The sequence below is a fragment of the Anopheles ziemanni genome, chromosome 2 (assembly GCF_943734765.1).
Source record: "Anopheles ziemanni chromosome 2, idAnoZiCoDA_A2_x.2, whole genome shotgun sequence".
NCBI lineage: Eukaryota > Metazoa > Arthropoda > Insecta > Diptera > Culicidae > Anopheles > Anopheles ziemanni.
The window spans coordinates 18,780,373-18,851,931 of NC_080705.1; the positions used below are offsets into that span (position 1 = coordinate 18,780,373).

The 71,559-nt window shown below is 46.0% G+C and overlaps 3 protein-coding genes across 3 annotated transcripts; 1 reads left to right on the plus strand and 2 right to left on the minus strand.

The window, feature by feature from the left end:
* Nucleotides 1–752: 752 nt before the first annotated feature.
* On the minus strand, nt 753–7,896 carry LOC131282639 (homeotic protein female sterile). The gene is made up of 13 exons (XM_058312159.1): nt 7,671–7,896; nt 7,220–7,483; nt 7,054–7,140; nt 6,760–6,978; nt 6,088–6,685; nt 4,124–4,802; nt 3,007–4,043; nt 2,600–2,929; nt 2,013–2,525; nt 1,739–1,930; nt 1,340–1,516; nt 1,171–1,250; nt 753–947 (listed from the first exon to the last, which is right to left on the minus strand). The coding sequence occupies exons 1-13, from the start codon at nt 7,779–7,781 to the stop codon at nt 777–779; spliced, it is 4,458 nt and encodes a 1,485-aa protein (XP_058168142.1). The 5' UTR covers nt 7,782–7,896; the 3' UTR covers nt 753–776.
* A 20,904-nt stretch (nt 7,897–28,800) lies between these two features.
* On the minus strand, nt 28,801–30,733 carry LOC131293115 (uncharacterized). Its single transcript, XM_058321194.1, has 3 exons — nt 30,543–30,733; nt 30,296–30,419; nt 28,801–28,911 (listed from the first exon to the last, which is right to left on the minus strand). The coding sequence occupies exons 1-3, from the start codon at nt 30,731–30,733 to the stop codon at nt 28,801–28,803; spliced, it is 426 nt and encodes a 141-aa protein (XP_058177177.1).
* Nucleotides 30,734–68,043: 37,310 nt separating this feature from the next.
* On the plus strand, nt 68,044–69,603 carry LOC131282073 (serine/threonine-protein kinase meng-po). Its single transcript, XM_058311463.1, has one exon. The coding sequence runs from the start codon at nt 68,044–68,046 to the stop codon at nt 69,601–69,603; it is 1,560 nt and encodes a 519-aa protein (XP_058167446.1).
* The last annotated feature ends 1,956 nt before the right edge of the window (nt 69,604–71,559 follow it).

A 71,559-nucleotide genomic window follows, 5' to 3' on the forward strand; every position in this document is an offset into this window, starting at 1 on the left:
TTTCTGTCACTCTCTCATCATCCTATATCCACACCTTCCTCGGTTTGGGCCGCAAATGGCCAACCATTCACGCTACCCTCGACGCGGAAGGGCTTCGTCAGTTTAACTTTTCTTCGTACCGGCTCAACCACCGCCCTCTTTTGTTGCACTTTACGTTACAATTTATTCAGAGTCTTTTGGGTTTCCTTAGACGAGGCGGCACCTTCGATGCAACTCAGAGTTGTAGTGCCTGTCTCTTTCTATGCATTTTCCTCTTTATGTGACTTTAAATGGTACCCACTGTGGGCAACATTACCATTTTTGTGTGTTTGTGTAATAAACATGGTAATTTCTTTAAGACGCTTGCCGATTTTTTCGTGATCGCTTTCATCTTTTTTTAATCTTTGATAGCGATCACACCGTTGAAGTTGTAGAAGCGCTAAAACGGGCCACTTCTATTTATCTTACCCTACCGCACGTTCATCTAAGATAGATACCACAGAGTGTACGCATATTTTCTCTCTACTGATCACGATCGCTTTCACCTCCCTCCCTACTCGTCCGTCGTTCGGGGTGACACCATTGTGTGCGCCTTCTGCCATGCGGGAGGTGTTAAGGAGGTAAGTTAGATGTCCACGTGTTGGTTGCTGTCCTGGTTGGGATCCAAAATTGATTGTTGCTGGGTTGTTGTGAAGTCCTGGTCGATCGGAAATGTGAATGCGTGTATTGTATGTGTATATGTGTGTGTGTGACATTGCAAGATTTTCTTCGGTGCTGATCTGCAATGTTCGTACTGCTTAGTTGATGCACTCGGCCTTCTGCTTGTTGTTGCCGGGGACGTTGTTCTGGAATCCCGGGGGCATGGGGATCGAGAACTTGTCGAAGCCGTTCGGGAAACCGCCGTTGGTGAGCCCGTTCATGTAGACGCTCTGCTCGTTGTTGAGCCAATTGGTATGAGGAAAGTTAAGCTTTAATAAGAGACAAATTATTCACATTTCATTAGGTTAATTGAACTTTTTTTATTTGAAAGATTCGAAATCTATTATTCTAGTGTTTTTCATACGGATTCCAGTGTGCATCTTGAATTACAGTTAGGAAAATTTCAGGAAATTTATCGTAAGCGAGAAAATTCAACAAGAAATGCTTCTGACACCTTTTTGTTTGCTTTTATGTTTTTCGTCCTCATCTTACCTGTGGATTAGCTTGCTGTTGCTGCTGCTGCTGTTGACCCATCAAGTTCGACTGCAAGTTGAGACCATGGTGTCCGAAACCTGCAAAACAATGAAAAAAATCCCGGCAGAAACATGTAAATAACAGTCTTTTGCGAAACTTCCAGCGCTTGTTCACAGTGTGTGCTTACCTTGTCCAGGTTGAAGATTTTGCTGCTGATTCATTTGCTGCTGCTGTTGCTGCTGCTGAGCGTTCAGGAACATGTCGCCTGCGCCCGGCTGGTTGGGACCGTTCATAAAGGAGAACTGACGGTACGAAACGATGGCCGGATCGAGGGACGTCCAGTCGGTGAAGTTGTTACCGTATGCTGGAAAATAAAAATAATAGTGACCGTGAACAATAAAAATAACAATGATCAACACAGCATGTATTTTGATGCTTAAATTCTAAATAAAAAAAAGATTCAATTCCTCCCAATTTCTTATGCATTATGTTCCATTAAAAATCATTTAATGAAATTTAATTGATCCACTCTTCCCTTCACTAGCTTGAAAACTAAGAGTAAGGCTCTGAGGCCAGGAATGCTTACCCGGTTTGTTGAGCCCATTCTGTGGCTGAGCCTGCGCCAGATGGTTCGGCTCGTTCTGCTGGAAACGCATGAACGGTTGCTGCATCTGTGGGTTCCAGTTTCCGTTCTGCGGTGCCTGTTGTTGCTGCTGTGGCTGCGGTTGACCATTGGCCAGTGGCATGCCACCGTTCATGAAGGGCAGAATTTTGCTACCTGCTTAATACGCGAGAATATGGGAAGCAAAAATGTGAGATTTAGGCGTAGGTGTAAGCACCGGACGAAAATTACTACGTACTTTGTGCTCGCGGTACTCCAAATCCGAAAGCGTTCATGTGATTGAAGCCGGGTGGTGGCATACGAGTTCGCTGTTGTTGCTGATGTTGCTGTTGCTGCTGTTGCTGCTGAACGTTTTCCATCAGCTTGCTGTGGTTCGCCGCGTTCGGCGGCATCTGCTGCTGGTTCATCTCGTCGTTCATCAGCTCGGCCAGACCCTTCTGCGTTTCCAAGAACGGATCGAACCCGAGCTCATCGTCGACGTTCGGATTCTGCAAGTACTGCATCATCACCGACGGCTGCTGTTGCTGCTGACTCGGCGGCTGTTGCTGCTGCTGCTGGGGATTTTGCATGCGGTTGCCAGGTTGTTGTGGTGGCTGCTGTGATGTAGGTGGCTGCTGAGAAGCTGCTAACGCCGCTGCTACAGCGGCCTTATGCTGCTCCTGCTGCTGTTGCAGCGGATTGCCACCGTTCTGCAGTGGGCCAAGGTTGAGATTTTGCAGGCGCTGCTTTTGAAGCTGTGACCCTAATAAACCTACAACGGACCATTAACCACAGGTTCAATAATCGACATCACCGTAAAACTCCGCTCATCCAAAAGATCCTTACCATCGTTGTGTTGCTCGAGAAAATGGTTGTTCAGACGGTTGTTCTCCAGGAGATTGACTATGTTCATGTCTAACGCTGGCGAATTGTGTCCGTTGAGTAAAAACTGTTGCTGTTGCTGCTGCTGCTGTTGCTGTTGATTCTTGTGAAAGTCGAAGAACTTGTTTAGCTTGGCTATGTTCGCGTTTCCGTACATTTGGCTCATGTCCGTGTGTAGCCTTTGTTGCTGTTGCTGTTGCTGTTGCTGCTGCTGCTGTTGCTGCTGCTGTTGCTGATTAAGGAAACTACCTCGCATGGCGAGGGATTTGTGCCATACATCGTTCGCTCCAAATTCTACGATGAGAAAGAAGTGGAAAATACGAATATTAACATCGAACCGAGATTGATTCCCACATGGGTTGGGGGTTTACCGTTAAAATTATGGAATGGCGGTAGTCCATTCAGTCCATTGTTAAGGTGGTTACGTTTTTGCTGCTCCTGTTGCTGCTGCTGCTGCTGCTGCTGTTGCAAACGAAGCCACTCTTCGTGCTGATCCTCCATCATGTACTTGTGTCTTAGCATGCATTTGTTCAGTGCCGGCTCCAGCTCTTCCGTGGCCCCTCCCAGCATGGCGGCTGCCGTAGCATCGCCATTGCCGAGTAGCCCACCGAGACCGGCGTTGAAATGCTGCTGAAACCGAGCGACATGCTGGAACAGGTGGTGCTGCTGGTGCGGTTGATGCTGATGCTGTTGCTGCGGCTGCTGTTGGTGTGCTTGGTGCAGCTGCAGGTTGCCCATGTTTTTGAGCAGCTCCTTGGCGTGCTGTTCGTTGGTGTCATTTGTACCGCTCAGGAGATCCGGCAGCTGGGAGGATGTTAGCCCGTTGCCGCCCTGCTGCTGACTGACGCCGTCCACCATGGTTCCGAGATCGGTAGCGCCCGCGGCGATACCCGCCGCCGTCTGCTTACCGTACGGATCGAACGCGTTGTACGAGAAGAAGCTGCTGTTGTCGTCCAGGATGCTGTCGAGCTTGCTGCCAAAGCGGCCGGTCGCGTCGAGCAGGCTGCTGGCGAACTGCTTGTGATTGCTCAGGATGCTGCTGCTGCCATTGCTGGTTGCCGTGGTAACGGCTGGGTTGTTTCCGCCCAGTTTGTCGTACAGCGAAGTGGTTGCGGTGCTTGTCGGAGCCGCACTGCTGTCACTGTCCACCTTCTCGTCGCCCGTTGATGAGGAGCTAGTGGAGGGCGACGAGGAGTTACGATTCGTTTCCACAACGTCGCTACCGTCCACCGGGGATATAACGTTAGCAACACTTTCACCCGTCAGTTCACTCTCTTCGTTGGCTGCTATCACACTGCCACCGACACCGCTGTTGAGCGTATCGACGAACGCACCAGGTGAACTCTTGCCGCTGGCCGTTTCACTTAACGAACCACTATCCACTCCGTTTCGTGACGATGCTGTGCTGCTGCAATGTGGAGGAAAGGAAATCGTTCGGTTACAAACAAGCGTCCATACGGAAAAAAGCATACCACGATCGTGATTTACCTTAGCGACGGGGAATCCGTCTTGCCATCATTATCCGACGACAGTGCGTCATTGTCCAGGTCCTCAAAGTCCAGCTCGTCATCATCGTCATCGAGATCGTTGCTGATGATATGGCCATTTGTGTTCGCGTCCATTCGCTTTTTGCCCGGGTTCTGCTCATCACCGTGGTTACCGTTGAGAATGGCCTGGTGGTGCTGCTCCCGTTCACGATCGCGTTCCCGTTCGCGTTCTCGCTCGCGCTCTCGTTCACGTTCGCGCTCACGTTCACGCTCCCGCTCGCGCTCACGTTCACGTTCACGCTGTTGCTTAAGGTTTTTGCTATTGTGGTGCGACTCCTTGCCGTTGGCGGTACCATTTTCGTGTGCTTCGTGAGTGTTGCCGCGCTGCTTGCTGGCCCCATTGCTGACCACTGTCTTGCCGCCGGTACTCTTGCCATTGATCAGGCCGCCACTACCACCCTTGCCCGGAGCAGCAGAAGCAGCACCGACAGCAACACCGTTGGCACTAGTCACGTTAGTTGTACTATCTTTATGATTACTGGAATTGTCGTGACTATTTTTGTTGTGTTGCTGCTGCTGCTGCTGTTGTTTGTTTTTGCCACCTTTCGAGCGAGATTTCGAGTCATTCTTGCGATCGCTACGGTTGGCGTTTTCCTTGTTGCTGCTGCTACCGTTGGCTGCTGGAAACAAACGAGTATATGAAACAAAGTGTGATATTAATATGAAAGGATCTGGGGTCCTTGCGCAGAATGCAACTGCCACGATCGTCAACACACGTACGACCCACGTACGCCGTGTTATGTTTGTTTACGACTATTTCTAGTGAAACATTTTCAAAGTGCCAAAAAGGAATAAAATATGCTAGATAGAAGTGGTGGGGTGGGTAGGTAGGTAGGTTGTTATTTAACGGTGTTGTGCGCGCGTTTGATTTCCCCAGGGCGGTTTCAATTTGAACGCGGAACGCGGTAGAGTATTGTATCGTAGAACCTTTTTACCAGGAGCTGGAGTTTTGACGGTTTAAATTCATATTTCAATACACTGGAAGCTGTCAATACATAGATATAACAGTGTGTTTTGTTTAAAACAAGAGGAAGAAAAACAGATGGAACATGCTCATATATCGACATTTCAAATTTAAAATGTAATTTAAAAGGAAAGTTAGTAATTTCAAGTTGAAAGAAAAAGTTTCACGTAACTTCAAAACGATGAAGTACATGCAACAGATAAGAATGAAAAACGTAACCCTTATAACAAGTTGAAAATAAACTTAACGCTTATGGCAACGTGAAAAAACAAAGGGGAAATTTTAAACACAACACAAAGGCAAACAAACAAAGAAATTACAGGAATATTACTGAACATTAGTAGAAGATAATTTTGACGATCACACATTCGGGTGGTCTTTTGAGAAAGACTTTTTATCCACAGTTTGGTTGTTATTCTTCACCAGTGAAGGATATTAGATGTATCACAACAAACACTCAATCACAATTTTTAAGGAAAACACACACACAAAAACACGCGTGAACCGTAGACGGAGAAGAGAAGGGAGAGAGTGGTAGCAATGATCGTTGATCGTCGGTTTATCTTTTAATTTTGCAGTCAAAAAATGTACGGGGGTTTGAAGGTTTTTTATACCCGCAAAGCCCCAAACACACACACATAAACACAAACGCGCGATAAAGGACGAGAAATCTTTCAAAACTATTTTCTTCGACGAGTCGTTTAAAAAGTCCTTAGTCAGCTGTGGACGATGGCCTAAGGATACCATCAAGCCAATATTGGATTTTTTCTCTCTATCTCTCCCTCGTTCTCCCGTAGATCTGGTTTTGATAAAAGTCTGATATCGAGCCGCACGTCGCAGCAGCAGCCGCTGCGTCTGCTCTGGTAGGGTGTTTAGTTTTGGTTTGTTTTGTTTGAATTGTTTGGGTTCTTGGGATGCTTTTGGCATCGGCTCACACACACCTGTTTTACCGTTAAGCTTATTCTCCTTATTGCTACCGCCGCCGCCGCCGCCGCCGTGTGTGCTGCCGTGGACCGGCACCGTCGATAAGCTGGGCCAAGCGTCTTTGTTCTGTATCGGTCCATTGGTAATGTCGCTTATCTGTTTAATATCACTAACCGCCGACGATTTGCCAGAATCGAGAAAACCGATGCCGCTGCCGCTGCCGCTGGTGGTGACGCCGGCTCCGCCGCCGCCGGACCTGGGTATACCACTCTCACTACCACCACCACTACCCGCACTACCCGCAATGACGCCATTTACCACCAGCGTGGAAGACGCACCTGCAGTTGATGCCCCGGTCGAAGCCGCCACCGCTGCCGCCGACGTTGCCGTCGTAGCCGCCACCACAGCCGCCACTGTGGACGTGGCTATCGACGACACCAGGCTGGCGATGGTGCCGACACCTGCGTTGCTAGCGCCACCGCTGCCCGCACTACTACTGCCGCCAGTACCGCTGCTACCGTTGCTACCGCCGCCAGCAGTCGTCAGGCCCAACTGCGCCTGCATGGCGTCGTGCAATCGCTTCTCGTACTCCTGATGCTTCCCTTGATGCATCTCCTGCAGGTAACATCAGAAAAAGCGACAGTAATTAGTAACAGTGGCTTTTCCTTCCCGCCAGGTGTCACACATACCTCTTTCGTAAAGCTAGCCTCCTGGTCGCCCAGCTCGTGCAAGTACATGCAGTCAGGCTTGGGACAGGTTTGGTTTTTCATAAAGTGGCTACAGTACTTCGTCGTACCTAAGCTCGTCTTTATTAGTCGACCATCGATCATGATGTTGTTGACGCTCTGGATCGCCCTCAGCGCGTCGTTGTTGTTGATGTACGTCACGTACGCCGACGCCGAGGGACCCTGCGAATAAAATGGAGAAACCGTAACCGAAATGTAACCAGGTGTCGCGGGCTGTAAAAACCGATATACACTTACCTGTACGCCCGCATAGGTTGTACTAGGGTTGATAACCACTTTATGGATCTTACCATATTTACCGAAGTATTCATGTTTCTTCAGAATCTGGAAACCGTACACAAGAAGATTGACAAATGAAATGAGAATGCTAGACACGGTTAGGAGAGGAGAAACAAATACTAACCTCCGGATCGGCCAATCTCGGCGGCAGCCCGACAACGAACACCAGGTTCTTCTGCACCACCCGCACGTTCGCGAGGTGTTTGCGGTTTTCGGAAATCTTCGCCCTCCGCTGCTGATCCCGTTGCCTCTTCTCCGCCTTGAACGCCGCGATCTGCTCCTGCGACAGTGGCGTAAAGTCGGCCGGGTTCTCCGGGTACGCCTTCCGGCACGCCGGGCACAGCTCGTTCTCGTCCGTGCGGATCCGGTGCCAGCAGAAGCGACAGATCTGTGTGGTTGCGCGTGCATTGAGATTGATGCCACACGCCCCAAGGGAGGATTTGATTATCGCAATCAAAAGAATCTCGTATCAGAGAAGGGGTAGTAGAGTTTACGTATCCACCCAACCCCCATCAATTGTGGACAGTACTAAGCACCGACGACTTGGGGTTATGGTTTCACACGATTGACATTACCTGATATCCACAGGTACAGGGATAAAAGTTCAGATCATCCACCTCCAGCGGTTCCATGCACAGTGGACACTCGACCTGCTCATCGCCGCTGCTGTTGTTCATCACGTTCATGTTGATGACCAACGCCAAACAGCCCTAAAGCACCGAACGCAGGGCACGCACGCGCAAGCTCTCTTCCTCTTCAGTGGATGCCGCCGCCGTCGGTTTCCTTCTCGCCGCTCGGTAGGTGGTTGTTGTTGTGCCAGGAGTCTTTCACGGACCGTTCGGAACAAATTGGTTTCGTATCGGGAACGCGCTTCGGTTCGAACGCTGCCAATGCTAGCGGCGTTCGTCGGTCGGTTGATGGTAGGTAGGTGGTTGTCCTTTTTGATCCTCGTGAACGAACACCAACTACGGGGCGAGGGGAAGGGAAGGACAGAACCGAATAATGTCAACATTAGAACAGATTGTGATTCTTCCTGGTAGACTCACCGGCCAGCCAGAACCCTTTCGGCTTTCGGTTAATTTTCCCCGTCCCGCGGTCGTTTCACTCACAATTGAACGAAAAAGATAGCTGGACCACTTTCCACTCCAAAAAATTGCTGTGATGGGTGTAAGCAGTAGATTGTTGAGTAGAAAAAAGGGATAAGAGAGAGTTGGTTCCTCGTATCAAGGAGGCAGCTTCGTTTCCGATGATGATGGGTATCCTTTAGGCGACGCGGTGACACGCGCGTGCCCTCAAGTCCTCGTTCGTGCGGGCTGGTTCACAGCAACACACACAAACAACACACTAACACACACACACACGCACTGCCGGAAACGGAACCGAAACTTAGTACGGTCAGGAATCCAACCGTGATGCCGAAATGATGCCTTTTGACTTTGTGTTTGCGAGCCGGTTTGACGAACGATCAATGTTGTTTCACCCACCGTAACAAAAGAACGGTTTTTGCTTCCAATTTGCCACACCGTAATCTTATTTTGTACAGGTTTTATCTGCAATGAAAGAAGAGGAAAAAGAGAATGCCAAATTTAGTCAAGGTTAAATCAAACAAACAGGATCAGTGCACCGGACAAGGGGGGCGCGCGCGCGCGCGTTACAAATAAACAAACAAATGAACCAAAATATCGCTTCCCATATATTGTTGCTTGCGGATTCTATAAATATCCACACCACTTTTCAACACAAGCAACACAATTATCGTAATCGTTTCATATATGTTTTACAAATAGGCAATAGGCCGCGTCGTGTTAGACCGATGGAACGCGAGTGTGTGGTGGCCAAAACCTCCCATTCCAACGTACCCATCGGGCGCTTGCTAGAACGTAATGCGGTAATAAAATAGTCGGTTTACAAGAAAGAAAAATAGAGTGTAAATTTAAAAACGCACACCCCAAGATTGAATATCTTCAGCGCAGTGGAACTTATATTTAGAACGACGCGAAACAAGAAGAACCTCCAATCTGCGTAACGGACTGTGAAGAACACTCGAAGCATTCTCTTGACCCGTGGTCGAGATCCTATGCTGAGCGTTGAGTATAATGCACGATAGAAATGGAAAAATCGTACAAGAATTTACGATTTGGGGTCGATTACGAGTACAATTACAATCTGGAAGAAAGAAAGTGTTCGAACGAACTTATAATGATCTTCTTCTTGGCGAGATTATTTTGCTCCGGTGCGAGATAGTGTACGAACACAAGTACGACGGTCTGGGATGCGGCTACCACGTAACGCGTGTTGCATCATAGAGGTGAGTTTTGTTTATTCTGGCCACGAGTTCAATCGAGTTTGTGAGGGGCATTTGTTTACTTAACGATTGCGGGAAATGGACGACTGACGAGCCCTAATCGTCTCTGGCCACGCTGGAAGTTTCGAGAGGTTGCGAAGCAATTTAACCGATGGCCATTGAAAGTGGTCAGGAAGAAGAATAAATCCATGCTTCAGCTTGGAGAGTTTGATTGACATCTTATTAATACGCTCTTCTTTGTTGAGTTGATTTCTTTTAAGTAATATGCAAGCATTCCACATTCGAAGAGGATTTAACTGTCAAACCACGTTGATTTAACGCGGTCTGTGTGAGACTATTAGAATCGTTCGATATCTTGGGTACCGAAAAGGAGTACAAGGGTAATCAATCGATACTGAAATAAAGAGTCAAAACAGATACGCTCGATGGAACATTATCGGTTGACTCAGTGTTGTTTGAACTCGCATGTAAATAAATGAACTATCTAAATTGTCCCTTTTTTCTTTGTGTGCAGATTTTCAAGATTGATACTCAAAACATGCTATTTCTAGTGTCGTTTCATTGTTGTGGCCAGTGCCGGGCCGATAGAAGTTACACGATTGAAACCCCTGAGTCCAACTAGCGCTGGCGTTGTTGTTTTTCTTTTAGGCACGGTTCAACTGCTTGGGGTGCCAACAACCAACCGACATAGGCGGGGTGCAATCTGTGTTCGATTCGAGTGCAATTCCTTCCCATTTCCGCCATTCGCCCCAAAAGTGGATCGCGAGCGCGAGTCCGGTGGCGTTGTTTGCGTAAACGATCGAGCATAAAAGATCGTTTTGGCACGGTTCCTTTCATTTTAATAGTAACGGATTTCTTCCCACTGTAAAAAGAACAGAAAAAGTATTGGGATAGTTTAAAATATTCCATTATCGAACAAGGACATTCTCAATGTGCTAAATTTGATCTTCTAAAATTTTACGATCAACTTAAGGTAATGTACAATTTAAGGTTGTACGATCGGCTCTACCAATCGAGAGGGAAAGAATGCAAGATTTCTATCTGTCTAGCAAACTGCACAAACAATGCCATCAAGGGGGGGTCCGATAATGACTCTTGGATAGATAATAATCCACTTTACGTTTGTCACACAAACTCAGACAGATTGGAAGGAGGTGGTGTACGGGGTAAAAAGAAACAAACCGGATACTCAACAACAACCGCCGCGAGGTCTGGGTGAAGGGGGTGTTGGGGATGCAGAGCCACTTGGAAAGCCGATGCTGCAGCTGATCAGCCCACTTGAAAGAACTCGCTGCAGGGAGTTCCATCCATCAAGCGGTACGTTCGCTCGTTCACTCGCACAGCCCGCACACGGTTTATCTCAGAAAAAGTAGGAATCGCGGCCACGACAAGAAAACGCATAATTATGGATCTTTGTTGTAATGGATGGATGGCCTTGGCTAACTAAGTGGTCCGGCCGCTCGCGCTGGCACTCCGTTGCCAACGGATTTAACCAACCGCCCGCCCGATTCGTATAAAGCGCGCTCGACCTGTTGGGCATAGGAGAGTGTGGATGATGCCCATTTTGAGCCAAGCTGCAGATCGGTGGCGGCGTTCATTTCAGCTATGTGCGCTTTTCTCTAACGCAAAGACTCGAGAGATAACGGTATATGGACGCGGTGAACGAGAAATAGCGAAAGAGCGAGTCCTACTCCCTTGGGCCAGGAAGTGATGATGGGTTCCGCGATGGTTTGCGGGCATGCCATAGGTTAATCCAGCTTCATCTCCATATCTTGCTCTGGTCGATTTCCACTCCGTTCGTTAACCTCCTTTGCCTTGAAAGTCGCACTAGGTCCACCAGATTGCGCGATTGTAGCAACAGGCAGCGTGCGTTTGACTGAAGTGATCGACGAATGAGGAAGTCATATGTTGCTGCCAATCTCGCGCACCACAAAAGATAGCCGCAGTGGTACGTCATGCTTCCGCAGACTGTGCTGTGAGTGATGCTGATTCATACGCTGACTACGGGGTTAGTCTTGCCAACTGTTGCCTGGCTTAGGGGGGCAAACATTAACGTATTGATGGTAGTTGTGCCGAGCGTGATGTCACACTGTTTGCCTTTCTTCGCTGCACCCACAGCTGAGTAATAGTTTTAAATTCTATGCATAAGTTTTTATCTGGAATTTAACATAAAATCTCGTTGATACGCAGAGCATGATCCATCTTTGTGATTCATTGACCGAATCAATGTTGTTAGCCATGATAGCACCTAAGAGGTGATTCAACTCCAAAAGTTTGAATTATATGAAATTAGGTAAAAAAATCCTTATATGACGCTCTGCATTGCTTGCAGTTCACTGCTTGCAACGAAACATCTGAGCTATTCCCAGCGATGACGTTCACACACCACAAAGTATTCACTCTTGCTCAAATTTCTATAATCTTCGGTCTTCGCTGCATTCGGTTTCGCGTGAATTTCAACTCTCCGAGGTGATGGTGCTAACGGCAAACAACATCGACTGTGTATGCCAAGGACATTCCAACGGACTACAAGCGCGTATGGTTCGTTCGACGCTGAAAGGCGCACAAAACTGTGTGTTGGTCTGCTTCGGCAAGTGGTTTCGATGTTAGTGTTCGCACATTGTGGCCGCCCTTGAACTTTCGGAATTGCAACGCTTCCTCTCACGAACGAGTCCGACGTACCCTTTCTCAAAGGAATTTGCTCCTTTAGCAAAGGGATTCTTTGCATTATGTTTCTGGTGAAAGAAAGCAGACTTTACCAAGTGTTCACCTTGTTGTTCACCAACACCGTTGACGTATGCAAATGGAACCACTTCCAATCCCGAACCACATTGGTTGATGGTACTGCGCTACTGGAGATCACTAGGCAACCAGGTATCTACATCTAGTACTCACTTTTGACGATGTACTGGCAATGTTTCTGCTGACATAAATGTCAAACTAGTAAATGATAATCTCTTGCTAAGGTTACATCGGAAGGTTTCACTTGCGTAGGTAGTTCCGTGCCTGTAAGCCCTCAGGGTAGGCCAACGGAGGCTAGAGAAAGTGGAGCAACACCAGAGTGAAGGATGAGGACGCGCGGTGGCCACGGGAAAACAACAGAGGGAACACACAAACAAAAAATATTCCCTCGGCGGATCGACGAGCTTGTCAAAATCAGCTGCTGTGTTGGAAATCAGACCGGAGTGAGTGTGACGGAGAGAGTGGCGGCGCGAAAGAAACACCGAATCCGTGCCGTCTACGTTACGACGAGTAAAACGAGAGTGGTTCGTATAGTTTTGTGCGCAGACGGACGCTGCGCACTTCCGGTACACTACATTAATTGTTTGTTTCTTCTTTTTTTTTATACTCAGCTAACGCTGTCCAGTAACGCTTTGTCCGTATATGCACCGATTCACGGTACAACAAACAGGCGCAACACCCGCAGCAAACGGCACCGGCGTCGAACCGTAACCGGATGGGAATTTTTCACATTTTTGAGATCGCCACCGCCACAACAAGATCTAATTGGGAGTTTAAAATTGATAGCATTTGATAAACACTTCCTCTCCCATCAACCGTGCGTTTTGTTGAACCGTGCCGTTGTCACGCTGTACACTGGATGCACCCTTGGTCAGCGCTCAATTTAACGCACACTTGATTGCACCGCATTTCACATTCTTCACCAGCTCGTCACATTTCCGCCCGATATGAATGCATTCGGAAGACGATGATGTGTAGCATGCGTGACCGAATTCGATACACGCCGGATGCGTCATCCTTGCGACCTTAACGTGTTAAATCTGGGCCTTGTTTTTTCATCCGCTCATGTTCACTACTTAGCAGACTGCGTATTATTCAACCCGCCGGCAACTGAAACGTACGGTGAACAAAGTCTAGCAGCAGCAGACGACGATTGGGCACTTTTTCACCGATATTTTTCCACTCTTTTTTGCCAACAGCTTACGAGATGGTGCCGCCTTCGGTTGTGCAACTGCACGAAGGGAAATTACCAAACTGCATCATCCACCGTCGCTTCTTCAGCAGCCTACTCCTCGCTATGACACCATCTCTCGGCATCTCTCTTTCGCTCTTTAGATGGTTTAGGTGCACCAACTCAGCTGTCACCGAGTAATTTAGCCTCTTCCCCTCTCCCGGTCCTTCGGCGTGTTCTTCTTTAATCTTGTAACCTGCATCTTTTTAACCTACATATAGACACATGAACAATTCGGGCCACGTTGCAAGGCATTGGCCGACCGGGCAAGGGATGAGTGTGTGCCAGAGCGACATTGGCAGAGGCCCATACCATGCTTGCCGTGTATCTCCCGGTGCGTTACTATCTTTGTTCTACACGCGATGCGAGAAAGAGCGTGAGAGATGGGTGGTCACCATTAGAAACGCGACCACGAATGAAGTAGATTTGATTCAAACGGACGGGCAAGGTGGTGCGATGGGAGGGAAGAAACACACCACCCACGACATGGCCCAAGTGGTCTCCGTGTGGCGATAACACCGTCCCATCGTCGAATACAGAATACACGGCTCGATGCATACGAGTATGTGGTAAGTGGACAACCATCTGATGACACACTCTTCATTCCTGGTGTATCCTCGCGGCTTTTACCATAGCTTCCACGTCCCGGAGCATGCTCACGACCATGTCCAGCAGCCAACAGCAAAACGCGACGTGATGATGCGCAATGGATTCTTGTATGGACACAGGCTTCAGCACCACGTTGTCTCTCTTTTTCACTCCCGAATGTATATTTTCGGGGGGGTTTCTGAGTCTGTGTGTTGACGGTGCATACTGTAACTGCGCGCTGCAGCGCTTGTACCGAATTTGTGAGGTTTTTCATGAGATGCAGATGTCAGAAGCAGCGTTGCTGCCCCAGAGAGATTGGTGTTCCATTTCATCTGCGATCGCGTAATAACCATTACAAAAGCATAAGACAGTGTCGTGTGGGTTTCTAGGATTTCCCTATGAAGTTTACGTTGTATTGGATATTCAGAGAAAAGGATTAAATTTTAAAAAAGGGCGTGTAGAACGAAAACTTATTCAACTTCAATATTATGCACATTTTGTTAATTTGAGTAGCGAGAAAACAAACCAAACTGTTACATGAAAATTAACAAAATCGATCCTCAACTTGATGAATCCACTTTTCCAATGAACCACATCCATCATTACCCAATAAGGATTAGTGCTTTCTAGTCTCCTCCTCGGTTGAGGTAACCAAATAAACACTCGCATATTCGCAAACCCCTCACGCCAGCCCAGGGTTTGCCAATGGGAGTGCGAAGCAAACAAAACGATGTTACACAGCTGAAACGGAACTGGCAGCCCCAAAAAACAGCGACGCGCGGCGTAGTTGACGCGTGACATTGAAATGTTCCACCAAACTGATATCCTCCTTTGGGCCTGAAGAGGAACACGGACTACCAAAACCAAACCATTTTTGCATTCAAAAATATATATATATATTTAACAAACCGAAAGAAAACAACCACCAACATGGGAAGTGTTTTCTCGGCCACGAACTGACTAGGTTTGTTCAATGTTGGTTTTTTTTTCGCCTTTACCTCCCTGGCCACAAACAATGCCAGGCCATTCAGTTTTTCATTGCGGACGTCTTCACACAGTGCCTCGGCAAATCGATCGGCGACGACATTCCATTTTTTGGCTTTTCGCTTTGCAACCTGGTAAAACTCGTAAGCTTCTTTGCGCAATAGATGGCCTTCCCCTTCTCAAACCGGGAGGGGGTTTGGTGTGATCTATTTCGCCTACGAACGTTTGGGGTAAAATAATTTGATCGCCGAGCGAGTTCAAAAGCTGTGGAATTCGCTGCTGCATCGCCGTGGGGGATGTTCGTGCAACAGAACAAACAGGGTGGGAAAAAGTGAACGGATTTTGTATTATCTGCTCACTGCAAAGCCCTGTCTACTTCTACGATATACACACCGAGAGAACATCTATTGCTTCATTCGATGGGAAAAAACGCTTTCGTCTAGCAATTCAAAATAAAAATTATTTCTCCGTTTCTTCGTACATCGTCTTTGGGATTTGTCCTCAGAAGCGTATCTTCAAACGGTTCGATAAGCATAATTTCAAGCGATCTTCAAACGCTCATCAGAGCTGGGCTAAAGTCTAACTAGTAGCTATGTGAGTGCTAAACGCTGATGACGAATTGATGCTAAAAGAAATGATTACCAACGCTAGACAAGTTTTCACAATCGAATAAAAACTCAAACATTGCTCTTTTCATTGGAAAGTCATAGCGACTACAGGTGAAAACGATTCATATGCCCATCGTCACCCGAGGAAAATCCCTTATCCACGCGACCACATCATCACTCTCCGTAGTTTTGTATGCTCACGTCCGGTTTCAGAGGTCGATGGTTTCGCTTGCCAAGGCGCATCTCTGTGTGCGTCTTCCGAAACATCGCCCAGCATATATCGTATATCTCAAGACCGACACCGAAAGCGTATCGGCAAGTTGTTCGGTGCGCATTTTGCGTTTCACCTTCGCGGAGCGTTGCGTTGGTTTGCGAGAGGAAAAACAGCTAGCGGCCAGTGTGTTTGAGAAGAAAAAAGCCATTGCCAAGCAAACCCGACCCGAAACACACCTCGCCGCCCTGCTAAACATGTTAACCGTGGCCGTTTACGCGTGCGGACTATTGACTGCGGCTGGCTGACTGGCTGGCTGGTGGTTACGATGTACTATTTTTATATTACTGCCTACTACTACTACTGCTTCCTACTACCAACACTATGTCTACTGCCGCTATATCAACCGATCATCAAGCACGGACCACGGTTGGCATAGGCCGGCCAACCATTACGCCGTCATCGAAACCTAATTCGTCCCGATCCGGCTAGAGCTCGGTTACATTTTCGCGTTGCGGCTAACGGCCGCCGAGTGGATGTGCTTTTGCAAAAATTCCACACTTCGCCGGACGGCGAAACGACCGGCGCAGAGTTGGCTTCAATTGACCATCGAAAAATCCCACTGAAATTTGTTGTCGCCAAACTGACCATCACGAAAACCAGTTCTGATGAGAGGCTTTTCTACCTTGCCCATGGTGTAGGTATGAATAAATTAAAATAAAACGATTACCGATGCTTGCGTTCTGTTACGTAGGAAAAAAACAGTCATATTTAGTTGATGGATAGGAGATAGGAAATTGATAGGAATTCAGAAATTGGCACAAGAAATAGAAACATAGCTAATTTTCAATGTATGGAACCGCTTCTACCTTTCGAAGTAGCATGATCTGTTACATATTTGCAAATAAATGCTTATTTCTTATTCTTCTGTTCTTGAGTAAGAAATAAATAAGCAACTGGATTACGTATTTCGAATAACTGAACCGATTAACAGAGGATTGAGCCATACATTAAATGCTAATAACTACGATAGACTCTAAATGGATCCAACGGCTAATGGTCAGAAATGTAACGTTTCGCTTACATCCCTAGCTAAACAAGTGCGCTACAATGTGTTTACTTCGTTAGGGCTTGAAATGAAATAAAACTGTTCACTTCACTTATGTCGGGTGGGGAAAGCAATTTGAGTTCGAATTGCATTCGCGCAAAACTTTTTATTTCCACATTCAAAGTGTTTTGCCGGTGCGACTGTCGTTGATAAGCCCGTTATCAACGCGACCATCCATCAAAAACGACCATAGGACACGTAAGTCTCGGGAGGTCTTGAAACGGCGGATGGGTGGAGCTGCAAGCGTTCTAGAGGCGTACCGCCCGTTCGTGTTGAGGGCGCAGATAGCTTTAGCATGTCTCTACCAGCACGAACAAAGCGCGGTAGAGATCCCAAGCCGGGTTGTACGTGGTGGCGGTTATTTTTTGTGATTGCGCAAAAAATTGCGTCTCAAATTAAGTAACCGAAAGAAGTAGCGAGGTCCCCGGCGTCACCTTCTTTGGAAATCAATTTTGGCGTCCGGATGGGTAGGAGTGTCTTCTACAAGGGTTGAAGTAAATGTTAAGTCAAAAACATTGTGAACGAAAATTGCAACGTTTGTAACGAGGATCTTTTGCGACAAGGCAAACCCCTCTATTTTCCCTAACGTCCTACGACGGACGGGGATTCGATCCGGTTGTGCGCCATTATGTCTGATCGGTACCAACACAACGGCGGCTTTCGACGTCGTAACCGATCGTTGGGTAGAGCTTTACAAAACCGAGCGATGTGTTGTGTGAGTTTGTAATATTTTTTGTGGGACGTGACTAACCGCACTAATGCGTCCGCGGCTGTGCAAACGTCAATCATTGGTTGCTTTAAGGGTAATTTAACAGCAGCTACGACCAAAGAAGACACATCGGCTGTCCATCCTGGTACTGCTGGTTAAAAATACAAATTAACCTGCCAATGAGTGTGTACAGTTTAAAGAGCCACATGCTTTGAGAAAGCTTTCTCTCCGCCCAGTTGTTGGATTGCTTGTTTACTTATCAGGCTGTATAGAGTCGGAAAATTTTCCATTACTGATTACAGATACTTTGTTTCTTTAATCATACACGCACACAACATACCAGGTGCGCATTTCCGATTCAACCAATTTGATAGTATACTTTACAGTCTTAACGGTCGCGAAAGATCCGTATGTATCTGGATCGATAACGATCCGGTAGACCCAGCCGGGGTAATTGCGACTTATCTCCGGTTGAGCGTTCGCCTCCTTTCTAGCGATTATGCTTAAACCATGACCTTAAGGAAAGTTCATGTCGATTCTCCTTGTTGGCACAAGCGAAAAAAAATCCACGCATCAAAATTCTCTGGTTTAAAAATGGTCCATACGTTGGGACATAAATTTAGCATTGGAAGAATTGATTTTGTTTAATGAAACATATGTTCACTATCTGCTGATAACGAACAGTTAGCAAATAAAGATACATTGACCTCATCAACTTCCTCTCGTATGAAGAAAGAAAACTGCAAATTGTCGGTTGACGCCAAAAGGGAATCCCAATCTAGCCAATCTTGGTTTGTCGTTAGTACGAGACTTTTCCCGTTAGCAGCGGTACAAGGGCAAGGGAACTGGGACGGGGATTGACCTGCGGTTATGGTGGCACAAACCAGTTTTCAGAGCTCCAAACGATCTCCACTGTCGCGTACGACGTCCTCGCTTCCCGTCCATACTTTCCTCGTGTAGTTTGGATCTCCGAGGAGCAGAGAACAGAATGGACAAACATTGATGGTGTGTGTGTGTGTCTTGGTGGTGGGTTTTATGTTCCAGGTGTCGAGAAGTGGGCAAAAGCCAGGTTCCGAGGTTCCCTTATGGTGTTCAGGCACGGTCGATGGCAACGATTCTGAATCATGTTTACTCACAAAGGTGCACTCCCACAATCACGAAAAGGGCTCACACAGACACAGCGGTTCAAGCGGTCAGCGCCGTTAGAAAAGGGCAAAAGCGACGGATCGTAATGCCTTCACACTACCACGATAACAACATGATGATCGTTCGTTTGCTTTACGCTGGTCTTTTCCGTGACTCGTTTTGCCTTCCGAGCATAAATCGATTCGCTTTTCTTCTCCTTCCCTCGCAGAGCAATAGCCGTCCCAACCCGAGGAACGAACTGTGTGGGATGTTGATGGCAGCGGGATGTTCCGGGGCGGATCGCGACACGGTGAACCAGGAGGTATTTTCTTTGTTTATCCAAATGGCACCGCACTCTCATCCTTCTGCACCCGATCGTTTCGGCTGAGTGTTGCTGGGTAGAATTCGTGACCGTTCCGTGTGCATTCTGTATGACGTACGGTTTGTAGCGAACGCTCTGCGGAATCCATAGGTTAATTCCAGGTATCGTTACGCAACAGTGGCAGATAAATGGTAGGTTTCTTCGTTAACCTTTAGCGTTGGCGTCACGCAGACAATCTCTTTTGTGCGGCCTTTGCTTGCCGTGAGGGAGTGTCTGATGGCATACACTCTTGACTGGTATCCACGTAATGCAGAGCGTGTACCGATGGGGACAGACTTCATTAATGTGAACTTTTCTAACGGAGCATACTCTTTCCATGCAGCTTGTAGTTTTTAAAGTTTCCCCAGCGCCTCCGACTCCATTGTTGTAGTTAGGAAAGAATTTTCATTGACACTCCTCCTGTTGGCAAACGAAGACGAGTGGCCATTGTAAGGGTGCAAAGAGAAAAAAAAACTCGATAAATTGTTGCTTTGCCATTCATCAACATAATGGGCTCAACTTCTTCCCTTCCCTTCCTCAGCGAGAGAGTTCGATGACGCTTTAGTAAGTTTGGCGATTTCGTTTTCGCTTTCGCTATGCAACACTAGGAAAGTGTAAGCAAACGGTGTTTCAAATGCTGCAAAAACTCGACGCCACGCAGACCAATACAGCTCTGAGTTGTGTGGCAGCTCCTCCACCATTGGTTCACAATTTTCCTTCGCGAGTTTCACTTTCCCCGGTGGAACTACCTTTCGTCGCTTGGTCGAACGATTCTTTGCTGCTGACCGTTGCTTGTGGAAAACGATTGCATTTACGATTTCACTGCGCTACGTTTAATATATGATTGTTTATCGTGAGCTTCCGTAAGAAAAGCTGTCGTCCAAGTTTCGTTCTATTCCTCGGTTCCTTCTAATGCTTTCTAAATGATTTTCCAAACTTTAATCTTGTGATCCTTCTTGAACGCTGCTGACGTTTGACAGCTGATTTTGACGTGCCTCGTGACATACGAACGAATGGTTCACCAACAGAATGCTACGTTGATAAAACAGCTCCATTACCACGACCAACGATCCGTTATCTCGGTGGTTTAACAAAAACAGCCAAATAAACACATGACGCAATTTAATTCTCTGGCCGAATGTGGCGAAGAACACTAAAAAACAAGGTGTATCCTTGACGTGTGGGTGACGATCCAGCAACCATCAGTATGAAATGCCACGTCCGCGCCGAACCGCGGCAGCTTGTATTTCCACTCCGAACGACGCAGTTTTCAGCCGTTTCGCACACTCGGACCGCCCCATGGAAGGAGAAGGTTCACGGTACTTCGTTTCTTTTTTTTTGTTGACATTGCGGCACGATTTTGTGGGGAAGGTTTTCGTAAAACGGCGATTCAGGCTTGCTGCCAGCTTCGCACGCACCACACGATGATGGCTGTATTTAATTGTTCTTAGGCACGCAACAATTGTCGATAGTTGGGGGATGTTTGTACGTACGGCTTGGTCAAGAGTCATAATAGTTTGCTAGCTGTTACTTTTGCCGTATTTTGCAAACTACAACCCGTCATGGGGTTGCACACATTGTTTGAAGCAAATTGCAGAATTGACATGTTTTTGCCGATGTTGACAATTTTGTAGGCGATGATGGCATGTTTTAGCTGCTGGCGCTAATAGCTGGCGAAAAATTCAATTGTATGTGCAGTGCAAGGGTTGCTTCATGTTTCTTCTCAATTGGATGTGGAATTGAAGTTCGTTGAGCTGTTATTACCTATTCTCGGATGATTCTAGGGATAGAGTTTTTGTTAGTGGCTAACTCTATCCTCGAGGCATCCAATGTATTTTGGGATCCTCCTGAAATTACCATTAGGAAAAATTTGCAGAACTCTTTCACAAAATAAGACCAATTACTGGTTCATAGACTGGTTCCGTCATGATCAGAATCATCGATTAGCAGGTATTTTGTATTCGTCGGATTGATAATTATCCCGGTCCATAAGATATCACGTTTCAATTGGTTGTAAGTTTCGCTTTTCCATGACATCTCTTATGCATATGATGTGGCAGTTCTGGGCATATGATGGCCAAGGAGCCGGAGAGAACAGGATCGGTTCCAACACCATGCTTGATATTCTAAACTTGCAATGTTTTTTAACCATGTTGGCCTCTACCAGACGTAAACTCCTAGCGCGGCTGTGTTACCATATGATTTACCATAGCTTTATGGTTATGGTGGTTCTTCCGCTCTTCATGGCCATCAAACGGTCACAGAATTCCGGGTGACATTTAAATCGCAAAGGTGATCAGCAGTTGAGCAGGGAAACAGGAATATGACAGTAAAGCAGGTATGCTTTCGATCTCCGATCTCCATCCGACACAGCACATCTGTAAGCAAATGTATATGTGTACGGGGAAGGACAGCAGCTCGTTAAAAATGTATAACCCGTCACTGCTTTTCTACACACGGTTCTTTGTTTGACGTCCAGGACGGGCGGCAGCTTCCTCCACATCAGCACCCAAGCAGTCAAGTGAGCATAAGCAGCCGGAGATGAATTGAGAAGACGAAATATTCACATGCCAACATGCCGAAGATCAAGCGGGGAAGAAGAAATTTTGTTTTTTTTTTCGCATTCATTTTTACGAGTTTTACGCACACGTACACACAGGCACTGATGTTCACAAAATATGCTCCTGACTCCGATTCCGATTGCAACAAAACCTCCCCCCGTACTACATCGTTACGATGTTGTCTCGACGAAACACTGCACAACACACTACTACAACGATGCCGCAGGCGAGACAGTACGCACACAACGCGAGCGAGCCCTTCGCCACACTGATACTATGTTTCGCCTCATTCGGTACTACTACTGCCAACACTTTTTCATCTTCATATTTCGACCATTTTCAGCAGCTAAACGAATTATTTGACAGAACTTCACTGCAACATCCTGTAAAGGAGTATTTTTCCGCCGATTGAGGCTGCATTTCGCTACCTTTTGATCCACATTAAAGACCTATAAAAAGTAGTTTAGAATCACAACAACACCGCACCAACCTGCCATCAGCAACATCCGTCCATTGAATAATGGAGTGGCAGCTTATTCGAAAGGCACCAACCAACCTGATCGGTAAAAGTGTGAATGCGGGACACAGAGAAATAGAGAGAAAAAGAGCGAGACAAGGCAACACGATCCAAAGAGCGTAAGAAGAGAGCGGCGAGTGTTGGAAAACAAAACAAGTAGTATTGTTTGACGATGTTGGTGGTAGTGGCAACAACTGCACCGTATTTTTACAAAAAAGGGATTCATCGAATCCGCGCACACACACACGCAGACGCACTTGGGCGAACAATTGAATGGATTTTTTCGATTACTATTTCCCACAATGCTTCGCGTATTTTCTTCGATTTACAACTCTATTTAAATGCCCAATTGCACGAATTAAATGCTCTCCAGAGATAAAACATGTCACTCGCATAAATGGATGCTTGTTTTGCATTACTCTTGGGATGGATCGAAGAATCTTTCCAGAATGCACCAAGTCGTGTTGTCGTAAAGTTGTGTGAGTTGTAATGTGTCGTTGTGCAGTGCACGATGCACATATTGATTAACCATCGCGCACGGTGTACGTGGATTGTGGGATTGGATGCAGTTCTTTCGGTTGTTTTCTCCCGCATTCATCAACATCAATTATACAGCTGGAACTGATTCTCCATTTCCGATGGTGCCGATTTGAGCTCCCGTCGATGGTATTGATCGCCTCTTGGTGGAAGGTGAAGGGGAAAACATTTTCCAAGCTTCTTGTATTCCGCTTTCGATATTCTCAAAATGTGAAACTTTTTCCATACTACTATATAGCGCACAACCTAAATGCCCATTGTTAACACTGCTAATTGTCACACAAGACTTCGACGATTATCGTGCTCTCAGCATTTCTCTCTTCGCTTTGCTCTCTTCCTTCGCAGCGCTAGATTGATGTTCCCGATTCTCACAGCACAGCTGAGCTGCTGGTACATAATGGAGGAAAATCTCATGGTTGGCACAAAAGAAAATTTAGCTTCAAAAAAGGCGAGAGTACAGCCCGTACCACTGCAAGCGCCCGCAACGGATCATCGAGTGAAAACACTTAAAGAAAAGGGTAGCACAACTCGCTTGGAAAGATCACACTAATTTACCGTACACAACACGGTTTCTCACGTCGCCTATGTTGCCTCTTTTCGTGCACGACTGTGCGTACTACTAAAGTAACTGCTACTAGAGTACTGAACGTTTGCGTTCGACGAGGCGAGGGCGACTTGGGCAGGAAGCGAAGAGCTCAGGCGCGGACGAAGGGAAGTGGAACAGCAGGAATGGTGTTCCGTCGTCGTCATCGAACCAAACCTGGTTGAACGAGCGAGCGAGTCCACACCAGGTGGCATATAAACGAACCGCCGTTTGCCGTCCGCGAGAGCGAGAGCACCAACAGGTGTAGGAAAAAAATACTTCGAGAAGGGTCCCCCTCAGCACTCGTTGCAGCGAAATTTTTGCCACTTTTTAACTCAATTTTGCACCACTTTCTAGTCACTTTTCAAACAGTACTCGAACGATTTCAGACGGTGCGTATGGTTAGCAGCCGAGTAAGCTTGGTTTTAGTTACCTGATACGCAAATTGCAAGATAAAAGCAAAGATTTTCTCGAATGAAAATCGAACCTAATCCGCTTGACGTGATCGGGGAAATACAGTGACGTTTCACGAGCCTTTGACACACCCAAGATCAATTCAAAGACAGGTCGGGTCAAATATATTTTCTGCTCCGCCATTGTTGTGACAGTTGGTTTAAAAAGTGTTAACAAACATACTTGCATTCTTGTGGGAGATCTTCACAAAAATCTTCGCGAAATAGGTGATTGGAAATTCTAGATCACAGTGTCCATGGTCTTGTGGATGGAAACTTCTCTTCTGTGTAACGTCATGGGATATGGTACCTTTGAGTCGTCATGAATGACAAAATTACATTAGAACATATTACGAAAGCCTCAATTCCTTGCTCTCCCCACTTTCTTGGCTGCTGATGAGAGGTAAACAAAATTTCAACCAACTTAAAAAATTTCTCACGGTTCTTGGCTCGTTACATGGTATGCTGCGACCTCTTTCCCATTGATATTGGACATGCGACTAGTGTTGGCAGAATCGGAAGATCCGACGATTCGAGCAATGACAAATTCGAAAGGATTGACAGCTTTGCCTCCCAGAGGACCTACTAGAGGGCGCTAGCAATATTAGTTTCGAATTTTTTTTCCGTTTATTGTTCACAGATAAACGATCTTCGTCATACGATCGTTCTGGTAGCCGATTTTGAACAGCAAAAAAATAATAATGTAATGCATTATATAATTCAATCTAGGTTTATAGTACAACTTGTTTTTGCTTATGCTTATTGCTCATAATTAGGCGAGGTAAATCGATAGATCTATTTCAGTTATAATCAAGGGACCCTTCGGGTATGGTCCAATTAACACGTTAAGCGCTACGTCGCCCCCATGGGGCCGACAGTGTTCTTCCCCGTAAGCCAGCGTCGGTCTGCTCGGACCGACAGAGCCCGTTAGGTAGGCCGGCGTTTCTATCGGGCACGCCACACACACCGCGGTTGCCGCAGCATCTCAAGCTCTACCGCTCCAGAGCTTTTTAAACCGCGTCAAGTATTCAACCCAGAAATGGTGGGTTTTTCGTTTTGTATGGGAATGACAACGCAGCGCGTTGTCAAAAAATTTGGATCGAGCACTTTTTTGAACGCCAGAAATGCCTTCAATTTCAAAAAAAGGGACGTTACAATTATTGATATTAAGTTAATTATTCAATAAACGATACCATGTTATTGTTTATTGTTCGTGTTAAGATGGTTTTCATTATTCGCGATATTTTTAGTAGTTTATTATTCCAAAATTTCATGTGAAAAATGAATGTTTCTTATTTTGATTTTACTTTCCCGTGTTGACAACGGTGAAAAGGATGGAAGGAATACTTCTAGAAACAATATAACTTCCTCGATGTGTTTTCTTGTTACTGGGGGTACTTTAACCCGGCACCCGGCGCGGTTCCTCCCGCATTTCCCATTCCATGTCTCTCACCGCAGAGACCGCTTTCTTTCCTCAAGGCTTCTGTAAACCTTTCGCCACGCACTTTCCAATCGTTTTCGTTGGCTAGGCTCAGTCGGCGGCCCCTGGCCTTGCTCATACCCTCCATGACATCCTCACTTGCAACCTGATGGAAATCAGCGAGGGTGTTTGGTGTGGTGCCTAATAACGGGCACTTGCTGTATGCTGACGATGTAAAATCAGTTCCAGTTCGGTAGTGCATCAGAGCGGATGTTCGCAGTGCACAAGTTTCCTGAAGTAGTTAGCGGAAAAGTAAGGTAAGCTTAGGGCACGACCGCGTGGTGTCGACGAGCTGGAGCTCAGGTCAGACAAATCCTAGCTGCCGCACATCTCGTGCTGTTTGAGCCAATCAAGCGGACCACGAGTTTTTGTGTCCTGACAACGGAAGGAATTATCCCTCGCGTGGACGGCGGGTGGATAAATGGCTATTATAGCCGGTCCTAAAAGACGAGCCCCTTCATAGGAGTTCGGACAGAGTCGGTACGCCTCTGATTACGAGTAAGGGAACAAATTGTTCGACTTAGCGCAGGAGGATATACCCCGACTCGCATAACGAAAGAAGAAGAAGAAGAAGAAGAAGACGATGTAAAATTATTCCTTCCCATATCCTCTCCTTCCGACTTCTTACTCCTTCAAGAATCCCTCAACCGCTTTGCACATTTAATTGTTGTGTTATATCCTTCAGTCGATCCGCTGGGGTGACCCACGACTACTGTATTGGTAGCGTAGCTTTGTCGCGGGTGTCGGCTATCAAGGACCTTGGGGTGTGGCTGAACGTCACCTTGTCCTTCTGCGTGCAGATTGATGAAGTGGTATTCAAGGCCAACCGTACGCTGCTTATTTATCCCCTAGCGCCGGAGGTGCGGGACCCGCGCTGCTTGCTGGCGCTTTACTGTTGCTGTTGTTGCGTATGCTTCCGTGGTATGGACCCCAACTGGTGTCATTGCTTTGGGACGATTAGAGGGGGTGCAAAGACGCTTCACGCGTCTTGCCGTAAGGCGTCTTCTCGGCTACAATGCCTGCTTCCATCTGGCTTACGAGCCGCGGTTTCAATTGTTAGGGCTATCCTCGATTCAGACTCGCCACCGGATAACTCAGCTACTTTCATCACCCAACTTCTCCTGCACTCCTCTGACGTTCCGGAACTCCTGTCCCATATTCTTCTCTATGTCCCTTCCTATACCCTTCTGAAAAGGTCTTCTTCTTCTTCTTCTTCTTGGCGTAACGACCACTTGGTCATGCCTGCCCCGTTAAGGGCTTACGAGACTTGTTTCCCTGTTGTACGTGGATAGTAACTCCTCTCGTACAGGGGAGGGTCCGGTCTCGGTTGGGATTCGAACCCACGCCGTCGAGGTGGTGAGCCCCGGCGCTCATGGGCAGATTTTCTAACCGGCTCTACCGCTCGGCTGTCGCGGACCCCCTCCTCACCTCTCCTTATTCCCACCTGGGAAAGGTCACCTCTCCTTATTCCCACCCGCCGTACACATTTTTCCCAAAATGATCCATTTTGTCTGCGCCATGTCTTCCTTCAATAGCTCTAGCCACCTGTTTGACTACAAGATCTTCATCCCTTCCTTTCGTTCACGTCTTACCAATATAATAAATTCCATTATCAGGAAACGTTGTAGAATGTCTTCATAGAATGGAAAATATAACGTCCCATATATAAGTGAAAATTTATAACGACCTAATACAGTTTCCCTATCATTGAAACGAGAATATTAGAACACTCGCTTAGTTGTCCGTTATAGTTAACGTTGAATATTTGAATTGCTTTGAAAAGACAAATCAGAGCTTTCGGTAGAACGGGACATCCTTGAGATAGAGCGAGAGGCTTCGCGGCTATGCAAAACGCGCTAGGATCAAGCAAATCGAGTAGTTTCTGCGTTGTCAAATTTGACAACGCGCTGCGGAACGCGGTCTGTGTGGCAGCGGCGTATGAATGCTCGCTGGCAGAACGGAAAGCAATGCAATTTGGGCATAGCGCTTAACGTGTTAAGATCTATTTTCTTAATTAGTTTCCTTCACATTTTTGTTAGCTGATGTGGTTCTTTTTGTCTATGCCTTAAGTATTGCGTCTATTGCCGTTTCATGTTTCTGTTAGTTAAAACGGTTCGGTTTCAGGGCTACGCAATGAAATCACTCTCTCCAGCTCTTATAGTGAGATTTTGCCAGCAATCTTGTAAGACAGTTATTGTTCCTCCAGAACTTAACGAGCACTTAAATATATCCCAATATGGAAGTGGCGTTGTTTTGGCACTTTGTCGACAGTTTCTGCAATGGCAACCTGCATCAGGAGAAAAAATGGATAATATCTTTTCATTGCTTTGGTACAGCAAGATCAACTGGTTACAAGTTCCTAAGCTCTTAAAAACTTCCATATTAGCTGAGATGAAAAGTTAAGGATATGAAGATAAACCGACAAACATAAATATTTGAAAATATCCATTTAAAAAAAAACTTGCTATTAACAGGCCTCGTCCTACAGCACGGGCCCCTGCATAGGAGCTCGGGTCAGAGTCGGTATGCCTCTGAATACGAGTAAGGGAACAAAGTGTTCGACTTAACGTAGGCGGATATACCCCGGCTCGCATAGAAGAAGAAGAAGAACAGGCCTCTTGCATAGATGGTACTTAATGTTGCAATTCACATTTCTAAAACTCTATTCAGGACACCATTTTCATTTGTTGTATAGTATTTTAAAACCTTTATCCTGCGTACGGATTGTAAGCTTCCATAGCGAACTCATTGCACGATCATTCTTTTGTATGAGATCGGCCCATTGTGGACTCGCTTGAATAATATCGGTCTTGCTTAGCTGAAATAGAAAATTTATTAATAACTTTATGATCGCTGTACCGATTAGTACATGAGACCGCTCAAGTGGAAAATATTTTGAAAATGTACCAATTTGTGTAAAGTAAGATTTTCCGTCTTTTTAAGTTTTTGAGAAAATTCTTCAGTATTTATTTATTATTTTCAAAAATAATGGACACAATCATTCAGAATCGCATATCAGCTGTATTCAAGAGTGGCATATTGAAGTTAGTTAGTTCAATAATAACTAAAAGATTCATTTTATTATGAGTAATATTATGCATAATAGCCATAAATAAATGAATACTAGAACAGTACCATAATACGAAAATTTATTTACGTTTGTACTCTGTGTATTCAAGTGCTTTCTTTCGCATTGTCCACATTTTATGAAGTCTTGGTATTTGAAAACTCAGAAATAATTTATTTCCTGGTTTATTTTATCAACAAGCTGGTTTAATCAATCAATCACTGTTAACATTTTAAATTTGAAATCAAGCTTAATTCATTAGTGTGCAAACATTGCCAGTCGCTTCTAACTATTCAATGCACACAAATCTTGTCTTCAACACACAACAAAACTTTCAACTGTTTAAAAACTACTCGTCTTCTTGTGATAACAAAAATAAACTACTATCACTGCAACAGTCCGTACATCGTTTGTTTTGTTAACACTCGTTTTAATTAAAATATATTTTGTTGCCTTTTTCAAAAGCATGTCTTATCGGTTGGGCTTTAATTTGTCAGTATGGCAAAGTGTGGTGTAAAGTGGCAAGGTAAACCCGCTCACACCCGTTTCTTCGTTTTAACCCGCTTCATGTCATCGTCCATATCCATGAACCTGCTCAAACGCTGCCCATTAAACGGCTCATCGCTACCGGGTGGATTAAGTCGCATCTGGGAGGAAAAACAAAGATTGGAATAGTCAAAAACAGTTTTTTTACAAAGCAATACATCAGCAACATGGATACTGAAAAGTTAATTAAATCATGCATCTTTGACGTAAGCTGTAATCGTAATATAAACATTCATATCTTATACGCACCTGCCGCGTGTATAGGCTCCAATCCCGTGTAATGCATTTAGCTGGGCATTTAAGCAGCCTGGTGTATGTTTTATGCTTGCAAACCTCGTGTAAATTGCTTGTGCAAAGCGATCTATGCTGCCGCATAACCATTGTCCAATGTGTGCAGTGAATAAAAAAAAAGTTCTCTTGTGTTTTTGTGTAAGTACTTGTCCCATAAACGTTCGTACCGTGTAGTGAGAGTAGTTGTTCTTTGTCACTCTTTAACAGGAAGGTTTCGTTAGCAAGTGGTTTTCCGTCGCATTAGTTAGTGCTCGGTGGGGTGTTATAATGTCAACCCTAGGAACAACCGCGATCGAATAGGTAGAAGCGATCAAGCGCTGGTTAGTTTTGTTTGAAAAGCACCTGCAAGTACCAGAACCATCGTACACCAATATGCATTAAAAGTAAATTTAACAATTAAATGACAAAAAGTAGATGAAAATGATTGCTTCGAACAGTGTTCTCTCGGCAGTGTTTCTCGTTGATGCATCATTTGGTAACCGTTAATTTGAAAGCTTAAATCTTTGTTATGAATCATAAGTGAGAAGCTTAATGGAAACGATTGTCTTATTTTATGATTTGGTATTAATAATTGTGATAGTTTAAAATTGGCTACAAGAGGAAACTCAGAAAAGGATAGATGAATTGAAATAAAATTCTAAAGCTTTGGGCAATTGATAAAGAAAAGATTAAAAAGGCGAACAGAAAATATTGAAAAAGGAATAACAACAGCATCAGCAGAGATAAGGTAGTTAACCGCTAAAGAGAAAGTATTAGAAACCAGTCACATGTTTCTGTCGGAAAAGTCAAAGAAGAATATAGTTTCGAAGCTTGACAAGTCGTGTAGGTAGGAAAAGTGTCTGAGTTCGCACTTTGCATTCGCACGAGAAACTTTTGCATTCTTCAGGGGCGACGTATGCACACTAAATCTCAACATTCTCTTTAGCAGAACGTTTCTGAGAGAAGAGGGGAGAGAAACGAATCGAAATTTTAGCGTTAATAATCAAATCATCCGGTGTTAGTGGTGCTGGAACGAAGCGGTGCTATCGCTCCATGGAAAACGATTGGTTATCTGTGGGACCCTTTTGAAAATTTTCTCCGCGCAGCGTATAACGAAGCCAATGATCTGCATGTGTTGTGTATAAATTTGCCCTCAACAGCCGTGACGGTTGCGGCGTTCCCTTGATTTTTCCGCACCGGGAGTAGATACTTTACCATTATTCTGTACTTTTCCTTGCACGCGTAGTTGGACTCATCGACGTCGTTATAGCAGTCGGATTTGTAGTGCGCGGGAAGTGGTTTTCCCTCATGTTCGCAAAGTTTGTGCAGAGGACGGGATCTGTAATTATATGAATCAATGTTCATTAGCATGCGGGATAGTCGTTGGTAAGGAAAACCAACGATGAACAGTAATATTAATGTTAACAAAATGTTTTATTTTTTGTCTACATCTGCTTCCTACCTCACGATCATCTTATCCATCCCGGTAGGTTTGTTTACGGGACAGTAGAACACGTCGGGTGTGTTTTTGTCGTACACAATCGACTTTCGCAGCAGATCTTTCTCGGTGTACTTGATGTGCTTTTCCTTCGCCAACGCCAGCTGTGCCGCCAGGCAAACGATGCTGAGAACCAGCAGTACGACCTTGGCCATATTTGTGCCCGATGTCTGCTCGTGTGAAGTTTTACCGATGAGAACTGTTTGTTTCCTTCAATGCAATGTCTGCAAACGGTGGGATGGGAAATACATATTAGCTAGGGAAATGGGACTAATTAGAACGTGAGACAACTGGTAGCACAGACAGACAGATGAAAGTAAACTCGGTTCACTTCAAATGACTTTCAGTTTTATGCTTGAACGCAAAAGCGTCTCAGAGGGCGACTACATTACAACCTTCTTGGCCATGAAGTGATGTGTGTGGAGATCTTCTCCGGATCGAAGGCACTTACTGTTTTTCTTGGCTTTAGAATCATTGCCAATGGAGCTACGTCATCCATATGGAATGAGTTTGTTGGAGTCGCAAATTTACTCACACTTGATGTCAACTTGCTGGAAGGCAAACAAGTTTTCTCTGAACACTACGAAGTCAATCATTTTATGCCTTTGAATGAACAAGCTAAACGTCATCCGTATGACGATGAACGTTTACTCATCCACCAATATTAATGATCTAATCGCACTCGTGCAGATCCACCAATATTAACAGATCTTAACTGCAGTTTGTTTCGTATTGGGTATTCTTCCCAATGTAGTTATTATATTGTGTTAGATGATGTACATTGTATATTTTTCGCAGTAACTGTATCTTTTTATAAGGTGTGAAATGTGATTAAACGTACTAAGTTCGCCCCGTGTAATTATTTTCTCTCGGATATTCTTTTATCTTCTTAGGGGCGTAAAACGTGCTGGTGAAAAGAATTAAATAAAAAATGCTAAATTCGTGAACTGCTTAACTGTTTACACCCCCGGCAATTGGCAGACGACCTCTTTTGGACTTATGCAAAGCGCCAAGTGAATCAAATTTGCCCAATCATCCAGCACACGAATAGGAAAGAAGAAGTTGCAAACGCGAGGAGAATGGAATAAAGGGCATTGAAACATAACCGCAGAATCCAACAGGGTCGAAAGGCAAGTGAAGAAAATCATTCCGCCACAGACCCGAGGAGGTGTAAAGCAGCTGCGAAGTGTAACGGGATCGTTGGCAAATGTGAGAATGCTTTTTTCTTTTTAGTTATAATTCCACGCTCCTCCACCGACCCCACCACCGGACCATCGACGTCCGGATGGGCGATAGGACCAGTTCCGATTTAGGCTGGGAAGTCGTGGGTAGCCGCTGGCCGACGAGTGTCATAAAGTGGGAAATTTAAAGTGCGACGTCCAATGTAAATTGACAGTCGTTCGGTTGCGGTTAGGCCTGGGGAAGGGAAGCTACTATAACGAATATTGGCGCTAGTTGTCGGGCGTGGATGTGAAAAATGTCCGAGGGCGAAGAAAGCCAATCGGTGCTGAAGGCAATTCCGTGTTTGAAAAGCGGAAAAGCTTTCTTACAGCTCCTGTTATCTGACTTAACATGTGGGTTTGTAGATTCTCCCGGTCACGGAAGTTCCAATGATTTATGTCCCGTGAGCCGTGACTCATCAGCCCACCAACCGTCCCTTGTTCTGGACATTTTAGTGAATCGCGATGAATTTGGTTTTGTAGCTGTAAAATAAAGGCTGAACGCCGGTTAACGTGGGAGGGAGTTGTTCACATTCACACTGCCGCCCAAATTTATTAACAGCAACCACAATTAACAATTCTTCGAGTCTGCTTTGGGGCGCTTGGTAGGAAGCAAAGAATGCCTTTAACAACCACAGCAGGCGTCTGGAAGAAGGGCATTCCATAAACCGTTAGAGATTAATGTAGCGAAAAGTTACGGTCGGTTCTAACATTCTTAAACAACCGCTGGGAGCATGATTTATGTTTATCCGCATCCCAACGCTGTCCTATTATTTACAATTGTTAACCGTTCTTTTTTGTTTTTGGTAAAACGTGGAACGAATGTGGTTCATATATTTCTAAGAAAAGATAGCAAAAATATAATTTCAAAATCAGGTCGCTTTGTTATTTTACCCCAAAGCAAGCTTTTTCACATCGTTGGTCATTTCCAAATGGACAACTTTAAAATTGATATTTAAATGCCACAGTGTTACTGTTTGGTGACAGAAAAAAAAAATTAAGGCCAAAAAACAAATGTTAAGCAGCGTGACGTGGAATAACCTTCGATGGACGACTGGATTAATAACCCACACCCCTTTCTCCTCTTCGAAGCTCCCAGGGACTTGTTCGTCCATCATTCCTTAAATGGTTTCGACCCGTTTCTGAGTGGGGTTTCGTGCCGATCAGAGCCAGTTCGGTCAACGCATCTACCAGCAGTTCGATGATGACTCGTTCGATCGCCTCCGAACCCGAGAGGTGCACACATCCATGCAAACATCGCACAATCCCGTGTTCCGTGTTTGGTCTCGAAGTAGAACGTTGAAATGGCAGCGCTTCACGAGATTCAGCTCCTCCAGTTCGCAAGGTTTTAGCAAAACCGGAGTAGGATTAAACCGTTTTTTAACGTTTTGCTCTACATCCGATGTCTTCCAGGTTTTATCCGTTGCGAAAAGAGGTAAGGATGAGTTGACAATTTATCCGGTTTGCACGGTGAATCACGGTTCCTTTGCTGTGCATCGTCTACGACAATCGGTCCGATAATGGAAATGTTCTTGCCCCGACCAAGGGGCCAACCGGAATTAGACCACCCGACTAGGTAAAAAAAAAACTGTCGAACAGACGAAGAACTTGCAAGACGTGATTCGATTAGGGCGAGAAATGAGTCAAACCAACTCCTGATGGGTAGACAGGATCGCCCGGTAATTGAATTATTTAATCGATTTGTCGAGGCGAAAGATGGTTCGCTTGTCGATGCTGGGATGCTGGGATGTGGCGGCGTGTCCGCATTCGATCGCACAATGAGATCATTAATGGAGCCGGCGAGCATCTAATGGGGCACCATCTACGTTCGTTTGCCGCCGGTTTAGGAGCGCTGGAACGAAATGGGACCACACTCGTCGATGGTTTTAATTCGCCCAACACTTTAACCTTCTTCGGAACCAGTTTCTTTTGCATCAATGTCAATCGGGGTTTGTGCTATGGGAGACAGCTACGGGATCCTCCTGAAGGTGAAGCATATTTATTCGTTGGAGAAAATATTTTTTCTTCTGGTTTGGTTCGTTAATGAAGGAGTCTCTATCCATAATTTGAAGTCTAAAACTTGCACTTATTGTCATTAGTTGCACAAGGTTGCCAGTCTTTTCGAAAGCTACCCGCAGACCGTTGAATATGAACAGCTGCACTTGCACGGTCATTACCATGCTCGTAGTCGAGCTTGCAACAAAGCAAAGAAAATCAGCGGTACTCAAGGATTTTTCCCGACGGTCTTCGGTGGCAAGGGTGCTTTCGGTTTATGCAATGTATACCGCCAAAGTCCGACCGTTTTGCATGCCGCTCACTTCGGATGCAACCGCGCACGGATGCGATTAGTGGGGTGCATGGTTTTCGTGCAAGGCCCTCACTTTGTGCCATGCGTTTGGTGTAGGTTTTCCACCGTTTTCTCTTTTGCCACCTTTTTTTTCCGTTTTGCATCATGTCGAGCGAGCAATTCAGCGAGCCGTAACGCGGTTCGGGTGGAGATCTGCGTCTGTCCATCTTAGGACGCTGACGCAATGAGTGAAAGTTGCGTATGAGTTTCGGTTTTTGAGCATTCAGTCATCACCGTCGTCTGAGATAGGTTTTCTATTGGTTTCTTTAGTTGGACGATTTGTTTACTTATCCATCGTGGTTCTCATCTGACCTTTCTTGTCCCAGGAACTCTATGCTTAATTGTTCAAAAATCAACTCCACCAAAAAGTCAGTTAGAAATAATTGACAGTTAATTTCTCAAAATCATTGACCCGAACGATGGACGATGCAAGATTTTCTTTAAAGTGATCCATAAAACAATTCCATTGCAATTGCACACACATAATCTTTCATTTTCAACGCCTCAAATCAATAACGTTTCATCAGTGCGACTCAGTTGACTAACCACCAGATATTTTTTAATTAGAAAACTAAAAAAAACGGCATATTTATAAATTCTGTATTTCATTAAACCCCTCACCAGTGCAAACTTGTTAAATGATCGCTAGCTAACACCCCATGATCACTTCCGGTACAATCACCGATCGTGGTCAATGCTCGTTTTTGCGGTGGATACGGCGTGGAACGGGCTGGCAATCACACGCTGGCCATTTGTATCCTGCTGCTGGATATTATGAAAATCATTCACATTCGAGACACCACGACCCCCCGTCGGCGGAAGGCAGTCAATAGAAAAAAAAACCCATGGTTCGACCGAACCGACGCCAAGACACAACAGAATGATCTCCTAAGGGAGCGCGAGGCGTAGCTCAAAGCACGAAGAAACTACGAGGAACTAAAAACCGGTTTTTCACGAACACCGCAAACCTCTCGAACGCAGTTGGTGGTGTTTGTTGCACGTGTGTGTTATCAAGGCGAGGTATTCAAGGCACTCGAGAGTCTTTTGTGACTCTTCTTGGGAAGGGGGAGAGCGGGAGATACACAATAAGAAAAAAAAACCTTGGATCGACCTATTTTCCTGCTCTGGTATGGGGCGTTTATGCTTTCGTTTTCCGATCACGATTGACCCAGCATCGGTAGAATTTTACGCTGAGCTGTGGGTAAATATAGTGATAGAGGAAGGAAGAGAAGCTTCTGGTAATTGCCCAAATTATTATTTCCATCTTTTCTTTGATATAATTCTTTTGTACCAACCGATAAACGCATACGCAGAATAAAATCAAAAGACTTCAATGCTGTAAACTTCTCGGAAACATTTCGCTTTTAAAACCTCTGCTAAAAATCACGAAGATTATCAACTTATTTGTCACAGCTGTGTTATAAGTTTCAAAAAACCTGAAAAAAATTCATGCTACAATGACTTCACCGTCAGTTTTCACTTCCAATTTTGCTCACGTTCTCATAAGCGACGAACCCGAACGCGACCGGTTGCTACCGGGGACGAGCTGTCAACCCTCAATACAGCCCACGCCACACGAAACGGGTTCACTTGATCGTCACCACAGGGTACACTGAACACGTTTCACTTCACGCAGTGTCGCAGTTCACCGCAAAACCACGACACCGCACCACGACAGTCAAGTGTGAGGTAATTTTGTGTATTCAAATGAAGTTGAACATAATACCGAGGTTGTCCGGACGACAGGATGGCTTAACCCTAGCTCTGTTTACCAATGAAATGAAATGAAAACACACCTTGGGCGTAATGGACCGGTGGACACAATGTCGCGTGTGTGGTTACGACAAAATACGAAACTTACTTTAGTGTGTCCAGGAGACGAACACGCGTCCACTTTCGAAGGGCAGCACAATGGAACTGAATTGAAATCCCGCGTGATTCAACGCGCGCAGTTGTTGGCGTAAGAGAGTGATCTTAAAGTTGTGAGAGAGAGATGGTTCAAGAGAAAAACATTTTGAGAGAATCACGAGGCGTTTGCTTTGGAAACAAGAGTTGTTATGCTGCGGGTTCATTGATAACAAGAATCGCTTTGGCATTTGTTGTAAAATATCTACACGTTTATTTAATGGGACAATATTACTAACCTACAATTGGTTCTGGCTTTGCATAGTTATTTTACCAACTTACTTGCTTCAATTGTAAAACATTCAATTCTTGATGTAAGAGTTCATTTCACTTAGAAACCTGTATTCGAACACACCGCTATCATCTCATTGAACATTGCTGGCGAGTGACCAGAGAGAAGTGAAAGATAATTGTTCAAAATAAACCTGTTTATCCATGTGTAGCGAAGCGCACGTTTATGATTCACTTTCGTTTTCATCGAGCGTGATAGTGTTTTCTACTTGAAATATTTAGCTCGAGGATATTTGAGAATAGCATCTCAAACAGTTTTAAAATGGCTTGAACGAGTAATTAATTAACAATTTAATTGTTAAATTGTTTTTGTTTAGACTATAAGGAAGAGAATAATTATTTTACAAGTATTTGTTGCCCTGCATGAAGCAGCTATTCAAACTAATCTAATTTTCTACACTTGAGTTCAACTAAAAATATGCAATTTACCATGCCTTTTCATCATTTGTTACCCAGATTCCTTCCTTCTCCACCACGTTTCGTGGTTCCCTTTAAATCCCACGATGCTTGTGATGCAGCGGAGCGCAGCAAATCGTCAGAATAGAACGTAAGAACCGCCGAGTGCTACGGTCGGCCCCGTTCCCATCCAGGGCGACAGATAGATCGAAAAGCCGCAGCAGCTCAACACGCCGCCGAACGCGGGAGGTTAAGAGGAAACCCCCCGCCCGGTAACCTAACGGGGATTTAATGGCGTCGAAAGCACTCGTCGAGTGGTTGGCGGACGGTAGTTTACCGGCATATGGTCCCCGCGGGGTGTCCGGGTGTACGTACGTACGTTTGTTGACTTACACCCGAAGCAGCCCCTGCGAACGTTTGGCCAACTGGCGGCTCGCCGTAGAATTAATCCAACATCAACGACTCGCGCGCTGTTTCGGGTGAAGTTCGCGTCTCGAAAGAAAGTATGAAGCGAATGATGCGGCGTGGAGCCGAATGACGGCCGCCATTCTTTGGCGGGAGAGGTCGAAACGGAATGGTTCGGGGCTTTGAGGCGAGTGGAAGCTCTTCTCGATGGAGCGTGCTGGGAGAGGCCACGGTACTCGGCCACTGGAACATAATCTTTCCGCCACGAAAAAGGTACGGTACTGTACGAGTTCGTGCCGAAGATCGATGGAGGCCTAAAAGAACGTGAGCAAGCGGTGGAAAAGGTGGAGCGAGCTGATGTGCTTTTTATGATCGTCAAACCCGTGGTGGGTCAGAAGCGGTGATAGGTTGAGGCCACGACGAACAACATTTGTTACCATGTTCATGCTCGAATCGTACAGATACTACTTGCAATGAGAACGGCGTTACCCTGGCACTGAGGATAAGAGGTTGATTTGCACACGACGGTGCATTCGTAAATAACTGTCTTGATTTCGTACCCTGGATTCCTTCGTGTTTTTTTATTTTCCTCCGCTCGCAGGAAGCACGATAAATTTGTTCGTGCAAATTGAGCGTTTATTATGCGGTAAGCGTTTTCTTTTGAACAACGGGATGCATGTTCTTCATTCAATGCATGTTCCTCATTCTATCCGAGATAGCAGCATACCGTGAGCAGAAGGTATTTCAAAGGTCGCAATTGCTTTTGACTTCTTTTAAAAGGTTTTAATCGACGATTAATGCGCTTCAGATTCGTTATTTGCAGGAAAACATTGACTTTAGCATTGTTTTTGTTTTATGCTGACTCTTGATTTTTATTGAATATTCACTAAAACTGTGATTTTTGTCTCGTGAAAATGCTTTTCTTCAAACATATAATGCACTATTCTGTAAATATTAGTTAGCAAGCTATTAACATTCGAATTCACATATCAAACGTCGTTGAAGTTCATCTTATCTTCTCAAACACCATACGAAAAACCATTATAACGTTCAACTTTCAAACTTAGCGCCGTGAAGTATGCAAATCAACATTACATTCTCACCGTTGATCGGCGGAATTATTTTCCGTATGAAAGGTTTTTTAAATCTCCATTTACTTGCTCTAGAATGGCTTCTGTTAAAGTAGATGATTATTATCTGTGATTTTCAGAACCAACCGTTACCATATGCTTTTAGTACAATTCTTGTGGAAATTTCACAATCACTCTTGAACCCACAACCATCGGTGGAAGGGATAAACACGCCATACACCAGCATCTGCCGCGCTTCGCCATTTGGCCATGAGAGGACATCACCTGCCCACGGCGCATTGAGAGGGCAAAGGTGGGAGAAAATTTTCTGAGGAAAACTGATACTAGATGGCTCGCAGTCGCCTTTTGCCAAAGCACGTGTGCTCGGCGCGAAAAACGGTCTCTACTGCCAAATCGAATCAAATGTACGCTGATGGATGGATACAAACCCCGGGAAAACGGCGTCCCCCCATGATGAGGGTATCGAAGGTTACCTGTAGGGTGACGAGTTTTCGTTTTCGGTTTCGTTTACGGCGGCGGTAGAGCAGCATCCGCACGATGTTTGGCCTTGTGCGACCCGAAGTAAGGTAAGCTGGGGCAAGATGAATCATTGCGGTGAAAACAGTAGCTCTGTTTCACACGTCGTAAATTATTATTTGATACGAGCTAAAATTGTTATTTTTAGAGCATCCATTATTCCACCATAGAGCAGGTTATTTCCAGAAATGAAATTAAATATATTACAACTCCAAGCCAATTCTCATCAGTATTCATGAAGGTTGGTGTAATCGTTCCAACTCATCCGATTTTATCAAAAGTGTTCAACTCATCCGATTCTACCGAGTTTCAGCTGTTTGTTAAATTTTAAGAAATTTTGATGAATTTATTAATTTTTCCTAATTAAATGCCTCAATTTTGGAGTTATCAAATCCAGTTAGAATGGCAGATAAAATCGCACACAACAATTCGATAAAATGAAACGATTTGATTTTGTCGTACGATAAATTCGCACGACCGATTTAATCTGTCAAATCCATAGCATATCGTACGATAAAATCGGCTGTACTAGAGAGCACGAACACCATCCTAAGTCAACATAATAAGATATTCAATGAATGTTTGCCTGATTGCATGCTTCATTTTATTATTCAACATTTAAACATGCCTAAGCATTTTTTACATGCCTAGCTCCTTGCCTTTATAATTTTATTCATTCGGCGTTACGGCTAGGGACGAACGACATTTGTAAGGTAGTGTGCGTAAACATCCTGAAACATGAAGCGGGCACGATGATTGCGCGAACGCCGTGTGCGCACCCCGTGCCAGTGGCTCGCTCAGCAATCATGCGCTGGAACGTGAGCATCGCTCACTGCGATGCAAACGATTTTCCGCGAAGCGTGTTTTCCCTCCGACAACGGTGCTCTCGCAGACTGAATACAGCTCGCGTCACATGTTTTCCTTCCATTTCCGTGTGCACCGTGCGACCCTTCTCTCGGGCGGGAAAACTCAGCGACAATTTTTCCGCTGCCGTTTAGCTAACAGAAGCGTAAAACGGTAGAAGTTTTCAGTTCTCTGTTGACGTTTGGCGCGTGTGGAGCACAAAACCGAGCAGTTGGTGTCCGTCACTGGTTACGGAAGAGTGCACTGGGCTGCTGCAAGAAGTGTTGGAAAATAAAGTATCGTGAATTTAACAAACTAGAAAGCTTGAAGTGGTAGGCAAAGAAGCTAAACCGCGTCATTCCTGGGTCTGTTGTGTACTACAGGTGGTTTTTCGAGTGACATTAATCTCACGTGTGTTGTTTACATCTAAACCAAAACCAGGAGATTTGTCATTAGTTCATAGAAACTAAAAGGAAGTAAATCATAGAGAGTTTTCTCGGATTGAGTTTATCGCTCATCGCTCGTCTTCAACACCGAATGCTTATTTTAAACAAAGTGTTACCCTCCGGCAACTTTGAACGAAAATCCTGAAGTCTCCGTACTTCGTTGTCCGTGGAGGAACAAATTAAAAACATTGGCTCACGATGGCACTTCATCTAACGCGTCACTATCGGAGTTGCTAGAAAAGGAGTGTCGGTGTGAAAAGAAATCAAACATCCAGTGCAATTGCCGGGATTTCGTTTGCTAGAAGGTATCAAAACAGACGGGGTGAGAAGTCGACTCTCCGACGCGAAAAGTGTGTTGCTTTGAGGGAAATTAAAAAGAAAACCGAAAATGTAACTCTTACGAGCTGTTGGCCGCGCGATAACCGGAGGTTCGGTTTTGTTTTAACACTTGGTTTGCTTTTATCCGCTTGCGTCTGTGTTTATTCCCAGCGGATAATTCTTTCCGAGAATTGAGAGTGAGAGAGAGATTGAACAAAACAAGTTTGCATCGTTCAACAACAGTGGTTTATTTGGCTGTTTTACCGGAAAATTGTTTTTTGCCGTTAACGATAAAGGTGCTTTGCGAAAGTTACGTGAGTGTACAAGAGGTTGTAAAACATCCTCGATTCCAGTCTTGAAAGTGTGTCGATATTGCAAAACAAAAGTTCGTGTAGCCCTACCAGATGCGCAAGGATTGACAAAGATTAAACATTACCACGAAAGGGAAAAATAGAACGCAGGTCTTCCAGGAACGGCACAACATCATCCCATCGAGCCTCTTTTCCGTGCACGCGAATTGCGTCAAATTTCGAAGGATATATTTTATGCTTAGGTAAGTACCGACATGCTCTCATCCATCAATGTTTTCCGCTAACCTCTCCGACGGGCCTTCGCGGGCGCTTATCTTGCTGGCATTTTGCTGACGAATATCCGGAATTATTTGACATACAAACATAAATCCATACCATGGTCGGAATGCTTCAGATTTTCCTGATGTGCTGGCTTACGAAAAAAGCGTGACAAAGGTTTTTGTATTTCCTCTTTTACCCGCGAAGCAGCCTAATTGGATAAGCGTATTGAACGAAACGGGCTTCCCGAAACCAAGCAGGTGTCGGCAGATCTGTTTCGAGCTCATTTGAAGTGGAAAAACAGGATTTTTCCCCATTTAATCCATCCAGTCAAGCAGCTCAGCAGCACCGAAAGAATGCACCAAAAAGAAAATATCAAAAAACAACATGCTCTCTTGTGGCAAAGGGGGCAGAAGAAAATGGAAAAATAAGAACATTCATGCTTCCAATGGAATGTAAAATTGGTTTTAACAATCCGGGGAACGGAAAAACATAACTGAATGAAAATGTTCCAGGAACAGCGAGCAACAAGGGAAACCAAACACCAGCTGACGCTTTGTTTTGCTTCATTTTTCCACCCGCGCTACTAGAACGGCCATTTTAATCCCACCGCATCGTAGCAACCAAACGGTGAACGGTGACTTTAATCAGATTTTTCCATTCATACACTTTTCGCCTGTTTATCGGCATTCGCCCAACTTCGTCCTCTTCGTCGAAGGACATTCGTTCTTAGTTTTTTCCCCCGCCATTTGCTCCGAAGTCCGTAAACTACGCTCTCTGTTGGGTTAGGGTTTTTTTTTGCACCACCTTCGGAAAAACGTCCGCCCGACGCTGACGTCAAGAATTGTGGCCCTGAAGTCGAGGAAAAACCACAGCTGCCCTTCTTCGTTCACATGAGGATGCTGGAAAGAAAAAGGCTTGTCGAAGGGAAACCCGACCCTTCCTTCCGAACCAGAATGGAAGATTAATATTGTACTTTGGTTCGTGTCCAGTAGATAACGTTCTTTCCGATAAATGCGCCACCGAATGCCATGGAAGAACGTCTTCGTTATCGTATAGCTGTTCGAATCTGGTACGAACCACATCAGAAGACGCTTGGTAGATGATCATAGGCCGTTTTCGCTCCTTACCTACGTCAGTATAGTCATTGTGCTAATTGTCAGATGACACCTTGCACATCGGTACGACATCGAAATTGGACGCTAGTATTTTCCACCAAGAGAGACCGCCGTGTCAGGAGGCTCCCCAGAGAGGGCGGAAAAATCTGTCCTTTTCCTGCGTCCTCTCCCGAACACAAACCGTAGGGCAGGCCAACGGTCATCGGATCGGATGGCACGTGTTGGTGTGCGTGCGTGTGGCGCTAAAAATAAATCCCTCCCGCCCCAAAATCCCATCAGCAGAAGTCATCTATTCTAGGCACGCCGCTTAGGTGGGAAAGGTAAATAAATTAAACCATCGATCTGTTTTCTATTTCTGCCTGCTTTTTCGGCGTATTTTCGGGACGGGGGGGTCGAAGGTTGTTGGCTTGCGGTTATGCTGTGACAGTTGTCGTGTTTGATACAGCATTGAAAGGGGATGAAGAATTTTTGAAATCGATCCAAGTGCATGAAGAAATTACCGATGGTTGTTTATTGTTCGAATTTTATTTTGTGTTTCTTGAAAAATCTCGAACTATCATTTTTGTTTTATAATTTATGGGTAAATGCAACCAATCGTATCATACCAATTAATACAACCCTATATTGGGTTATTTCCATTCCCCATCCTAGCAGGTTTACCCCGGTGTGGAAAGTGGGTAGGGAAAATGGCTTCCCATCCACCTTCATCGCACAATTTCAATTAGGTTTGAAAAGGGGAAGCCATTTGCGACATAAAATCGAACATGGACAACCGACCGGACCGCATCAGTGACATCCATTTCCAGCGCAGGTACATCCTTCCTGCTTCGGTCTCACCTCCCCAGCACTGTGTGTGTTTTCCGCGTGCTCGCTCACCTCAGTTGATTGACAGCTATTTGAATTTGCTTGTTAATTGTTTCATCAGCAGTTCGCCCGAGGAAAACCCAAGCATGGGGTAGGGAAGAGGGAGGGTGAGCGGTGCAGGGTAGAGGATTGCGATACCGAGAGACTATTATTACCGCAACACATTCCACCAACGTGTCCGGCCGACCCACACTAACACAGTGACCGCACTGGCGCACGTTACTGGATGTAGAACGTTTGAAAGGAAAAGCCCGGGCTTGTTGCTATTTTCTTCTCCTGGACGAGGGGATTGTTATTAAGCTCTGGATATGTGTGTGTGTTTGTTAAGGCAGCAGGATTTTAGTCCTCGGTGAGTTTAATTAAAATGGTCCGCTCCGACCGTGCCCATTTCCTTTAGCTAACCGCACGCCTCGCTGGAAAAGCTGGAGAGGAGAGGACAGGAGGAGGAGAGAAGATAAAATGAGAGGCAGCCCAAGCAACAGGCTGGTTGTGGACTGTCGGGAGGGTGGACATTCCGAAAACCCCCGGCTGGGAATTGGAAACATTTCACCAAGAATTATCCTTGAAATTAGTCCGCTTTGGCTTTTGTGGAAAACCCCATTTCCGGAGCGAACAAAAATGCTCCAACACAAGCAAGCGTTGCTAAAACAGCAGGTTTCACAATCGGACGATGCTTTTATCCGGTTACGATTTGAGGTTCGTCCCCACCCCCGTCCCCAGGGGATGGGAATCCTTTTCAGTCATTTTCACGGCTATTCGAAAGTCGTCGTGCTTTCAAGTCGGGTGCGGGTCGCAATCCGAAGCGCCGGCTCGCTTGATGATGTTTTCCTTTCTCTAATTGCGACTCGGTAAGCTTTTCCTACCCCGTTCCACTCCCCCCCCCCCCTTCCTCATCCCGCTTGTTTTCGTCCCATTTTTCCATTCTTCCGATTTCTTTTCCTTTTTTCCCTAAGCCGACTGCCTCGCTCTCCAGTGGAAGTTGAAGATTTATTCCGAGACGATGATAATGAGCAGGGAAGCAGCGAGAACGCGTATCGTGATAAGAGCATTTTTCTTTCCGTACCTTCACGTTCTAGTTCTTTCTTTCGTTTCCACCCTCCCGTTTTTCAACCCCCTTCTGGGTGGCAGTGCCTTTTTTCCCAGCGTCGGCAAGGCAAGGACTAAATTATGTTGCTATTTTTAGGACGCTCCTGGACCGGAAGTTCGCCACCGGTTCTTTTCCACTCGACTCGACGGTCGTTCGTGAGAGTAAGGGGGGTGTGTTCGTGAGAGTTTTTTCCTTTTTTGAGTGCGAGTCCGGGTTTTTTTTTCTACCACCCCGTCTGTGTATTTTTCCCATCCGATGCAAGTTGCCCGCCGGCATCAGTTCAACGAAACTGCGCGGTACGCGGCGTCCGATTTGGGAAAACTTTTCGGGCGGAAGGATTAGGTGGCAGCGGGAAACGGTGCAGCAGGCGACAACGATGGCGTTGGTGGTGTAACAAGCTTTATTGGATGTCGCGCTCTTCGAACGAACCGAACCCGTCGGTTTGCGATGGATGGCAACCGTCGATGGTGAACGAAAATAGCAGTCGAGCAGTGTGTCGGTGTGTGTTCATTCGCAAGAAGAGGAATAAAACGGGCCACGGAAAACGCGGTGAGAAAATTCCCTACCAAATCTGTTCATTTTACTTCTGGTAATCAAATAACTTACCAACCTACTCCCGCCGGACAAACTGCCGCCGGGCCGCCCGTTTGGGACCGGAACGTGGAAGTATTTTCGGCGTTCGGCAATTTACGTTCGCTTCGGGGCTGGAAAAAACCCTCCACGCATACACACACGGGCACACCTTGCGGGCCCAGGTGCTTCCCGTTGATCGATGGCGGATCATTGCCGCGAAGGTAAACATCGTTCTCTCGTCCACCCGCAGCTCTGATGGATGCCCGTGGAAAAGTCCCATATGGCCTGCATCTGGTCGGCAGTGCTTTTCCCCGTTCACTTCTTTTCCGCTTGGCGTTTGCGTTGCGTGGAGCGAGCGAAAACGAAAACGAAAACGGAAACGAGCTAGCTACTGGTGGCAAGTGTTATCCTCACCGGCCGTTGGGGAAACTGTTACCGAACCCAGTCGACTGAAGGGGGTTATCGAGAAACGAAGCATCCCGGATCCCGGAATCGGACGTTGGGAGGTCTAAAGATTGTAGGAAAATTGGGAGAAAATTTCACTGCTCCAATCGAATCACCGCCGGTCGAATTTAGTCGCTCAATGTTTTGCACTTGAATGCGTATGGTTTCTTTTTATTCAATTGAATTTTACTTACCAACAGTTTGATGGCGCTTGTATATATTTCCCTTTTTCCACAAATCGATGATAAGCGTAATTGCATTTAACTTGCTCCGCTGCAAATGGAAATGACGTGTAATCGAAGTTGATGGCCATTTTCCACTTGACCGAAGCGCTCTTGTTCGCAGATTGGCTCGGCCAGCAGCGGTAGGAAAAGCGAGAAAAGAAAACGGAGGAAATTTCGCTCGCAAATGATGCTACCACAGTCGCAAACGAAATACAATTGGACAGTTGAATTGAACTTCTTTTCAAGTTTTTGTTTTTTCAATCCCTACGATTGCTTCCAAGGTCGCTCGAGTGAGGAAAAACGGAAGAAGATTACTCCCACCGTGGCAGCCTTTTTTCCCCCGGTGGCGACAACCTTGTCCGTGATCTTGAACGAGAGAATGGAATAAATCCCTCCGCACCGAGCATGAAAGAAAAACAAACAAAATGAGGCGGCTGTGAGAGTGAAAATAAATTCCGGTTTTTCTTCCGCATTTTCCTGGCAGTTAGTGTGTCTTGTTCCTCGTTCGCCCACACGCGCGACGTCCACCAAAAATCAGTCTCGCTGGGAAAACAGCGCTTCGGCTGAGAGCTTGGTCGCGTGGGGTAGGGGACGAGGGTTGGAAAAATCATCCCGCACCACGTTCGGTTATTGCAATTTGTTCGTCCGTCTGCTGCGACCCACGCAAAATATGTACTCTCCGCACCAGCTTTTCCGCTTCCCTGCCACCCTTTGTAGGACCGGGGGTTTTCCACCGGTTGAAAGGTAACGGTTTTTTCCGTTTTCTTTTCTTATCTTTGCGTCCGGTGTCAAGTTGCGCCCGGATACAATTTAAATTTTCCTAAAAGCATAATGAGAAGAAAATGTGTCGAAGGTGTGGAGGAATTTTCTTCAACGCACGCCAACGCTCCATGCTTTTTTGCGCTCTAAATTATGATGAATATCGCGTTTTCCTTCGGTTTTGTTCTTTTCCACTTTTTTGCCTTCTGGTTTTTCCTCGCCCATTTCGTCGCGTCGCCGTCGACCGCCCGATCTAGAAAGATTCATTTTCATTTATTTATCAGTTCGCTCCACGACCCTGCTACACCTCGGTTGCCGAAAGATTTTCCCGTTTCCACGCCGATGAAAATCAACCTGGCCCGCCCACCTGTTTCGGATGCACCTGGTACGGTGTATGGTGTCTGGAAAAGGTTGTGCCGTTTGCAAAGCGACGAATAACAGTTCCACCAAACCGAGCCCATCTCCCACACCGTGGCGACACTTTTCCACGGGTGGATTTTATGGTGCCAAGCACATAAATAGCTCTTTGGGTCAGGTTTGCCGGGGTTTTGCCTCCGAGTGTCTTGGTGGCATTTTTTCACGAAACGGAAAAGTGGCGAATTTTCGCCCGACCACTTTTGGAAATTGAGCCGTCCGGTTGCCGATCAAGGAAGGGTGTGGTTTTCGATGAAAGTTGATACCGAAACGGAGGACGGAGAGGCTTCAAAGCAAACCGCCGGACGACGCTTCCGTTTGGCTTTTCACGAAGGCTTTTATTTTTTGCCTTGTAGTATGGAGTGGATTATTTTATTCTGATTGATGTCAACGTGCAGATTGATGTTTGATGTTTGGAAAAGCGGATTAGACGTTGTGCAAACAATTTTCCGAGCGCTCAAAGGGAGAAACCTTGACAGATTTATACTATCTTAAAGATCACTGACCTCTCGAGGATGTTTTTTTTTGTAAAAGGCAATCAATTCAAATCGGAAAGAATCTTTTAATTGGATTGTGTGATGAAGGTACGAAAGGTCTTAATTGAGTTAACAGCTTTTCCACCTCCTTTAAAGAGCTCCCACGCTCTTCCGTTCGATTCTCACTGACAAATGGCTTGAAATACGCTTCAGGAATCTATTTCTGGACTAATCTATTTCCCCCAATACATTCTCTCCATCGCCCTGACGGTGATTGATCATCTCGAGTGGGGAAACGCATCAATAAATATCTTCCAATACTCTGACTAATTCATTACACGCATTTATTTCCACACCATGCAACGGAATCCTTCCGCGGGACCTTCCCGAGAACCTTGAGGATTGTGCGCAGCGTATGACGGTGAGAGTGCTCCAATTGCTGCCCTTCGGGTTTTCCCGGAACCTGTTACCACCTTCCGGTAGTGTCTTCGACAAGGGCCACTCGGTGGAACGAGCATAAGCTGAGCCTCTCGTGGCCATTAGGCTGCACCGTCTTCTAATTGCATGCCGTTTTCCCGGTAATGGAAGCGTCGTTTCTTCTGAAATGGATTAAATATGCTACGGCTCGGTAGTCTTGCTGTATGGAATCGGCAGGAAAAAAGGGAACTGGAATGAAGGTAAAGTGTTCAAAGACGCAAATGCTCGTCAAGTGTTGCTTTGAAGTAATCTCGCCATCGGCATTCGCTAGTTCGGAAGCTGGCGATCAGGCTCTTTCGGAGTTAGAAAGAGTTGAAGTTGATTCACTTCCCGGAACTGAACTGACGTACTTCAGCACTCGCGCCACTCGGTTTTGCACATTTAAATGAACTTCATTTCACACTGAGTTTGCCAGAATCGGAAGCTCCTTCAGAGTACCTCACCGAGGTCCGGACTACGCTGCGGGACGTGCTGAAATTAGATCAATCTCTTCCTTCAACAGCTGTTGGAGAAGTTGCTGGAAGTAGTAGTGGAAGTGGCCGCACGTTGACTCTTTCTACCTTTCCTTTTCTTTATGCCGCTCTGTAACCTTGCACAGCGTGGCATAAATATATTCATCCGCAGCACAGCATGCCAGCAGGGCGAAGGCTCGGCCCGTTTCAAGTCAACTGACCAACGGCTCTACGACCACGCTAAACGCTCAAAGCGGGCCACTTGTGGAAACCACGCGCACCGTGAGAAACGCTGGAAAGGGGCATTGGGAAAATGGGGACTTTTCGCTGATGCTTCACTCGATTGCCTTTGCCTCCCACTTTTTGCTAAAAATAGCGCTCCAGTACGTACGTCTATTTCGGGCGGCAGGGGTTTTCCAGTGGCCGGGTTTTCGCTACCACGTACGTACGTACTGGTGAAAACTCTCGTCAATTTCGTTCTGTTCTGTAGGAATGATGATGATGATGATGCTAGCGGAGACGATGATGGTAGAAGGGAAAGGCAAGGCGAGGAAGCTCATCACAAAGCCCTGTTCAAATGGCAACTTGTTATTTGTTGCTTCATTCTCGAGAGGAAAATGATTGCGTCAGAGATTCTCAAAGTGTAAAAATTCTAATCAAAGTGTAATTTTACGTTTTTAAGAAACGAAAACATGGAAACAATTTTTTGTTATGCTTAAAATTATCAAGATATTGACTAACTTTTGTGTTCCAGTTTGAAGTTCACAATTATTTGTAATTGTCTTGATAATCGTTTTATCGACCCATTTCTCGAAACTCGAAGAAAAACATTAAAAAAAATCGCCAGAATTAAGTTGCAATTAGTCTTCGTTATTTAAACTTATCTTAGCAATAAAATATGAAATATGTTATTGTGCGATATGATTCGATTCATAAAGCATAAATGTAAAATTGTTACAACTGATCGACAACTGATGAATGCGATCTATTATAAGCAGAGTTTTACCCCGCATGATCTCTGTCATTATGTTTGCTTTTGACCCTGGTTTTGCAACGCAGTAGAAAAAAGTGTTTTCATATAAGTTAAATATACCCACCATCCTAGTTGAGAAACATATTCTTTAAGAGATGGATCTACGAACTAAATATTTATTATATTACAATATATATTTGAGAAATGCAACCTACAAAGCAGAAAATTTATCTTTCCAGAATATTTTATTTTAAATCCCTTCGTTCCGTTTAAGAATCGCTGAAGAAGCTCCCTCTGTTGTTGGGGGCAAAAGGAGAGTTGATTTTAGTCAAATGTGGCACGTTCCAAACTGGAACCGATACCGGCGTTGGGGAGCGGGAAGGATCTGTACCCAGAGATAGTAGTAGTAGCAGCTGGGTGTGTGTGCGCATTTGGTGACGTACGCTCGCTGTTGCTGCGATGTGCGTTGCAAGGATGGCCGTCAACCCGGCCCCGCTGGGAGGGGGGAAACTCCCGGGAAGGGAAAACTAAACGGCAAGCGACTGAGCAGACTTTATGTCATGTTTCGCTCCAGTTGTTGTTGTTGTTGTGCGGCAGAGCGGAGGGGGGGGAAAGTGGACAGCGGTTTGGATCAACGGCAGCAGCATCTGCACGGAAACACGCTCTGTGTTTGTCATATCATCTTCTGGCGCTTCTGGTGCGTTGGTTGGACCGCCCAGCAGCTCGCGTACGTCGTCGCTCACCTGATGGAGTTTTAACGATTTTATAAACCACCAAGAGCAACAGAGAGAGAGAGAGCGAGGGAAATAGAAAGAGAGAAAAAGGGGGAGAGAGAGTGCGGGTTGGAAATACCTCAGTGAAAATCGGTTAAATGTTAATAGGGACGTGTTCGCTTCGGGAGGACACAACTTCACCACCACACCCATATGACATTTGTCCCTTTTTTTATTTGTTCCGTGAAGTATATCGTGTTCCCATTTTAGATTGGTTTAGTTTATGGTAGCTCCCCAGTCCCCCCACCCCTCCCCTCTTTTGATCTCTTTTGACTTGAGAGGGTTTTCGCAGAAGGACTTTGGAAGGACGCATTAGAATTCCGAATTTGTTAGATTTTTGTGGTACTGTCGAAAGGTGAAGATCGTTTTATATTTTCGGCATTTTCTATTGGGGCACTTCGCTTGTTTTCGTGGATGTAGAATTTCCTTTACAAGTCACAATTTTAGAAACAATGACCGGAAGAAGTGAAGCGTATGTGTTACCGCGTTACGCCCGGAATGTGGCCGGACTTTCAAGGACGAAAACTCTTTCTTTTTCCGCCACCCATCCTAGCCCTCGGCCCGCCGGCATGGCAGCGAAAGCTTTCAAGGTTTTCCCGCAACGAATGGGTACATAATAAATTTATTATTGCTTTCCATTTCCAACCCGGCGGTCGTTTATCACGCATGATAAATTCGCCATCGCAGTTGCTGACCTCTTCAGCTGTTGCTCCCAGCGTTACGCATCGTCCTCAGAGGTAACATCAAACGTGTGTGTGTGTGGGTGTGTGTAGTGTGATGTTTACGCTCTCTCCCGTTGCCGGACCAAGTAACAGTTAAGTCTGTGAAACAGTCCACTGGCCGCAATGTTGGATGGCCCATTTGGGACCTTTACCTTTTCTTTCCCCGGACTCTGTTGTGTTTTCTTTTTTAGTCCCGGCAGTCAGTGTAGAAGAGTTGACGTGCGCGCGTGTGTGTGTGTGCGCGATAGGGGATGATATCAAAAACAGAAAATAAATTACTAACTGTCATCCCCATTTTCGCCCACAGCCGTTCACACCGTTCCAGACGGGGTAGCATTGCAGCCATGCTTACGGGTTCGGTTTCGGTTTTCGGGACGAACGTGCGGGTGAAACTTTCCGTTAACACACTCACCTTGGCCATTTCCCCGCGATGGAATGGAAGGGGGAGGACGAACCACCTGGCGATGGCCGGAAAGGGGCCGTATTTCGTTTAATCGGGCACATAAATTTTCCCCCTTCACGGACGGTGGTCGGCGAAATGTCAAAGTTCGCTTCGATGCCGGTTTTCGGTTTGCCGGTGATGCGCTCCGGCCACGGAACTACAATGTCCGTGTCCGATAGTAATTGCAGTCATTAGGGGCGATGTGGCGCACATTAATAGACCGGGCGGTGTTACCGCAAGGCTTTTCCACCGGGGCGCGCAGCTGGTGCGCCGCTTGCTTTATGAAGTCCGGAATGGCGCCCTGGTGGTCGGAAAATCCGGCACCGAGCGCGAGTCTAAGATAAGGCGATCCCCGGTGGGTGTGCTTCTCGAAATCGGGCTCGTTATCCGGATGATTATTTCGCGCCGGCCAGTTGCTATTAGGGCGTTAATTGCAACCGTGGGCCGGCCGTTCTTCCGGCGAGCGGAGTCAATCCTTCCAAAGTGCGGCAGTTATTCCGGGGAAATCTAATATCATCGTTTGCTGGAATCGATAGAATGGTGGGGTGGGGTGGCCATTGGAAAGGTAGGTAGGGAAAAAGCTGGGAAGTTTTTCACATGAAAAACACCTTATCTTGATGCTATGGCTGAATGAAAGATTTTTCATCAATTTCTGTGAAGTCAAATCATTTTGTTCGTGTATTTTTATCATTAACTCCAACTCATCTTTTATTAGCTTATGTTTCAATACAAAGTCATTTCGAAGAAAACAATCGAATCATAAACATGCTCTTTGAAACAACATAAAATAAGCAAATGCTATTCTTCTCTCGGATTTTCCAAGAATTTCGTCAACTCAAGCTTGGGTTTAAGTGAGGAAAAGCTCGTTTGCCTAGACAACACACACTTGGAAGGATCTGCGGGGCTGAAACTTTCAACCGAATTGCAGATAAAAATCCGCAGACAATTAATTCATTAATGAAATATTTTTCCCGGCTTCGGCGTTTGGGTCGTGAAGAACGAGACCTACGGCTCAATCAACAGACAGGGAATACGTGCGCGGAATGAAACGAAACTTTTGGCGATGGGCGATGGCAAAAAAAAAAAGAGAATTACATTTCCAATTTAGCTATTTTCGCCAGTCGGATCCATTGAGACCGGGCTTAGGAGAGGGAAGTGGTGGTGAGCAAATAAAGATCTTGTTTCTACCATTTCCCCACCACTGCTTCCGCTTTTCCTTTTGTTTGTCTCGGTCCTTCGAAACTGACCCGTTGTCTTGAGCATACGTTGCCGACAGAATAAGACATCGATTACAAGTTGCGTGCCGGGCAGGAAAGAAGCTTAAGACCGAAGGTGGAAAACACCCAGAAGGGTGCCGTCGTGCAATGAAATCGTTTTATTTTATGAACGTCGTTTTTTTCTCCAGCCATTTTCCTACCCCCACGCGTTCGGTGTGTGTGTGTGTTCGGGCACGGTTATATTTTTTTCCCATTCGCCCACCGAATGGGTTCGTTTTCCCATTCCGAAATCAATGAGACGTGTGGGTGTGGCTAGACGCAAATGTGTCGTATTTTTGTTTGCCGAATCGGTGGCGAACGAAAAACAAGCCGTATGAAAAATAAAAATAAATGGGGAAACAACTTATTCGTTGGGAAAACAAGACCGGCTGGACGAAAGATCAACAAGTGCAGGGAAAGGGGTGCGTCAATCGGCGGGCAGTATCCATTTCCATCGGCGCACATACGCAATCGGAGTTTTTAGTGGTTTTCGTTTTCCACGCTGCGGTTCACTTTTTTTTCGCCGGCTCAAGTCTTGAAGAAAATATTTATCCGGAAGTTTCCCGTCCAGAAGCTGTAACTTAATGACCACTCGCGCTCCGAATGGTACGAGACAAAATGGACTGCTCGAGGTGCTTCCACCCGACGATTGCTTCCTGGAAGTCGTTTGGCCGTGAACTTCAAACGAAAACTTCATCCCGAAGCCGATAACCGACGGGATCAATTACTTCGGCTTAAGTTTCATTGCGCTTCGCGCGTCAATGAGTGAGTCGTTAATGACGTGCTCGTGACCATTTTGCTTGTAACGGCTTTCGCTGGCGTAAATAATTGGAGGATCTGTTTGCTCTAGGAGCGCTAGACCGGTTTGATATTGTTTTCCCGTGACGTTTGTGATTGTTTCTTCCGAGATTTGTTTGCCCGGACTTTCCCCGAACGCATCGCAAAAGTCCGTAAGGTGATACGGTTGAAGTGCGTTACGGCGATATAATGTTCATTTAAGTACCACCCACGCCGACCAGGCACCGTATTGTGTGAGTATTAGAATAATTTGGCTTTAATTTTCTAACCCACGAACACCCACGACGGGTCCATTATGTCGGTGCTAAGAATAGGTTTGACTGGAACGGCACGCAAGGCTTCAGCCGATCGCTTTTTGATGATGAAAGATCTGTGACGTGGTTTTCCACTCTCCCTTAAAGTGCCTCCGTGGAGGAGATCTTTCGGTATCTGTAAGTGGAAATAGGTTGAAAATTTTTAATGGAAACCCACTGCCATCAAGATTTTCTTTTTCAGCGATTTCTTCTTTCAACTTCTTCGGCTCCCCAAAACGGTGAGTTGGGTTAAGATTTTTAATTCAATTCGACATCCCCATACCGCAGCGACAAATGACTCCCGAGCGCGACGGAAAACTGTCGACCCGATAGGGTGGGGAGGGAAAAGTCGGCGGGTGTCCACGAGCGAGGGAGATTAATTGAATCAAATCAAATTTGAAAACTTTCGAACGGTGTTCTCGAAGATGGCGGCGGGAGAGGTAATAAATGATGCCTCCCAGAAGCGATCGGCGCACGAAGAATGCACGAACGGGCGGAAGCTTTTTTAATTGAATTCCACGAAAATTTAACGCCACCGCTTGTAGCTTAATTTTCCGGGAAAAATTATTCATAAAAGTTTGTTCATTAATTTCAGAGGGAAAGCAGTATTTTTAGAACCAGCGCCCGCAAGGTGGGAAGCTCGGTTCAGGTTTCGTTTGGAGGGTTTTCCATACATCACGTCCCGTCACTCTTGGGCAGGAAAACTCCAATTTGCATTTCCTTTGCCACCCCGCTCCCCTTACGCTAATTGCTGAGCGTCCGGAAGGGGGCGGCCGGAAAATGTCATCCCATGCTCGTCATCGTCAAGGGATGATTTCATCGGAAAAATAGTCTCAATTGAATTTCCTCTCCCGACCGCAGTCTCCGGGGGAGAATGGTATTCGGAAAAGTATGATGCAACAATGGCATTGGAATACTTGTTGCAATCGAGCCCCGCTGCGAAAAGGTCGTTTTCCCCCCCCTTTTGGCTAGATTACATCGAGACTGCGAGTGGCGAGCCTCCGCCTGCGAGTGGATGGGCAAACCTCCCCCCTCTCTGGCGCTTTCCATCCACCACCCCCCCACTGCCGTCACGGTCACGAGTAAGATGTTACGTTATCCAGCCCACTCCGATAAGAGGGCGTGTGTACGCTCGAGGGTCGAACCGAAAGCCGCGGCGAGCTATCGATTTTCGCTATTTATAGCGCTTATCCCTTTTTGCGGCCGTCGAGCGTAAAGTTAACATCGCAGCGTGGATTCTGGAGGACGCGCAGTCCGAAATGTCATCGGCGTGACGGGTGGTCCAGCCAGCCGGGGATGATTACATCGAGGTCGAAAAGTGGGATCATGCTCCTTTTTCTGGCGGGTGCTATTTGTGGAATGGAAATAACAATAACGGCACGTCACAGAAATCGGTAACAGCAATATGAAAGGATCCGAACCGAGTGCTGGCGTAACGCTTCACGTTGCAAATCGAAGGAGTGTTTAATGTTTTATGGCATCTTCCACAAATCAACAGCGGTTTACACCAAACAGAATATTTATTTTCGCCCACCGCTTTGGAGTGGGAGAATAATAATACCGAGTTATTTATACTGAAATTTGGTAATGCTGCAGGACGTAAAAATATCCACGATTTTTTTTTTTTTGTATTTAGGTTGGATAAGCCCGAAATAATGACACATTACGTCGAAGGCATCATCTCAACGTAATATTTATAACGTTTTTTTAATACTTCATCGATCAATTTTGAGTGAGAAACACATTTTTGGGAGCTAAATAGATATTGTCTTAAGTATAAAACACTAGGATTATCTTAAGCCTGTGTTAAACGATACCATCTTTTATGGATTGGCAGCATTAAATTATCTTGATTGCTCTGGCTTAAAAGTTTCTTTATACACGTCACGCACTTTGTATTATTTCGCATAACTTTAACTAAAAATACACTTAAACAAAATAAGGTTCAATCAGAAGTGTGTGAAAATAAAAAAAATACAAATCAATTAAAGAATTGTGAAATCAAGAACAATTGAGTTTTCTGAGACCTACAAACGAATTCTTTTACATGTATTGCTTTATGGGAATGTAAAAACCTTAAATTGCAAAGCAATGCAAAAATCAACCAATTAAATGGCGTTTGAAAATGTTGATATAAGGTTTGCAAAGTGTTCGACAGTTGACAATAACGAAAAGTTGAAAATATTTAAACCATCTTTTCTATTTGATGGAATGAAATGGAGTTGAACAAATATTTGTTTAAGCTGATTCTAATCATCTTTTCGATTTAGTAATCCAAATCCAAATGGCATTTGTTCGAAGCTGATCTCACCCGATTGCAAACATAAAGCAGTATATCAATATTCATGCCTTTGCCGATGCGCTTAAGGAACTCGAATCGAAATCCAATGCCATTCTCAACCCCCCCCCCCCACCACCCCCTCCCCTGCCTTCGTCTCGTCATTCCATCAATGTTCCGGTTCATTGTTAGTCCAACGGTTCGCTCACTGCATTGAAAGAGCTTTTCTTCTTTCCCAAGCACAAAAGATGAATTCTCACGAGTGCGTGATAGAATCTGGAGTCTTTCGGCAAAAACCGGAAGGATCGGATTGTTTTCTCCACTTCCCCTCCCTTGCCACCGAAGATCGATCGCATCGGATGGGGTTCTTGCTAAAGCGCTGAGGTTTAAGAAACCCCGCACCGGCCCAGCTTAGAATGTGATTACCATTTTCCATTTTCCAACCGCCAGCAGTGGTGGCTGCTGTCCTTTACGAGGAAACTTTCCATCTTCGCTGCGTCGGTGCGGTGTGAAATATGGTACTAGAATGGGGTTGCAAGCGGCTTTCGCAAGTTCATTGTCCCGATCCATTGGTCGGTGGTGGTGAAGCTTTCACTTCGCGGGACCCGTTTGGCGAAAAGACATCTCGGTAAATCACTCGTTTTCTCATAACGCGCGATGAAACCAAAGGGCTGGATGGAGTACTTTATCGCCATCGTTGCCTGGCGGTTGGCAATGGTGAACCGTGAAGAGGTGTTCGAAGTTTCAACTCAAGCACCGTCAGACGAAGCAGATTTCCCGCCACTCGCCATTCCTTCGGGAAGCCTTTTACGGATTAACTTTTCCCCTTAAAATGGAGCCTCGCTTTGTCACTTTCATGACGGCGAAGTGAACGGAACACGGCGAGTCGAAAAGTTACTCCCGAATGGTCGATAAATCTGAGCCCCCGGGAGGGGGTGGGTCATTGTAAATCAGCGTAAGGGAAAAAGAACAGAGGAAACCCACGGACTCCATGAACCGATGAAAAGCGGTCGACACGCCAGCGCTGAACCGGGGCTGGTTGGTTGACGGATGTCTATTTTTAGCTTCACTCGCTTTCACTCCGGTGTTCACTGAATTAGCGATCCGCAAAACCCATCAAAATTACTGCTGGAAGCCCATCATCAAAGGGACGTCGTGGACGCTAATGATCGCTAGCCTTTCCTTCAAACAAAAAAGGCAAAATGAAAATCGTTCCTCAAGGGCCTACAGCGCACCTTTTCTTCTTTATTTCTCTCCCTTTCGTCGTCCTTCGTAGGACCCGTAAATCGGGCCAGGATGTAAAAATATCCCCTCCAACCGTCGGCTCTCGCAAACCGGTTCGAATTGTCCTTCCTGCTTCGGCCTTCGGATCGATTTCCGAACGGCTTGCTTTCAGATTTGTCACCTCACCCGATTATGGTTGCCCTTCCGCCGGTCGTTCGTTCGCTTGTGCGTCCGTGCTTCGATGTTCTATCACACAAATTGCCGTTGGCAGGTGGGTTGCATGCCGAAGGTTTCGGATGGGATGGGCCTAAAAATAACATCGCTCATCTTATTTATGAAGACGATTAATCTTAATTTACGCGGACACCGTGTCATGGTCGTGCGGAGGAAAAATTCGGGCAAAACCGCTAATGCGACCAAACGCCGAGGGGCTCCTTTCACTTTCCTTTCCACTTCCGCCAGCCGGGTGTTGAACCATAATTCGGAGGGTTGTTTTTTACCTTTCACACCATTTCAGGAGGTTTCCATTTCGCAAATTGGGTTCGAAGTGGGTGCAGTAATTGTTGGGTAAATTAAAAATGAAGCTTTAATCGGGCGTGGGCGTTCGTTTCAACTGCTTTTCCAACCGGTAACCGAGAAAAAAGAGGGAACGAGCTTTCCGAACGGTACTTCATCGCTTAACCCACCGACGGCGCGCTTGAACGCAATCTTGAACGTTTCCTTTTCCAACGAAAAAGGGTATTTCCACGGCTGGGTTTTCCCCTTCCCGCGCGTGGATTTTGATTGATGTGCGGTGCTGGCGTGCCGTGGCTTCGGTTGTACGCTACCCCAACCGCGTGTGGGCGTTGGACTGAAGCACATGCAACATTTCCTTCCTTCCGCGAACGGGGTTTTGTGAGGAGTTTTGTGGCGAGTAATGTTTCGCTTCCACACCAACTGGCGCAGGAAAATCTCAACCGAAACCGAGGTTACTCTTCATTCTTTGAACCACTTTTCGGGCGGCGTGGGCTCTTCCGGTTTGGTTGATATTTTTAAGACTCTAATAGTCCGGTGCGTGTGGGGGTGGGAATGAGTTTTCCCTACCACCTCCCGGTGGTGGTCACCGCGGTTGGGAAATTTTCCGGCGCTTGGTAGTGCGTGTGCTTCATTGCAGATGAATTCGAAATCGAAATGGTAATGCTTGTTACTGCGTGATGAATGGTTCATAATGAATTGATGGATGATGGTAAGAGTTGAATAATGAATTCCACTTTATTATTTATGAGGAAAGGGAAATCGATTTGTGCTATTAAAAGGAACACAAAACTCTGAATTGGTTCGCTGATGTATATTTAAATCTGGTACCAAAATGTTTCAGTTGTTCTAATTTAATGAATCACGTTTACTATTAAAAGAACATTCGATTTGTTTTTACTGTTTCCTGAAAATGTTGTTGTAACGCTGTTTTCATGAGAAATTTAGTCACTAATTAATTTGAACACCCACTCGATTTTCCATTCCAGTTGCATCCATGCAACGATGCAGTAAATGTTCGACCGCCCATAATTAACTCAAGTTTTGTATCATTTCTTACGAAACACAAACTCACACGCCTCCCGTCCAAAACAACCATTAATCTCTCGCTCTCAGTGGAGCGCAACAACAATCGCTGCCCCCACAAAGGCGTCTGACCAGACCCCAATTAGCACCGCCACGAAAAACCATGACTCCCATCGTCGGCGCATCGATTTCGGTTGCAAAATCTGCTTTTTCCTCGTTCCCCCCTCGGGTAAGGATTCATCGCATGCAGCGGTTAATTTTAACTTCGCGGTACATCGGGCGATAAATCACGCCCGTGCAGCAGCCCGGGTTTTCGCGCACAACTTTCGTAAACTAGTTTCGGTGGAAAACCGTCCGTTGCGGCGGAAAACTATCGATCCGCCATCGGCATAAAACCGGAAGATAAACTTTGACCATCGCGTGCATCGCCGGCGGGGGGGGGGCCACGCGCAAACCTCATCTCTTGCCGGTCGGGGTGGATTTTTTTTTTGTACGAAAAATAAACAACATCATGGCGGCGGTAGTTGTGGTTTGGTCCGTTGGAAAATAAACGGCTTCCCACGGGGTCGACAACGTAGCAGTTCGATACACTGGATCGGGAAAGGGCCCACGCATCGTTCGGTCCATCTGGTTCTTGATCGTAACCATTTCCGGTCACACGGTGCACGTCAGTTTCGGAGGTTTCCCGCTGGCATCGAAGCCATTTTCCCTGACCAGACCGAACCAAAGCAGGCTTTACTTAATCTTCGGTGGTGCACCGGGATCGATTCGTGCATAGAGTTCAATTAGGAACAGGGTGGGATGGGGTTTGAAACTCAGTACGGTACAGGCTTTTAATTATAAACATCATCATCAGCATTCGGATGCACATCGCGCTGCTCGCGGGGGGAAAAGATGAAAATTGGCCAACAATTCCACCCCACCGAACAACGTGCCGGGTCGGGGTGGTAAAGTGCAGTTGTAAACTATTTTAATCTGATCCGAACCAGAAGCGAGCCAACCGGGACGGCGAGGGACAAGAAGCAACGAGCCGTGGGGGCAATTGTTTTCACTTCTACCCGGGGGCCCGGATAAGGACGCTTTGACGCTTCGGTTTCGTACCGGCCACCAGGCGCCTCCATCGCGAACGAAGGTTAAAATTAATCCAAACGCGGCGTTTAAAAGCGGCCATAAAATCGGTTTTACTGTTACCCCCCCCCCCCCCCCCTCCCTCCCCTTTTCCCAACCCGATCGTTTGGCCGCGGATCGGCCGCGGGATGGTGTTATTTTAATATACACGGTTTGATGATCGTCCTCGACGATTTTCCTTCTCGTTTGGGACCGACCCGAACCCAGGGTCGACTCCATGGCGCGAGTAAAATGGAGGAGGAGCCCGTGTAGGTTTTCTTTTCTTCAGCATCGATTACCGCGCGACGATTGAACGACTTCCCGTTCGGCTTGTCATCGACCTTTGGGGAATTTCACTCAGCCTCCTCCCGTCGAATGGTCGGCGTGGAAACCCGCTTTTACGGTGGTGCGCCACCTACAATGTTCCACTTTCATCTGGCACCTCCCCCCTCCCCTCAGTGGAGTCAGCTCGAGAAAAGCTGTGTGCAAAAATAAAGCCATAAAGCGCGAACCGTCGGGGCGGATGCTATATGACGCGGGTGGCCCGAAAAGGGGCGGACGTAAGTATCACGCGTCCGTGCGTGTCCCACACATTTAGTGTCGTTTATGAGCGTCCCTGGAGGGTCGCCACCACCCAGATAAACCACTACCCGGCGTTCCCAACCGGTGAACGAAATTCACCAAACCGGTCCACGAATAAATTTGCTTTTCAAAAGTGTCAAATCATATCGAAATTTATGTTCGCTTTACGCTAGACCGGGCCGTGCTCCGATTACGCCCCACAACCACCCCCCCTCCCCCCCCCCACCCTGAACACGTTTGCTGACAATTTGGTGTCCATTTGGGTCGTATTTACTTTCCATTTCGCAGCGCCGTGGGGAAAGCCGGGACCCCACAAGATGGATAGTGTTTTCGTAAGTTTCAATTAGACTCATGTCGTAAAAATGTATGGAATTGGCGGCGAAAAGATTATTCACGTTTATACGCGCCCGACCTCGGGTGTGGTTTTCGCACACATGCTGGGTGGGTTTTGGGTGGAAAATTTGGGACAGCGCCGGGGTTGATTTAGTGCACACTTGCTTTCGGCTGGGTCAAGGTCCTGCTGCGTCTCTGTCCATGTGTGTGTGTGCTACAATAATTTTGAGAGAGCGCTACCGACGAGATGAGATCATTGCTATCCAATAGCACTTTAATAGACAATTTTATATTAAATTTTTTAAATAATTCAGTTTATTTACTAATAATTTAATTTATTTATAATAATTTAGTCCATACTATTAATTTTGATTACATAAATAATTTTAATCTAATATTTGTTGATACTTTGCTGATAATTTTCTAATCTATGGTGCTATTTTTTTGCTGCTCAGTTTTCTTCCTAATGATGTTTATCAATAGTTTGCGTCTTAAAAGTTTGCTTTGATCAGTTTTCAAATCCTTACACCATGTGTAAAATAGTCGATCTTACATTGAAATGGTTCTTAAACTTTTGTTTAAAAAACTTGGAAATATGACGTTTTTATTTGGCTATCCCACAGAGCCTTTATATAAAATTTTACATTAGTAACAAACTTGTTTTCTCTTTATAGTTTCTCTGTAACTATTCCTATGTATTTTATTCCTAATACATAGGAATAGTTAGTGGAGTTTTGCATCCACCATTTTTTATTTGTTATTCGTTCATATATTTAGATGATACAATTTCTCCCATGCATGAGAATATCCATGTTTGTTTTACATTACAGTCTAATTTATTATTTTTACAACTCTCTACCTGAAAACATCGGATCGTATAATGGATTAATGATCTGAAACTACATTTTTATGAGAACTCTATCCTATATTGTATCGCATCTGCGTTTAATCCCCTACGCTGTACACGTCATTGTCCAACCGACCGGACCGACAACATTAACAAGAAAACTACAATCGAATAACAACGGACATCAAAAACAAGCCGGCCGTGCTTCGTTCGCCCCACAACGGTTCGCGTCAAAGCCAAAGCAATCGAGTGCAGTTGCTGCGGCAATAAATTAGGCGAAAACCCTATTTCGGCCCGAACGACCCGAAGTAACCTCCAGTTTCCTCCGTTTTCCACCATTCAGTTCGCGTTCGAATCACTCGCAGGCGACACCGTGGCTGACAGTTTAAATAAACACATCACTAGACGCGAGACGCGAGCGGGCTTGTTCCCCATTCCTTTCCTTCCGCCATGCCAACGGAGTGTTGTGAAAGACGCACGCTCCTCTGGAGCTCCCTCCCCCACGGAGACGTCATCGGTGGGGCTGGGAACAGCGAGCGAAAAACTACCCAACCCGACCCGACCCGTCTCGAGTGCGCCGTCCGTTTGGCTGGCCTAAGCTGCTCGATGGTCCATAAAATGGCCAGAAGAAACTGTCTCGTCTCGGAGGTCCGCGGGACCACGCACGTCCAACCTACGCACAGCCACTCTCTCTCTCTCACTCTCTCACACACTTGTAATAAACGGCCAGGATTGGGTCCCGCGTACGCTTCCCATGGACAGCTGACGGCTCGTTTGTGTCGATGCGTCATCGCGAACGCAAGAGCCCGTTGCCTCCATGGACTGGAGTTGTGCCGGAGAGATGTTGTGTTTTTTTTCCATACACTGGATCAGTGAAATAAGAAAATCCGCTCCCGGTTACTATCACAAAGAAAAATAGAAACTCTTTCGATTGGAAAAACAACCTTCTGTGGGAGAGTGTCTTCGGTGGGGAGGGGTGTGGGTTTGGGGAAAGGTGACAAGAAAATCTTTTCATCTTTCCCTCCGTTCGCGATGGGGGTTTTCTTGTGCTCAAAACGGAGCAGAAGAACAGAGGGGGAGAAAGAGAGAAAATATAACCGGAACAGACAGCACTCCACAGAACTAGAAACACGTTCGCGATTTGTCTGTAGCGTGCGTTTGCCTTCTGTATGCGTTCTTGTCTGAGGAAGGAGGACGGTGGAAGGTTGAAGCTGCCGTTGAGCAATAAAAATGCCCTAGAAACGAATGGAACGAGAGAGAAAGAGCACCCGGGGGTGGGCAAACACTGGGTCGGGAAAGTGGTGTTCGGTGTATCGGAAAAGCGGTTGGGAATTGAGTGCGACAGCTGGGCAGGGCAGTGGGAGAATAGGGAACCGACGGACAACCATCGTGGAAGGAAAAACCAATCTTCAATATCACAACTGACGTCATTGGAAGCCAAAACGCGGCGGGGGAGATGATTTTCAAGAACGTACTTTTGTCCGCCGGAATATCATTCTCATCATCATCATCATCATCATCTTCGTTGCCCTCTTCGTCGTCGTCGTCGTCGAGGTTCACGTGGTTTGGATTTGGTTGTTCCCAATGTCACTCTCACTCGGACCAATTTATCATACAGGGAAAGCAATCGATTCCGGAGTTTGCACGTGAGGGAAAAAATAAAAATCTATTCCTCACACATGCTTGCAATTGAATGCTATTCTTCTCTTAAACTTTCAACGTAATCCACTTGCCGGAAAATGGGTTGGAAATCTTTCAATGATATTATGGTTTTTTAAGTCTTTTTAAAACTTTTTCTTATTTTCTATTTATCAGTTTTAAAGCCGAGCTATAACGTAAATTGGATCTGGTTTTGGTTGACCAATTTGATTTACAGCATAATTTGTCTCTACGAAATAGGTCTGAAAACGGATTTTGAAAATATTAATCCTTCGGAGCATGACTCGTCTATTTTGTATTGGGAAATTAGGTTTGAAAAAGAAATCCAATAAATTATTTAAACAAAATTCTACTTACATTTCATTCAACAATTGAATGTTCAAAAGTCAAACGTTTCAAAAGTTTTCAAAAAAGAACGAATTCTGAACATATTAGATTTGAAAAATTGTCGTAAGTTATTTGAGTGGTGCAAATTTCGTTTATTGTGTTTTGTACGAACTTGATTAATGTTCGAATCATGTTTAATTTTAGGATTAAAATAGTTTAGCGTTATTTTAGCATTTCAAAAATCTCTTGGTTTCTTTAATAACCATTTCAAAACTGCCAAAATTAGACACCTTGGGTAATTTTAGTGTTAGCCTACTTGCTTAACGAAAATTAGCTAATAAAGTGTGCAAAATATGGCAGTTTCCTTTCGTGATCACCTTTACCCGAATCTTCGCCTCCGTTTGCCATTTAAAAACGAATTTATTGAACCTGACAGCCTGGCTCGACGGTCGTGGAGGAAAAACGAACAAAGTGTACAAACCACCGGGCGTCTCCATCGGCGCAGGTTTTATTTTATTTCCCTTTTCCGCTTTTTTCTTTTATTGGTTGTGAAAATTATTGAGCCGATTATCGGGACCGAAACATATGCTCGTGGGTGTTGCTGATGAGGGAAAAGGAGCAGGAGGTGGAGGAGAATTTTCCGAGCGACCACCGATCGTGGAAACTTGCCAGCGAGCGTTGCTACACAATCCGAGAACTCAGTGCCAACTGCTGGTGTCCGAAGCGGTTCTCGGGAGCAAAGCATGGAGGTGAGGAGTATCGCGGGGGGGGGGGGGGGGGGGAGGATTAGAAAATTTCCCCGATTGGCGTCATTGGTCGCGATTGGCATGGGGCGCGATATTGAAACGAAGCAGATCTCCTTCTCAGCAGAACCGCTTCACGTTAGCTTTTCCCGACCTCGCCGCACGCACTGCACCTTCCCTTCCCCGGAGGGCAGAGGGAAGCCGATCGTGCGATTTATTCTCTTAAATCAATCAAAAATTATTCGCCCCGACATGTTCCATCTGTTGAATGTTTCGTTTGCATCGCGAATGCATCGTTATACGCGAGACGGACATATTATTCCACCCGAATCCACCCAGTATCGCTCCCTCCCACCGGGGTCAGCTACCTGCTTCCCCTAGCCTCAGTTCGTGCCAGACGACAACTGCAACTGCAACCGAGCGGTGATCGAAAAGAGCACATGTTCGTGCGGTCGTGTCTTGAGGGATAAATTAGCTGTCGATTTATCTTCCTAGCCGAGAAAAAAAAGGATCTAGGGGTGGTGGGGGAGAATAGTATCGAGACGATTTTCCCACCGGGTCCGGTGTCTCTTACGGGTGACGTTCGAAGCAGCTCATTTAGCATGATGTCAGGGCGTCGCGAAAGGTGAAAGATGCAATGCCAATTCCACGAGCCAAAACCCCCCCCCCCCCCCCCCCCCACGTTAGCCCCTCGGTTTAGGTCGGCATCGATTGGCATTTCCGATTCGTCCTCAATTTTCCTAACCGGACTGATTCTAATTTGCGCTTCAAATGGAACGGGATGTCATCGTAAAAAAAAACGGTTTGAATATTTCAAAATTAATACTTTTTGTATAGTTTGAGGTTAAGGGAAAACGTACGGAAAATGAGTTCCAGAGTTACGGGGAAAGTACTCTAACCTCACCTCGAGCCAGTGTTCGAGCCAGCGACAAGTGTCCTCCACCTCAGCTGCTGTCCGAATATTTTTAGAACACTTTGATACGAACACAAATAGGAAGCGTATTGCGGTTTTCCATCTATTTTTGCACAAACATGGCGACACATGGGGGACGATTTTTATCGTTATTGGTTTCCCGCGTTTTCAGGCGCTGTCAGGCCCATTCCATTACCGCTGTCTGGTATACATTCTTTCTCTCCCTTTCTTCACTTGAGTTCTATTTTCGATGGAATACAGGAACACATTCGCATTTGACACCCGAAACTAAAACGGTTCAATGGTACCGGTAATTGATTTCCGACCCGCTTTTGGTTCTTTTTCCCATTCGTTCTGCTCGATTGACATCCCGCTGATATATATTTAGCTGTTGGTGAATATTAGATTTCATGGAACTCGTACACGAGGAAGCGTGCGTTTTCGTTTTTGGGCTTGGGAAATTTATTTTTAATGCCACTCCAGAACACTCCGCGTTCGGGAACCTTTTGCGTTTCTAGCAAAGTAGATTTTCGTTAGAAAAAAAAACTAACTTAAACAAAGCTTTGGGTGATTTATTCGAACGGAATGTCAACCTTCAACAACCCGACTCCGTTGTGGTACAACTTTAAACCACCCCGAAAGTGGTCTCATTCGCTTCATTTGGAATGGAATTAAGTCCAATCGCACCCAATTAATGTTTTCCCTTTTCTTCCGTCCCATGCCAGAAGGTCAACTTTAGTCCCCGGGGAGACTTTCAACTTTAGATACCGGAGGGGAGCCGAAACAAAAAATGAGCTCCATAAATCTTGCGACATTTCAGCTTTTTGCTCCCGCTGGCTCGGGGTTTGAGCGTTTTGCAATTTGTCACCGGAAAAGGTTAAGTCATTACGTATTCCACCCGAAGCGCCGAACGGGAGACGTGTGCGCCACCAAACGCAAAAAGAACTCCCCGGGGGCGGGTAGGGGTGGGAGGGAGGCAAGAGGTTACGTAGCTATGATTGCTACGGCGTCAAAGGGTGCAGATCGTGTGGAAATGTTACGCTTCATCAATTCGCTTCGACCGGGCACGGACCGGATTATGGTCTGGTAAATGGAAAAAAGCAGGATTATCATCAACCATCCGGCGCAATTCGTTCGTTCGGTCGCCCTCCTGTTGTGCTTGAGAGTTTCCCACGCGTAGGGAACGAACAAGAAAAACAAACCACTTGCCGGTTGGGTCCTGATGAACGTCGGGTGTGTGTTGTATCAAACACATCGAATGTATGGAGGAAAAGCGTGAAAAATAAGCGACCAAAGAGAGGAAAAAGACTCTTCCTTCTCGGCTCACTTTCAAAGACGGTTCGGTGCGTCAAAAGTCATGGAAAACGCGTTTCAATCCTCCGTCATCGTGGTGCGAAAGGCCATCGCCAGTGGAAATGCTTTCACGTCACGTCGGCCCAGTGGAAATCGGGTTCATTTACATTGAACCTTCGGCCACCCAGACAGTCCGTCGGGAGGCGAGACAATACAAGTTCGCCAGTCCACCCTTTTCCACCCGCTTTTTTCACCCGGTTCCCATACCCCCGGTTTGCGTTCGTTTGCAAAAACTGGGCGAGCTTCGTTTTGTGCCGGGGCGTTATCTAAACTTTCCACATGAAGAGAAATAGAAACACACACACACAAACACACAAAAACACAATTCATGCTACTTTATACCCTCGTTTTCCCGTTGTGCGTCATCGTTTTCTCTTTCCCTTTCCCTTTCCATCTCCAATGGCGACTCGATCAATGACGTCATTCGAAGGGACGACGTTTTGTTGCCATAGCAACCTGTGGCTCGGCTGGCGGCTAGATCGCTCTCCCTCCTTATCAATTAGCACAACCCGGAATCTGTTCGGTTTAGCTCCGGCCCTTTTTTTTGCCTGCTCGTTTTCCCTGGGAAAACAATACCCCATGGCCTGCTCGTTTGGACCGTTTTGCGGAAAACATGATGCTTCCATCTGCCCGGAAAAAAAGGAGGCCGTCGAGGCGACGGGCATGGATTGTGACGAGTGTGCGCAAAAAGGAAAATCGGAGCGAAACAAGAAAAGCGAAATCGAGAGAGGGATTTTCCGGCACGGATGGGAAACTCTTCCGGCATCTTATCAATTCTATTTGTGAGAAATAAAATGTTTGGTTTCTATTGATTCTGTTTGATTTTTGTTTCAAATGGTAAAACGAGTGTTTAATTTAACGATAATTTTTACTAAACTTTCATTCAGCATTAATGATGTCGAAAATTAAAAAATATTAAACATTCAATGATAACTCTGAGGTCTTTCAATAAGTCGAACTTTATATACACGTGTAGCCACTTTTTTCAAATTGGAAAACACTTCAACCTGAAGGCCACCCATGGCGCCAACCCTTCCCTCCGCCCCCTCGAAAGATTTGAAGTGACACTGTCCAGAAGTGGGGAAATCAACTGTAACGCATTTGCAATAAGCGATGGAAATTGGCGTGAAAATATGCTCCCATCGCTCGAACAGAGTGAACGCACCCAGACAAAACAGAACGAAAAGAATGAAGAAGCACCGGGAAGAAACGCCCGAGGTGGGAAAATTCAACCTAAGTGCAAACGATGTGCAGATGTGCGTAGACGCGCACCATTTGGATTTAAGGGGGTTCGGGCAGATGTCCACCATTTTCAACCGAACGCCGTCCACCCCGCCGGCGGGTTTCCTATTTCAGCCGGTCGGGGATATTTTCGAAACCGTCGCTCCGGGGCTGGAAGTACGGAAAAACACGCTCGCCGCCCGTCCTGGGCGACCGGCGGCATGTTTAAAAATAAGACATTATTTTTAGTTCATTTGCCTTAAAATAACTTTCTCGTGACCTTTTTCTCTCCACGCATATGAGCGCTTGTGTTCGTGTGTGTGTGTGTGTTTATGGGAAGATGAAAAACATTACGATTCATAGACGGTGGAGAAGCTGCCGAAACACGACAAGGGCATCGCATCGGGGTTCCCTTGTTCGTTCGATGGATATGAATCGGAGGAGAGAAAGTACAGCAGGTTTGTCGCAAGCCAATGTTTCAATCTGTTTCCACACGCGCGAGACTTCTGCAGAAGAATGGTATCTCCCATGGAGGAAAAATGGAACTGGCTTGACACGTGCTGCGAGTGCGATGCAAATCATCCTTTGTGCATGATTGGGTTTTTGGACACCCGCCGTGAGCTATTATTGTACTCTACAAAATGTCAAATTATGTCACGAAAGCATTTGGAATCCGTCGCCAGCAAATTGGATGTTGTAGCAAATTGAATCACTTATCGCATAAATGGGAAAGGTTGTTTTTAGCGCGCTATGTTTGAAATTTGTAATGATGAAATTAAACACACCACTAAGCGCCTGTCTATCCGTTTGTTTGCAGATGAGAAATATACCAGCGAGCGGCGGCAAAATGAAGCTATCCGAGAGCAAGTCCGACACGTCCATCATCGCGAACCTGTACAAGTCGATCAACAACAGCTACCGGCGGCTGTCGAACACGAGCAATGTCCTGCACCGCATCCCGGACATGGAGATCCCGTGCATGGCGATCGCCGACGAGTACGACATCGAGAAGATGATCGCCGAGGGTTGCTTCGCGAAGATCTACCTGGCGCACCATCGGCCGACCGGGACGACCGTCGTCCTCAAGGCGATCCACACCGAGCTGACGAGCCTGAAGGAGTTTGCGAAGGAGTTCCACTACAACTACCAGCTCAGCCACCATCCGAACATCCTCAGCTGCTACCAGGTGAAGTTCCAGACGAAGGAGTACTACGTGTACGCGCAGGAGCACGCCCCTTGCGGCGATCTGGCGGCGAACGTGGGGGCGAGCGGGTTGCCGGAGAGCAGCTGCAAGCGAATTGCCGAACAGCTCAGCTCGGCCCTGGGTTTCATGCACCTGAAGGCGCTCGTGCATCGCGATTTGAAGCTGGAGAACGTGCTCGTCTTTACGCCAGACTTTGCGCGCATTAAGCTGTGTGACTTTGGCACGACGACGCGGGAGGGAGTGCTGGTGAGCCGGAACAACAAGACCTGGACCGCGTTCCTGCCACCGGAGGTGCTCGATGTGGTGAAGAACGAGCGGTTCATCTGCAAAGCGTCCGCGGACTCGTGGCAGTTCGGCATCGTGCTGTACGTGTGCTTGACCGGGGCGACGCCGTGGAAGTCGGCGGATTGGGTGAAGGACGCGAAGTACGCCGCGTTCATGAAGTACCAGAAGCGCGAGACGACCAAGATCCCGGACAATTTCCGCCGGTTTACGCCCCGCTTGCTGCGAGCCTTCCGGCGCATCTTCGACCATCGGGATGAGGATCGGGCGAAGGTGACGGACATTATGAAGTACATGAAAAACCGATGGATGGACGGGAAGATTGCGACCTCGAAGTCGGCCTCGAACATTGCCTCCAGTGCGGGCCGGACGGGGGATTTGTCTTCCCAGGCGCAGCAGCATCAGCAGCACTCGTCCCACCCGCACCATCACCAGCTGCACACGAGCTCCGATCAGGACTCGGTGAAGTACATCAACCACCGGGAAAGCCGGAACTCGTTCGATGGGAAGCTGCGGGCGCGCCGTATGACCAGCGCAGGGCTGCTAACGCCCGACTCGGGACCCGGCGCGTCCGGTCTGCTTCCCACAGGTGCCGAACAGCAGGAAGCAGTGCGCAGCAAAGTGTGGGGTTGGCTCGAATCGAACGATCTGAGCTGCAGCGGCAGCGTGGACGATCTCACCTTCTGGAGCACCAAGGACACGAAGACACTCCAGCAGCAGCAGCAACAGCAGCAACAGCAACAACACCACCACCACCACCAGCATCAGCAGCAGGTGCAGCACCAGCTGCAGCAGCGACGGCAGAGTGCCCACGTCGCCCATCACCATCAGCAGGACCTGATTAGCTTCAGCGAGACGCACAACATCGTGCGCGAAACGAGGACCACCATCACCAGCGGCAGCGCGAGAATGTTCAAATAGAAAAAGCAACCTACCAAACCTCAGATTCCAATCGCAGGACACCACCCTCGGAACCCAGCAAACAAACACACATCAACCGGAACCATACGCAGCAACGCTGCGTCCTTAGGCTAGTATAGCTAGTGCATGTGATTATATTAATTATATGTGTGATAAATGCCAAACGCAAGGGAAGGAGGAGAACCGACCGGGAATGGAGTGCGAACGAGTTGGGGATGGCAGTGGAGCAAGCGGACGCGAGGGTAAGCGGATATTTGAGTGCGGCAGTGGTCGAGTTTTCGTAGAGGCATTTTAGAGTGATCGTTTAAGCAGTAAAACGCGCAGAGTGTAGTATGAAGGTAAATTAGCAATGGAGGGTTGGAGCTTGCAGAAAAGAAGAGAAAAGATTTAAGAAAAGAAACCTTCAAAGGAAGTACCGAAAAGCAAGCAAAGGTAAAAGCAAAAAGAAACAGGGAGACGTAAAACTATGAAATTTGTTACATTTAATGAAAGTGATACAGTATAAATGAGGATATTTATACCGATATATACAGCTATACAGTTCAATATATACAAGTTTCGATGATGAAAAAAAAAACCAACAGGTGGCCACAGGCTGACGGGATTTGTGGTTTTGAACCCCCTCTAGTCTAAGCGTTGAGCAACAACATAAACAAAAAAACAAAGAAAAGCAAAACCAATTCGTAGAAAAACAAAACCCAAATAAATTAGAAGTAGAAAGCGAAAAGGAATACAAAAAAATAAAACTACCAGGTTTAGAAGAAAAAAAACAACAAACTGCTCACTGTGTATTAACTGTTTTCCAAAGTAAGTGTTACCTTGTTTGTATTATGAAAAAGAATTAGAAAACCTACGTTAAGGACATGATAGATCAGGTTACCAGCCAACTCAGAGGGCATGAAAGGGAAACCCTACAGCATAAAGTGTAAGCCAGCAAAGCTAATAAAGCAGGAAAAATGTGTAGAGATGTAGACATGAAAACAAATATAGAGAAAAGAAAGGAAAGAAGGCCAATCGTCAATAGTACGGAACGGTGAACGATGCAATAATAAAAAAAGTGTGACACATGGGTGGTGTGAAACAAGTAAAACTTTGTTCAAATGAAACAATAAACAAACAAAAGCGAAAGGCAACATTTGCAGAAGAGAAATGTACTTTTTAGGAGATATAACCATAAAACCAAAAACTAAAAAAAAAAAAACAAAGCCCGCAAGAGGCAAGGGGGAAATGAAAATGTACATAGCTAGCTGATAATGGGCGGGCTGGGTTTCGAAGCTGTTTAGTCGATTAATAAAGTATGTGATAGCGAATGAATTGAAACAATATTAATTTTCGTCTAATGGGGTGTTTTCTGGTAATGAGAAAAATGGAAAGGAACGTTTTTTTCGCCTACGTAAGCAGATTGTTTTGAATTAATTGTTTTGAAGGATCACATTTTCCGATCCGTGCCGGCGACAGTTGTGGAAACAAAACACAGAACAAATAAACCGAGCAGGCCGATCCGGAGTGTTTCGGGTGTCATTTCGAGTGACAGCAGCGTTCGCCGGGATGGAAACTGTCACGCCGTCAGTGGAAAACTAGATGGATGCAAAAAACACACGATGGTACGTGGACTGAAATCCGAAATCGGAAACTCGGTTCGCACGGGGGAAAACGCGGAAACTCGCCGTCCGCTCGTTGGAAGGTAATTGAATTTCTTCAAGCGTCACGGACAGACGATCCTCATCCTCGCGAAGGGAGGGAAAGAGAAAGAGTAGCACATGGGACAGTAGTGTCAATTAGTTGAAAGTGAACAAGTGAGAGAGGTTGAGGGAAAATCTCCACTTGGAAAACTAAACCACGTATGGAAAATGAAACCCACCAACTCGCTTCGTTGACGCCGATTTGGTCGAAGTAGTGAATTATGTCACAACGAACGCCTGTTGCATGAGCTCTCTCTACTCTTTCCCCCCCGAT

Bases quoted from the DNA above. Each gene is read 5' to 3' on its own strand.
- LOC131282639 (XM_058312159.1), bottom strand. From the start codon at position 7,781: ATGAACGTGATGAACAACAGCAGCGGCGATGAGCAGGTCGAGTGTCCA. The intron at 7,141-7,219 runs GTTAGTATTTGT...TACGGTTTCCAG, and splicing joins CGAGATTGGCCGATCCGGAG to ATTCTGAAGAAACATGAATA. The intron at 4,044-4,123 runs GTAAATCACGAT...TCCACATTGCAG, and splicing joins ACGGATTCCCCGTCGCTAAG to CAGCACAGCATCGTCACGAA.
- LOC131293115 (XM_058321194.1), bottom strand. From the start codon at position 30,733: ATGGCCAAGGTCGTACTGCTGGTTCTCAGCATCGTTTGCCTGGCGGCA. The intron at 30,420-30,542 runs GTAGGAAGCAGA...ATATAATTACAG, and splicing joins ATGGATAAGATGATCGTGAG to ATCCCGTCCTCTGCACAAAC. The intron at 28,912-30,295 runs GTAAAGTATCTA...TTTTCCTCCCAG, and splicing joins AGGAAAAGTACAGAATAATG to ATGCGACTTAATCCACCCGG.
- LOC131282073 (XM_058311463.1), top strand. From the start codon at position 68,044: ATGAAGCTATCCGAGAGCAAGTCCGACACGTCCATCATCGCGAACCTG.